Source organism: Benincasa hispida, chromosome 1, assembly GCF_027475165.1.
Source record: "Benincasa hispida cultivar pf3 chromosome 1, pf3_genome.v1.1, whole genome shotgun sequence".
In the NCBI taxonomy this organism is placed as follows: Eukaryota; Viridiplantae; Streptophyta; class Magnoliopsida; order Cucurbitales; family Cucurbitaceae; genus Benincasa; species Benincasa hispida.
The window spans coordinates 25589017-25640204 of NC_143478.1; the positions used below are offsets into that span (position 1 = coordinate 25589017).

Here is a 51188-nt window from a genome sequence, read left to right on the forward strand (position 1 = left end):
GTTTTGTACTTGTTTTATCTTGTATACCCACTCGCTTTAGGACAAGTGGAAGATTGTGGGGATTGATGCCCTAAATCTAGTCCCGTCTTGTAGTTTGTAAACACCTGTATGAACAAATGCTTGTTATGTAATAATATGAGATGTTTTCTTCATTGTTGTCTATAAAATATGGGATATTTTAATTACATTTACCACAAACCAATAAACTAAGATCTCTGGTTATCATTGTAACTTAAGCATGTATGTGGAGACATACAAGTGGATTATGCCTTAAGTGATAACCTAAATGGTCTGTAGTATATGGATAAATGAGGGAAACCTTATCCTGGTGATACTACGGATACAGCCCGCTTTGTAGATGTTACAAGTGTTGTAAGGTGCTACAGATGATCTGATCCTGATCATTCATGTGGAGACATGCGAGTGGGGGTGTCCTATACAAAGGAGTTTGTATAAGGTCGGGCCATAAAATGTTTAGCCTCGTTATATAACGTCGTTCATGACAGAGATTTTCATTTCACTCGGATGACTATAGGTAACATGACCTTAATCCTGAGTGAGTTGGGAACTCCTGCCTATGAGGGCGGTCCTTTGATTTGCATGGGTGTGAGTGGCCAGATTGTCAACTCAATCCTACCACTTTGGGGATTCGTCTGATTGGGGAGCTGGAAACTCAGCTACACAAGATGGAATTCACTCCTTCCCCGAAGCAAGGGTAAGTAGATAGATTGCTCCCTTAAGGACTGATTTCGGGGCTTGAACGATGTGGTGTCATACACTTTCACATGGTCCGAGAGGTGTTCACTCATAGTAGGACTATTATGTATTATTTATTAGAGGAATCAGTGGTACTTAAGGAGTTAGCTCAGAGGTAAAATAGTAAATTGGTCCAGCTTTACATACGAGTGATCTATGAAGGGTTATCGTACTATTGATTGGTTATATCCAATGGACACATAATATATCTGTAGTGAGAAGAGTGTAGTTGTTAGTCTTTAATGGAGTACCCAACAGTTAACGGATGGTGGATTTCGTGATTAAAAAGTTTAGTCAGTTATTCACCTACTGTTGGAGCTTCAAGCTAAAGGTTCATAAGATCCTCTTGGTAGCTCAATGGATTCAAGTTGAGAATCAGTTTTTGGGTTAGTTTGAAGTGTTCAAATTAACAAGAGAGAATTTGATTATATATGATATAATTAAATTGGTTCAATTATATGTGATATAACTGATATGATGTATGAGATACATTAATTTGAGGAATTTGATATAAATATGATTTATATTAATTAAAGGAGAAAAGAATTGTGGTTTAAATATTACATATAATGTGATATTAACACTATAGGTTATACATATAATATGATAAATTAACTATTATATTTATTTATAATTAAACAGTTATATGATAATTGTGGTGGGTTATTTTCTCCATTAACCGTGAAGGTGGGAGGTTATTTTCAGTTTTGAATAACTGAAGGATAAAATGAAAAGTGTTTTCGTTTTGTTGATCGATCACTTAATTTAGTGAATGACTTATCGTTTACTCACGAGAGACTACACGATAGCCCTCACGAGAGACTAAGCGACAACGAGAGATTTTCTAAACGATCGTGTAAACAATCTAGCAAGATTTACTAAACGATCGTGTGCTTTCGAGATTTATTAAACGATCAAGCATTCTTAGTCTATGTGATAGACAGAAACTTCTCCCACTTGCTTGATCGTGTAGTTCGATCGTTTCCTTCCTTCTTCCATCTATCAAATTCACACAGAGCCCACACTTCCTACATTCTCACTCCGAGAATACCAAGGTTGTTGAATGGTTGTGTCGAGGGGTTATTGTGCGTGGATCAGACAGTTCGTGATTACTTGATGATTGGCTAGGCGATGTGAACGATAGCGAGAGGTTGCTATCTGATGATGGGCAGAAATGTACATTATTATAAGCCTTTTATTTAGAATTATAAGGGTTGTTAAGTAGAATATGCGGCGGAGATAGAGCTCGAGAGAGTCTACTCCACTGCCCATCCATGGCACCACCGGTAGCCTTGACAAACATCAGCTGGAAGCAAGACATTGCTTCTAGCTGGCTCTCCATTTCTCTTCTTTCCTTATATTGTATTACATTGTGCTTTAATAGATTAATACATTTTGTGATCAATGCATTTCTATATTTTCCTTCGATTCCATCTTCATCTTCATTTATTTAGCATCCTTTACTTTCATTGCATCACTAAGTAAGACTGGTAGAGTATCACATACTTAATCATGCAGCATAGACATATGAAGCATGTAGCACACCGTTGGGAGGTGTGCATTGCACGAGTTTTGTGAGAAAATCCTATTTGCTTAGTGTGAAGCTGTGGCAACGCTTGTCTATAAGCGGACGCAATGCTTGTCTATAAGTAGAGTCAGCAACAACCAACTGCTCGGGAGGGTAAGTAGTTGATCGCATTAAGCAATGTAAGCAAGTGTTCACTAGAGATAGGAATAATCTTATGTCAACCATGTTTTATGTGACTATCTTGTCTTACGTATGCGTTCATCACCCCTTTAGAGCTGCTCGAGAGAGAGTCTAAAGAAAGAACCTAGACTTGACAGAGCTAAATTAAAATCTAGACTTGAGAAAGCAAGATTAGAACCGCATAAGTAAGAGATAGAGACTTAGAGATAAGCTCTGTTTGCTACTACACAGCGTATGCACCCTTTAAGTAGGATATGGTGGTATGCGATCATCTTGCTTATGTGTGAGAGCATGTGAGCGGGAATAGAGACTTAGAAATAAGGCCTCTCGACACTATCACATATACATCGCATGCATCTATGTGTATAGCATGATCGCATAGCATGTGTTGGTAGGGTTAGCTTTGTATTGCGGTGGAGACATCATCGCAATTTTATCTATTTTCCTATGCATTTTTACTACGCGTTAACAGTTGTCGTGTCTCTACCTCTCATCGTCATAGCCATGACCTTCAATATTCTTTTATTCTTTGCTGCAAACATATTACTTCATGACATTTAGCTACAAGTCCCTGAGATCGACCTCGGATCACCCGAGAAACTTACGATCTCGTTATATTTAGCGAGAGCGCAAGAAAACTTGTGATAGGGACGCATGGTCATTACATACGAGATTAACGCATACTTTCCATTCCAATGCATGACCACCGACGCATGAGTATAAATGCATAGTTTAAGACATGCATCATAATTGTGTTACCGTATTCCTAGTTTTTGGCAGTTTTTGGCGCCGTTACCAGGGACTTGGCAACTAATAGTTTGTTGAGTTTTGTGTTTTCGCAAGCAACCTTTTTACCCTGGAGTATTGTAACTTGTGCGACTAGGCTGCAAACAATATTTGAAGTGTAGGCGATGCGCCGAAAGCCAATATTGACCCCAGGATAGAAGGACAATCAGTTGCATGAGCTGAAGGTAGTTATAAGTGCGTGGTGGCCAACATGCACCCAACAATTACCGAAAGTTCCAATGGTCAGGGTGAACCCCTTAACCTAGGCATGTGAGAACAATCTCCTGCATGGAAGACTCCTTGCGGTGACCTCACTCCAATTTCTCTAGGGACGTCTTCTACTCTATCTTTACCTTGCTTTTCTAGTTTAGTTTATTTTTATTGTTATTTTGGATATGCGGCTGCTTTCTTGGATGTGGTGCGTTTGCTTCTTGTAGGTGCGACAATAATTCTCCTCGGTGCGCAGTTACAACGGAAGAACCATCTCCATCATTCGACGCATGGCTTCAACCGCATGATTCTTTCACAATGGACTTGGATAGATCTTACTTCCGCTCACTGGTTCTCTTGAATAAGAGTTCTTTCATCAACAACGCCGACTCAATAAACCTCCATTTTAGTGGGGTAAAACCGGGTAGCTAGTTGGGGTCATAGGGTGCAAGATGGAATTTACTCCTACTCGCTTTCAAGGATAGTAGAGAGGTTGTTCCCTTAAATGCTGATTCTGGGTCTTAAACAAGGAGTCTCACCCTCTCATTGACCCAAGAGAGACTTGGGATCACAAACCAATTATTCATTAGAGGATCATTGGGACTTAAGGATCAAGAGGTAATCTCGGGGTAAAACAACCAGTTGACCTAGCCGTTATTATGAAAAACCTATGAAGGGTTAATTTACTTATCATGGTTATATCGAGTGGACATAATATATCTACAGTTGAGGGAGTGCAACTCTGGGCTTTATTGGAGTGACCTAGTAGTTAACGAATGGGGGTTAATTCAGTGTAAAGAGTTTAGCCAATTAATCTCGGATCGTTGGAGCCCATGATCTATAGGTCCACGAGGTCCCCCTCATAAATGGATTAGCCTTAGAGTAGTGTGATAAGTTAATTTGAAACATTCAAATTAGAATTAAGGGAATTAGTAATTATATGTGATATAATTACACATTTAATTTTGGAATTAAACAAAATTAGAGAATGAATTAATATTTAAATATGATTTAAATATTAAATTCATGAATAGGGATTCATGATGGTAGAATTAGTGTTAAATTAATTTAATATTTTTATTGAATTAATTAAAATTAATTAAAATTTTTAATTAATTATTTATTATTAGTTTTATTAGAAAATTAATTAATGAATTAAATTTGTAAAATTAATAAAGATTTCAATTTTGAAAACAAAAATTGATTTTGGAAATCAATTAGTAAAACAAAATTGAAGAAAAGATGGAAAATAGAAAATCCCAAAAGTGGGATTTCTCCACTTTCAACTTAGTGGCTCACACATTCTCTACCATTTTCACGAGTCAAATTTCCAAGCATGAGGTGCAATTCATGCAGTAATCCTCTTTGGATGATAGTCTTGTAATAAATGGAGAAGATTGGGCTGGAAATCGGGCATGCATCTTGATAGTTTTTGCTGAAAAACTTAAGGTTGAAAGTCTTCTTTCATGGTGATGCAGTGACTTCTTCTCCAAATTCCTTTTATTCAAGCTTATTTTGAGTCCCACAACTCAATCTAAGGCACCAAGAGAATAGTAGGGAAGACCTTGAGGTGGTTCATAAGTTGATTTGGAGAAGATTTGCAGCTGGAATCAAGATTCAAGTGGTTCTACAAAGGTATGTTTTGAAACTCTTTTATTAGTTTATGAGCATGCTTAATTTAAAGCCAAAATTAATGAATTAGAATGCTTAATGATCTGTTTTTCTTCTGCTGCCTGTTTTCTAATTCTAACAGTCGTACTAATAATTGGTTATATTCAATTGACACAAAAATATATCTGTAGTGCAAAGAGTACAACAGTCGGTCTTTAGTGGAGTGTCCAACAGTTAATGGATGGTGAATAATTTAATTAATTATTCATATACCGTTGGAGCTTCAATCCACATGTCCATGAGATCCCCTCGGTAGCTCAACAAGATTGAATGAAAATCAGTTTTTGGATTAATTTGAATTGTTCAAATTAATTGAAGGAATTAATTACATATGATATAATTAATTAATTAATTAATTATATATGATATAATTATATTAATGTATTTGATACATTATATTAAGTATTTATGAGGGGAAATAAATATTTGAATTTGATTCAAATATTAATTATATAAATTTGATTCATGTAGTTGAATTTAATGTAAATGTGATTTATATTAAAACTCATTTGTGAAAGAGAATTGAAACTATAGGTTATATTGTATTTGATGCAATATAACATATAGTTATGTATATATATGTTTAATAAATTTGTATATATATATATATATATATATATATATATATATAATTTTGATTTATAAAAATTAAATTAAATTATTTTATTTTATTTTATTTTTAAATTAAATTAAAGGGAGGGAAGTAACTTCCTTCCTCTTAATTTTTTCCACATCACATACGTGGGAGTTTTAGGGTTTTTTGACATTCTTCTTCTTCTTCCTACAAAAAGAGAGAGAAGAACACTTATGTGAGAACAAAATTCTATCTTCCTTCATCTTCATTCTCTAAATTCTCCCTTCCCTCTCCAAAATCACCAGAGCATTACACCTTCTGGATTCTCACTAGAGAATACCAAGGTCTCTTTCTTGGTAGTGCTCATTTGGAGTTGTTCATGATTTGCTCAGTTCCTTTTGAAGAACGTCTTCAAAGGTAAGGGTTTCCAAAACCATTTTTTTCTCTACAATTTCTGTTTAAGCATGTTGTAATTGTTTGAATTAAATGCGTGATCTATTTTTTGTTCTCTGTAAAATTGTGAATTTTGGAAAATTGGATTTAGGATGATCTGTTGCTTTTGCTCATGGACCCTTCATTGGGATCCTTCACATATTTCATAACCTCATGGAGTTCACAACTCCACCCTTGTCCCAAACGTCCCCTTAGAGATCATGGGAGTTTATCACAAATTTTATGTCAGTATTTAAGAATCTATCATTGTATAACATTATGATTAAATGTATCGTTGATAGGATTTTAATTGTTATCACTTATAGATTAATTGATAGTTTTAAGAGTATACATAGGTTGGGTTGGGTTAGGTTAAGTGTGTTTCTTAGACTAACTTGAAAATTTGGGTTGGTTGGGTTACTAGCTCAAAATACCTAAATAAAGTTTCCAACCTAACCCAACCCAACCCAACCCAACTCAATCCTTAAAATTCTGGTTGGGTTAGATTGGGTTGTCAGATTATAACTTATTTTTTCTTTTTAATTAAAAATATATAAATTTATGTAACACATGAATAGTAACTAAAATCTCATAGAATTTAAATGTTAAATACCATATATTTATGATATTTATTTCGAACTTTAAATAAAGACAAATATCATAACAATTCTAAAAGCATTCCAAAGTAAGCAAACTTATATATATATATACATATATGTAATTCGGGTTAGTTTTTTTTAACCAACCCACGATCCAACTCAACCTGAAAAAATAGAAAAAGTTTAACACAACCCAAAACAAGAACAAAACTAACCCAACCCAACCCTTACATTTGGGGTTGAATAGTCCGGGTTGTTTGGGTTACTACTAGATAATTTAGTGATAAAAGGTTATCATTAATAGACTTAATTGACTACTTATGTTTGTCTATTGACTTTATTTGGTAATAAAATTCTATCACTAATAGACTACAAGTATTTTCATTAAAACCAACGAACCATCTATTACTTGTAGAATTCAATCATGATGCATGTAGTTTATTATTGATAAAAAGTTATCCTTGATAGATTACATGCATAATCTTTGTATTTTTCTACGATTCAATAGGTGGGTGGAGAAAAGTCGAAGTCCAACAACACAACGATTTTTTTCATAACAATTATTGTAATTCCATTCTCCATCATAAAAACAACTTAGGAAGTTTTACCATGATTTCAAATTACTGCAAAAAAAAACAAAACAAAACAAAAACAAAAACAAAAAAACAAAAATATTATGTGAGTTAACTATATTCATAACATACTGATAAAATCAAGTATCATAATATTAGTTTGTGGTATCAGTCTATCAATGATAGACTCATGTTAATTTGTGATATCAGTCTATCAATAATAAAATTTGTTGATCCCAAACTTTAGATACGAAAAATGCATCAGACCTTCACATGAATCTAGCAATGAATTTGTTTGAAGGAGAGAAGAAACGTGGTCTACAAAAGAGAAAACCTACACATCAATGTGGTGCTTGCTATACACTCTGATGCGTAAGTCAAAAAGTAAAAGAGTGTGGTGTTGAGTATAGAGTATGTCTTAAGATATGTGTCTCACTGGCTTTAGTACAAGTGGGAGATTATTGAGATTTGTGCCCTAAAGTATCATAATTTATTAGTTAATTAATTTAACTATTAATTATGTAATATTGATTTATCCATTAACTGAAAAAATTTGAATGGGTATTTGATTGCGTGTTGTTACTAATATATTTTATATATTTCAATGTCGTGTCATTTTTTCTCATGATTTTAATTTTGAATTATCGATATAAGTCAAAATTTGAGAAAAATATTACTTGGAAAAGTACCATTGACACTATTTTAATGACCGTGTAATTTTCAAATTTTGTTTCTAATTGAGAAATGTTCTCAAAGTCATGTTGCTACTTCATGAATTGTTCATGAACCATGTGATTGATGAATCACTATTGGAGAGATAGCTTAAATTTATCTCCTAATTGACATATTTGATGTCAAGCATAAAAGATGAAGCACAAGACAACAACATATGAGATGTTGAAGTTAATATAAACCTAATTTAGATAATTATCTAAATAATCTCAAGATTAGGTATTGTGATCCAAAAATATAAACCATGTGACTAGAGTTATATAAGGAAATTGTTTCCAAATTAGCTTAGGGAGCCACACTTTGAAGAATTTTAGAAATACTTCAATGGGAAGAAAAATAAGAATAAAAGTAAATATGATTTACTGGTTTCGTGGTGGAGAATTAAGATTCGTACCTAGATAGTTGAATGAAGATCCACTATCAATTTTTCTTTCTTCATTACAATTAGATGTAATTCTTGGAATATACTTAATGATGTCAATTGATTTATACATGTTGGCATGAGAAAGTCCATCTCAATTGGTATAGTGGGAGACAAGAGATTTCATAATTGTTACTTATGCTGAACATGGTGCTTTTATCACCATATGAGAAATTCAATTTCTCAAACTTTATTACTAATTAATTCATAAGTGTATTTTCAAAAGTTGTTTGAAAATATGTTCAACTTTAAATAAGTACAATTAGTATGAGTTAAAATATTTAACACATATAAATACTACACTGAGAAATTCAATATTAATCCAGAATAGTATGACAAATTATTTTCTCCTAAAAGATACTTGTCTTTGGCAATTAAAGTTGAATATCATCAATTTTAATGGAATGACTAGTACATGTAATTCTCTAAAGATTAGAATTAAATTACTTTACTTATTTAAAGATCTTGCCTCATGCAAAATTGTCATTAAACCTTATTGGATAAAACTAAAGACCAAAGAACACATTTGACTTACACATTTTGATCAAAGCAGTCAGGTAAATGCAAAGGAAAACAAACATCGTAAATATGTCATCAATCTTATTTATGAATATTTAGTGTATGAGTATCTTTAGCTAATGCAACTCTTTTCTTTGAAAAGTTCAAAGAAGTTAGAGTAAAATTCAAATAAATTAGGCAAGTCTATCAAGACATATTATGATTAGATCATAAAAGTACAAAATTTTCAGTACTATACCTAATTAATAGGAAATGAGATTATATCTCATCTTTAAGTATTAGATACAATTTGGGTGAAATTGCTTCAAAAGGAGAAAGATGACCTTGTTAGACTTGGTCATATTAATAATAAGTATTTTGTTAGACATGGTCAAATTACTAATAAGTTACACAGTCATCATACTTACTTAACCTACTTATTCCATTAATGTTGATTCAGATATTAATTTGTAATTAAGAGGTCTTAAACTTGATTAACTAGTAAAACAAGTTCAGGGGTTTACAGTGTGGCGCTACATTATTCAAGCCTCGAAATCAACCCTTAATGGAGCGATTTCACTACTTTCTCTAACTATAGAGAAGGAGTGAATTCATTCTTGTGTAGTTGCGTTCCAAACTCCCCAATCGGACAAATCTCCAAAATGGTAGGTATATTGAGTCAGCAACACTAGCCACTCTCACCCTTGCAGATCAAAAGACTGCCTTCATAGGCAGGAGTTCACAACTCACTTAGGATTCAGGTCAAGTCACCTATGGTCATTCTGGTGAACTGTAAGTCTCTTCTATCAAAGTGCTATATAGTAAGACTAGTCATTTCGTGGTCCGGTTTTATACAAACTCTTTGTATAGAAAATCCTCGCTCACATATCTCCACATGAATTATCAGCATCATATCATTTGTAGCACTTTACAATAATTATAACATCTACAAAGCGATCATATTTATAGTGTCATCCGGATAAGGTATCCAGCCTTATCCATCTACTACAGACCGTTTAAGTTGTCACTGAAATACGATCCACCTGTATTTCTCCACATACATGTTTAAGTTATAGAAGGCAACCTTGGATCTTAGTTTATTGGTTTTGTGGGTTAATGCTACTAAATATCAAATAAAATACTACTTATTTTATTAAATAAATAAATTATTTGTACATTACAGTTACAAACTACAAGATCCACGAGAATTAGGGCATCAATCCCAATAAAATAAACATAAGTTTTTCCTCCAATGGCAGGCTGAGAGAAGAAAAGAATTTTTTGAGTTAAAAAGAGACCTTTGTGCAGAATTATTTGGGAAGATCCTCGGGAAGCCTCTCAGCCGACATTAAAAGTTGTAGCATCTTCACGTTGAGTCTTCTCTAACTTTCATCTTTTATTCGTTTGTCTATTAATGATATGTTCATTATGACTATGTGTAACTAATTATCTAGTGCAAAACTTGACTAGAATCCCTATGTTATAGCAGTTTAGTAGTATTAATCAAATGTAATACTATGTGTATCTTTTTGCTTTAAAAGTTCATTAACTTAAAAAGTATTTTTCTCCATCTGACCAATCGAGATAAAATAGTAGCACATGAATCTTTGAGAAAAACAAGTGTGTGAAAATATTTAAAGCAATTAAGGGTGAGATAATTCACTAGTTTTTATCAGGAATAACAAAGGCACTCAGAAGATATAGAGGAATAGTTGTAAATGCATTGAATTAGCACAAATGACTGCCAACTAGTTCGGTGTTCTATACTGCATCGAAAGATGGGTGTAGTAGGCTTTCTCGCTTAAACAACACATTGTCATTTGATTAACATTTGGAGTAATGTTGTAACTATAAAAGTATAGGAAGTTTAATAATTAAGTCCACACATTAGTTAACTGAAGTATCTCCAAACATTTTTATAAAATTCTCCCATCCTACTATTTTACAGCAATTTACCTTTACTGCCTTCAAGGTTTAGCATAAATATTCAACCAATAACTATTTATAAACCACTTTTACACAACATTGAAAGAAGCTTTTTGATTAGTTTTAGATTCATACTATGTTCTATAAATTATTTTTAATATTAAATTTATTTTTAATATTAAGTACTACTCGTTATTATATTAATTTATACTTGAGTTGATGTAATAGGTGGTATAACTTGTGCAATTTAAGCTTTATAAACCAACAATTAAACCTATAGCACAAGACTTATTTTCACGGTAAAAAGAGTCGTCACTTGGTTGATGTTGAGCATCTTCCCTAGGCCAAATGCTAGACCTAAAATGATCTCTTGGATTAAGGTATGCGTCCGTTAGGCATTTGGTGAGGCTCGACCTCGACTAGGCCTTGAACGAGGATGAGCATAGTGGCTTCGGCCAACCCCTTTACTTAAGCTCATCTTGGTCCTAAGTTGCCAATTTTAGCTCGTGTTTTCTTCTTGATTTTGTCGTTCCTATTTGTACTATATGTCAATTATACCTGACGGTCCAAATCACCTGATAGACGATGAGATAAAAGTCAGACACTGATAGAATGATAGTCCTATATAAAATGACAAGAAAATCTCATAGTTTATTAGTGATAGACTTTAATATCTACCTAAGGTCTATCGTCGATAGACTAATATCACATATGAATATTAATCTATCACTTATAGACTATGATAAAGGTAAAATATCATAAAATTTAAATATAGAAGAAAACCGGTTTTGTATATCTACAAACTTGTAAACCTACCAAATGAGAAAATGGCCAACCTAACAAATAGTATTTTAATTTAATTAAAGCTTGCATGTATACACATTTCAAACTCTACGAGGATTTAGTGTACTTTTATTAGGTAATTATATTCATCTCTAAAAAACTTATGCGTAATAACTGGGATAGCCCTTGGGACCTTTAATATTAATATTGTTGTTTTCAAAACTTATTAGAGAAATATTGTTGTTTTGAAACTTATTAGATAAATATTGTTGTTTTGGGATTTCGAGGCTAGAAGTCGAGGGTTGAGGATTCGACTAATGTAGAAGTCGAACGTTGAGAACTCGACAAACAAAGAAAAACTTAGAAACAATACGTAAATTAGGGTTGTCGAGGGTTGAAGTTTCGACATACGTAAGTTGAAACTTCAATCCTCGACAAGGAAAAGGAAATCTCGCTAATTTTTTTATGAGGATCTCGCTCTAGAAGGGAATCTCACTAATTTTGTATATTAGGTTGTCGAAGGTTGAAGTTCTGGCATACATAAGTCGAAACTTCAACCCTCAACAAGGAAGATAAGTGGGTGAAGTAGATTGTAAGAGAGAGCAAGATTGAAAGCGAGATTGTAGGAGAGAGCGAGATTGAAAGCGAGATTGTAGGAGAGAGCGAGATTGAGAGAGCCACATGGATTAAATGGTCAACCAGTCAGTTGATGTGGTCTGCCACATGGAAATCGTCTTCAATTTATTTACTTTCCATAAGTCTGAAAAAGTGCATATATATCACCATGTTGCCCCTGCTCCGATTCCCCTGCACGATTCCCTACATGCATTGACTGACTGATCCAATTCCCCTACTTCGATTCCATGCATTCATTGACGCATTCATGCCCCTCTGCCATAGCCTTAATGCCTTTTCAGCCACCCTAAACCCGTGGGTCGAGTGTTCAACACTCGACCTACATCCTTTTATACCACTATCCTCTTCATTTTTTCTCAATCACTCCCTCGATAATTTTTTAAGACTCACTACCCTTGATTTTGCTCACTCCTCTCCCCTTGATTTGCTCATTGCCCCCTCACTGCCTTCGAAAATAAGCCTTCGAAATCATCTTCCTCTCCTCCCATTTCCATTTCCATTTCTCTTCTTGTATTTCATTTAATACAAATTATTCTCACACAACCATACTGGTTCGTTACTCTACTAAATTTTTATTTTTTAAGAATAATTATAAATTTTATTTTTGTTCTTATATTATTATTTTTTTATAGATTCTAGTTTTTTTTTTTAATTTTTTGTAATTGTTGTCAGATAACAAATAACAGGAAAAAAGGGTGAACGTTGTCACTTTGAAGGAAAAAAGAGAACTACCGTCGAATCTGTGAGTTGAACTTATGATATTTGAAAAGTTTAGTTTATTCTTATGATATTTTATTTATTTATATCAACTTTGATGTTTATAGTGTTAAAATGTTTAGTTTATTGTTATGTTTAAGAAGTTGATATTTATAGTTTAATACAAAATTATTGTGATAGTTAACAAGTTTAGTATAGTTTCAAAAGTTTAATATAGTTTGAAAATTTTAGTTTATTCATATGAAAATTATTGTTGTTATGTTTATTGTGATAAGTTGATATTTTCTAGTATTAACTTTGAAAATATAGTTTAAAATAGTTTGAAAAAGTTTAATTTAATTTAATTTTTTATTTTGTATTAAATTTGAAAAAATAGTTTTAAAAAGTTTACCTCATTTTAATTTGAAAAGTTTAATTTGTTGTTATTTTTAAAAATAGTTATAAAAAGTTTAATTTATTGCTATGTTTAAAAATAGTTATAAAAAGTTTAATTTATTGTTATGTTTAAAAAGTTGATGTTCATAAAACTTAAAAAGTTTATGTTTATAAACTAAAAAATTTAATATTTTTTAATATACTTCTTATAAAAAGTATAATACAAAAAATTGATGTTTGTTTTTTTTTTTTTTTTTTTTTTAGAAAATGGCAGGCAAATGCTTGGGATTTTTGTTGTTTACAAATGGTAATATGATTGATGGTATTGATGGAGTTGAGTATGACCAACCACCAAGTGGGAGTTTTACCATAAATGTGAACAGTGGAATTGTATTTAAACAATTCATTCAAATGATTGGGATGTTACTTAGTGTAGATATGGGAGCAAATCAGATAGAAATAATATATAGACATCCCAATCTAGAACCATCAGGATCAATAAGATATATGTCATTCCCTATTTCGAATGCACAAGCTATGAACTTGATGTTCTCAATGGCAATGCCAGTGCCAAATGTAGTGCATTTGTATGTAAATGTAAATATGATAGGGGTGGATCCTGATACATCATTTAACCAGTTTGAAGATCCAACTCAATGTATCGATCCTGATCCGGAGTCAGTTGCATCGCCATGTGATAATGAAGATATGGCGGCTAACAACCTGTACAGAGACTTCAGAACAGAAACGGATGACGAATTTGAAGAGTTGGATTTCGATGGTCGTGAACATGAGATGCTTTCAGATACATTCAATGATTTGGATATGAATGTATTGGATAGTATTCGGGAACATGACCCAATTGTAGCTCCTGTGGACGTTGACAATATGCAATTGTATAAAGGAATGATTTGTCAAGACAAGGAAATGCTACAACACGCGGTCAAATGTTTTGCTATAAAGTGTCACGCACCATACGAGGTTGTTGAATCTACACCGATGATTTGGACAATTCGGTGTAAGAAGTGGGAGGAAGGTTGCAAGTGGAGACTTCGTGCAATAAAGAAAAAATTGCATGGCTTGTTCGAGATCACTAAGTATGATGAGCAGCATACATGTTTTTATTCAGAACTAAGTCAAAGTCACGTGCAATTGGATTCATCAATGATTGCACTGGAGTTCTGTGACGCCGTAAGAGAAAAACCATCTATCAGTGTGGCACAACTGCAGTCCGACATTAAATCAAAGTTTGGATATCATGTTCCTTACCATAGGGTATGGGAGGGAAAAAGAAAAGCGTTGGCTAAAGTGTTCGGTGATTGGGATGAGTCTTACAAATTGTTGCCTAGGTGGTTATATATGGTTAAGCAGACCAATCCTGGAACACGAGTAGAGTGGAGAGTTAAAGAAACGCTTACTGAAGGCCATGTTATCCTAACTTCTGTATTTTGGGCATTTGGTCCTTGTATAGAAGCTTTTAATAAATGTCGGCCGATCATTCAGATAGATGGTACACACTTGTACGACAAATATAGAGGAAAACTGTTGATTGCTACATCAGTTGACTCGAACGGCCATCTACTTCTACTTGCGTTTGCCGTAGCTGATGAAGAGTCTGCAGACTCATGGGGATGGTTCCTGAAACACCTGAGAGAAATTGTAACACACGAAGAGGTGTGTTTAATTTCATATCGACATGCTGGTATAATTGCAGCAAGTGAACAACCCAGCAAATGGTTGGACGGGACCGAAATGTCACCATCGTTTCTGCTTACGACATATCGTCAGCAACTTCAATAAAAAGTATAAATTTAATTCATTGAAAAATTATGTTTATCGTGTCGGGTGTCAGTTTCAAATTCGAAAGTTCAACAAAGCAATTGAAGATATCAAAGGAATAAATCGGAGCTGTCTGAGTTTTTTTGACAACATTAGTTTAGAGCAATGGACTCAAGCACATGATGGAGGATTCAGATATGGGTGGATGACGACAAATCTATCAGAGTGCATAAATGGAGTCCTCAAAGGAGCTCGAATGTTGCCTATAAATGCTCTTGCTCAGATAACATTCTTTAAATGCGTGAACTATTTCGAGAAAAGAAGAGAAGAAATAAGGGATGCATTGGAGCGTCAAATAAATACACTCGGTATTATTATTATTATTATTATTATTATTATTATTATTATTATTATTATTATTATTATTATTATTATTATTATTAATTTATTTCAAACATATTTTATAATACTAAGTGGAGTAAAAATCCAGGTACGCACACGACAAAATAAATAAATGGGTTGCACGATCTAGTAAACATGAAGTACAATCATACGATCGGTATGAAATTGTGTTTCATGTGAAGACCGGACGTCATAGTCTTAATGCCAACGGAGGAAACATTCAAATATTGAGGCTAAACAAGTCCGAGCGGTACTATTCATGTAACACGTGACAAGCATTTGGCATTCCATGCTCGTATTTTACGGCCGTTTGCTCATATTTTAACATGAACTACGAAGATTTTATTGCGGATTACTACAAATTGTCAACGTATGCTGAATGTTATTCTCCTCAATTTCAACCTGTACCGCATGAAGATTACTGGATCATGCACCCTAATATGCTCGTCTTATATCCTGATCCATCGTTGTTGAGAAAACTTGGTAGACCGAAAAGTTCACGTTATCACCACGAGATGGATTGGACATAACCAGCCACTTAACAACGATGTGAATTTTGTAACCAGTTAGGACATAATCGAAGGAAGTGTCCTTCGTTACTAAGACGGGCTCCAGATAGTTAGGGATTGAAAAATAAATAATTTTTTATTATATATTTATTTTAATGTATATTCAATTTTTTATTATAATTTATTGTATATTCAATTTTTTTATTATAATTTATTATATATTCAATTTTTTTATAATAATCTATTGTATATTCAATTTTTTTTTATTGTAATCAATAAAGTTTTACATTATTCTTTACCCTCACACTTTTCTCTAGTATTCAATTATAGTCAATTTTTTTTTTTTCAGATCATGACTTTAAACCCAGGACCTGTTGATCCCGATGTTTTGTACGACTAGTCCATTCATTGATCATATGTTGTATGGCGAGATCGTACTACTGGAGAAATATCTTATAGGTGTTGAGAGGCAGTTCTCCAACGCACTATCCCGCTCCACCCTCGAATACTACCGTTACTGCGCACATTTGGATTCTATGGGGTTGCCATATTAGGATTTATTCAGTTGGACTGGCATCTGATCACAGCCTTGGTCGAGATATGGTGGCCCGAGATGCATACATTCCATATGTCTGTTGGAGAGTGCACTATCACTCTACAAGACGTAGAAGTATTGTTGGAGTTACCTGTTGACGGTGAGCCGGTCATTGGAGTGATGTACGATGACTGGTTAGAAGTTTGTCAACTGTACCTCGGTGTGACCCCATCTGCCGACAAGATTAAAGGATCGAGGTTAAGTTTAAAATGATTAGGAATATAATTTCGTGAGCTCACAGATATTGCAAACGAGGAAACCGTCATAAGATATGCGCGAGCATATATACTATAAATGATGGGTGGAAGTCTGTTTTTAGATAAATCAAGTCATTTTGTTCACTTGATGTTCCTGCCACTGTTAACTAACCTCCATGATGCGGGGCGGTATTCGTGGGGTGGAGCATGCTTGGCATGGTTGTATAGACAACTATGCAAAGCAACAAGACCTGAGGTTCGAGAGATAGTTGGGCCTCTCATACTTTTACAACTATGGGTTTGGGAGCGATTTCCAACAATGGCTCCATAACTACATCATGTTAATGACGCTCAGTTAGTTGGATGAGCCTACGGTTCTCGGTATGTTGTTTTAATTCAATTTAATTTTTATATCACTGATCTAGTTAATTTAAATTCTAAATTATCAATTTAAAAATTTAGGTGGAGAGACAAATTTTGTGCGACTAGGACAGCCACACATGTAGTCAACCAGTATAGATACATGTTTGATCTGCTTCAACCTGAACAGGTACATTATACTAAACCTAATTGATTATTTTATTCACATTTTTATTGTATTTGTATTTAATATTCTCTAATATCATATTTTGTGTTTCAGGTTATTTGGGAGCCGTACAAAATTATTATGCATACTTTGCCTAATTTTTGTACGAATGGTCAAAACATATGGCGGACGATGAGTCCTCTCATATGTTTTCACATTGGTGAGTGACATCTTCCTGACAGGGTGATGAGACAATTCGGTTTTCAGCAGGATGTTCCATCGTCTTGTAATACTGATCCCGTACTGCATGATATTGACCTAAGGACTGGAGATTGGTCCGAAAAAGTTGTACATTTGGTAGTGCGATGGCACTATCGTGCAAGGTTTATTGCAGTGGGGGTTTTTCTTGAACAGTTTGATACAGATGTCACTCTAGAATATATTCATTGGTATAATAATATCACAAGGCGCTACGTCACTCGTCCTGGAGCAGCTGTGGGTCATCTGGTAAATGAACGAATATTATCTACTTATTTTTAATTTAAATTTATTTTAAATATTGTTTAATTGTTTTATAATTCACAAAGATCGAACAGCAGTAGACTCTGTGAGGTTGCGAATGATCCGAACTAGGTTTTTGCTATATGTAGTGACAACCAAAGCTATATGGAGGAAATTTATTATATGTACGATATACCTATTGTTCCTCCACCAGCTTCTAAACGTAGAGGACCTGTTCGGGAAGAGGATGAGTATGATAAGGTTGCACATAATGTGGAAGAGTTGCCCCCTATGATGCAGACGCAGAGTCAAACTGATTATGTTAGTCCGATGATGATGATGCCAGCATTTGGTTTAGGACATTATGACTCAAAGGCTGGCCCTTCGTCTTCATAGACATGGTCAGGGTCGTGGAGAGCATAATCAATATTTATATTATGAAGCGTCTGTAGAGGTACCAAAGCAACATCAAGAAGAATCCGAGCAACCTCAAGTTCAAAGTCGATGACGACAACCAGCTCGAAATCGACGACGTCCGCCTTGTGGGACACATTGATTTTTGTAATTATTTTTATATAAATGAGATATTTAATTTACATTTTTTATTTTTATGAGTTATTGATTTTTTTTAATTTTTTCTTTTTAGAGTTTAAATAAAATAATAAAACTTTTTTAGAAATTATTTTTATAAAATAGAAAATTTTAAAAAAAAAAAGAAAAAAAAAAGAAAGGAAGAAAGGAAGAAAGAAAGAAGGTGGAATGTGTAATAATTAAAAAAGAAAAAAAAGGAAAATTTGTACGGTATTCTCGCTTTCTATCAAAATCTCGCTATTTCGCTCTCGCTCAAAATCTCACTCTCGCTCAAAATCTTGCTCTCGCTCTCTCAAACTCTCGCTCTCTCAAAATCTTGCTCTCTTTCATAATCTCGCTCTCGAATTTAGTTGGGAAGTTCAATGGCAAAAAGAAGGAGATTCATTAGCTCGTTATTTAGTCAGACTTGCTGAGATGACAGAATCCGTAAAAATTATTCGACAAGCTTTGGAAGGAATTCCAGGCGGACCTTATGAAGATTTAGAAATACAATCTTTTGATAGAGGAAGGTCTCCGGAATGATAATTAAACAGACTCAATAATAATGTTAGAAAGGGCAAGGTCTACAAATAAAAGGAAGTTCCTAGGTCGAATTTTCAACCCTCGACTTATTTTTAAAAAAAAAACAACAACAACAATATTTTTACAAATAGTTTGAAAACAATAATATTTTTCTAAATAGTTTGTAAAAGGACAATATCCTTTTATTTTTCCCTTTTGGATTGACCATTCTTGAAGTGAATCATAATTTTGTTTAGACTAAACGTCCATTTGAACTTTATGGATTCCGATATCTGATTCTTGGATCATTCTCATTTGTATTCGTGACATATATCAGTGATATTAGCCTCAATTTAAAAAACTAAATGTACACTTACCATATTAACAGATTTACAAAATACAAAATATTTATATGTATGTCGTCTTCAATATTCAACTACACCATATTCTCATGTTTTGTTTGAATTTGACTGCACTAAAACGTATGAATTCTAATTTTCAAAGGAAAAATTATTCTTTTCCTAACTAACTAATTATACTATTGGGATTCACAAAAAGAAAATAGTTGGACGTCATAATACCATGCATAATATTTTTAGGAGTTATTTGTGAGGTTGGAATATAAATATGATTACTTTGAATGAAAAGAGTGTCGGAATGCATGAAGAATCAAGAGTAAAAAAAAAATGAGATCGTAAAATATGAAAGCGGTGGAAAAGAAGATTCAGTTAAAATTACCCAAATGGACTAGTTTTTTTCAAATTGTTTTCAGTGAATACTTATTTTTTTCTCAAACAAATAAATAATTCATCAATGTGGTGTTTATGGATGGAGAAAAACAAAAAGCATAAACAAAGGAAAGTTCATTCTCCGTACTCCGTACTCCAATACTCCAAATACTTCAAAATCAACAAAGCTTATATTATTATTTCCTTTTTTTTTTTTTGGGGGGGGGGGGACTTGAAACCATTAAGAAATCTTAGGTTCAGAAAATATTTAATTGTATTATTTTTAGATTTCACATTAATTTAATTTTTATTCCTATTTTTTTGATATAGTTGAGTTAAAAATAAGCTTCTTTTTAAATTGTTCAAATATAATTAAATTTAAATTTAAATTTATGTTTCTAATAATTTTTTATTTACAATTAAGTGATTAACCAATTTATATGGGTAAAAAATTAGGTAGATTTTTTTTTTAAATGACTATGCCCAAAAGTCAAACATGTGTTTAATTAGTATATGACTAAGTTTTAATTGAATATCATACATACTTTTTTTTTTTTCAATCTTGAAAATATGTTTGATTTGTAAATTAAATATTTATTTCGAAAGTTAAATATTCTTTATTTTACTAATTTTATTTTAGTAAGTTTGTAATTCAAATTAAACTCAATTTGAATTACTTTTTCTATTTTCTTTAAGAGATACTTCGTTTAGTTATTTCTGAAATTGAGATTTAAAAAAAAAATAGAATATTTCTATTTGTTTGCATTATTTAAATTTACTGGACAAATAAATGAACTACATAATTTATTATTCTTTTGTTTTAACTACGTTAAAAATAAAGACATTGATGTAGAGATCTCCTTCTAATATAAATTAGTTCATATTTGATTCGTCTCATATTGTTACTCCCATATTAAAAATAAAGAAAAACAATGGATAATTAATTATTATTTGCAACAAATAGAAAATTAAGAAAATAAATATTTTTTTAATGTGAGTAATTAAAGATTTAAAGTTATTGATTTTACAAAATTTCAATTAACTAATTTGAAAATGATTTTTTATTACTTTATATTATAACCGAGAATTAAATAATATTTAATATTATAATATTTTACTAAATTCAGAATAAACTAGTACTTTACCTTAAAATATATTATTCAAAATGCAACATTTTTAAGTGTTACTATTGATGAATCAATATTTTCATTATATATAAATAATTCATAAAACATTAAAAAATAATAAACAACAAAATGTGAGCATCACTAACTTAAATATAATATAAATAATATACCTTTTAATTTAAAAAACTTTCAATTGACCTCAACATTTTGTCGATATTTTCAATGATATATCTATGGACGTCGACATTTCAAATTTTTTTCTTTTTGAGTCCAATATGGGATGGAAGGATTTGAATTTCAAAACCTTTTGATCGGGAGTATACATTTAATATCAGTTGAACTATTATCATTTTAAACCTTTTTAGAATAAACTTTTTAAAACTTTGATGGTACAAATGTTTGGCTCTTTAATTTACCATTTTGCCATTATACTATTCAAGTACGGTGTACGGTCTTCCCTATCCCTTTCTAAACAATAAACATCAATAATTAATTATTCAATTAAAATACTTTGAAAAAAATGGTTACGTGTTATGACTTCTAACTATTTTCATATTACAACTAACACAAGTCTCAATAATATAAATTCTATTTTAATTTTAACAATGACATTTAAATTTTATGTTGAATAATGGGCAAAAATTTCCAAGTCTAGGGTTTGAGAAGATGATAGCTACTTAATACTAATTAATAATCCTTAATTGTATCTAATTCTAGAAGTTGTTACTATAAAATCCCTCAACTTGTTTTGTTGATACCTAACAAAGGTTCCTCATTTAGCTATGATGGTAGACCAAAGCAGTATTCTTTCTAGTCGTTTGAGTTTAACTCTTCAAATTAATTAGCGTTTCGATTCTCGATTTGTCAACGTTGATATTAACTTAGTAAAATTAAATTACAAGTTTAATCTTTAAGTTTTGATTGGTCACTAAATTTTTAGATTTTGTCTAATATAATAGCTCTTTGGACTTTAAAAATGCCATATAGGTCATTAATGGCATATTTAACATATTTATTTAATTAACAAATCTAGATTAGGCATAATATTGTATTTTGTGTATGAAAGAGGTTCATGAATTTTTTATAAAATTTTAAATAGGTTTAATGACCTATTAGAGATACAATTTAGGGTAAATATCAATTTATACTTCTAAACTTTAGGGGTTTATATCAATTTAAACCTTTTAAATGTTAAGTGTATCAATTTGTACCTTTCTTCATATTTAGTTTGAAAAATATCATGTCAAATATTTATTTTTTCGATTAAACTTATAGATTGCTATAAGTGAATCTATTTAAAACTTTTATTATGATTATAAATTCTTATGCATGTGTAGAGACTTTAACAAATGTTGATTTAACAAAATCAACGATTATAATTTGAATGGACAATTTTCAAATAACGCTTAATGAAGAATCTAAACCGATTCGCTTATATAAGTTAAAGATTTAATTGATAAAATGATAAGTCTCAAACGGTATTTATCCAAATAAAACATTAAATTTTGATTCGCTTATATAAGTTAAAGATTTAATTAAATTTCAGGGTTTTAATTGGTATAATAACTAATTTAGAGTTGAAATTGATAAATTTATATTTTTTATAAAATTTATAACTCAAGTATATTTATTGGAGGTAAATTTGAAAGTTGAGACTGGTATTATATACTTTTATAGAAGATTCATTCACCATATTTGATCAATACTCATATAGGTTTCATATTTAATGATCATATACAATCATGATATGCATCTTGAAGATTATTTTTAAAATATAAATAAAATATAAAAATTTAAATCTTAAGATAAAAGTACATGTCAATTGCTGTTCAGACTTCTCGAAAGTAATTGACTTTTTAAAAAATTCTCAAAATTTGAACAATATGTGAATAATACTACTTAACAATATCTTCTAAAAGTGGTAATTGACACATTTCATCAATTAAAAAAAAAAAACTCTTCCCATTAGTAGCCAGGTATATCTTAATCAATTATATAACTATCACAAATCTCTACCTTTACTTTGTCAAATTCCTTATCCACCACTAACTTAAACATCAAAGTACTTTTAGCTAACCCAATGTATTTATTCCAAAAACTACTTTTCTTTTATTATTTTTAATATTAATATTATTTTTTTTTCTCTTTTTGAAGAAAAATAGAGGTGGTTTTTATCTCATAACAAGAAAATATCTATAAAAAAAATGGGGGAAATGGAAATACGAAAATAATTTTGGGAAATTTTAAATAAGGAAAAGTTCTAGAAGAACCATTGCCTATTTCTTCAGATTATTACATAAAATGAAAACGTCGGCCTGAAAGATATTTTCATGACACAAATATTCTCTTAATTTTTTTTAAAATTTTTTTGAGGATAAATTAAATATTCTCCTAAATGAAAAATAAAAATTATAAATTTTATTTATAATAAATTAACAATTCGAAGGAGTGCTTACGTGTCCCATTAAGTTAAGCAATTTCTTGGAAACAGGCAACTGGGTCCGGTTGAAATAGTCGAATCATACTTTAGATTTTTATTTTTTATTTTTTATTTTTTATTTTTATTTTTATTTTTATTTTTATTTTTATTTTTATTTATTTATTATTACTATTTTTTTTTCTTCGAACTTGATTCTGTAGTCTATTTTATATATTATTTCGTATCTTCACACGAAGGAAAAATCGAAAACCTAATCAGATTTCGATTGCATCAAAGTCAAACACAGTTACACATGCCCAATTTATTATACTTTTATTATATGTATGTATATATATATATGTATGTATGTATTTTTATAATGTATATAAACAATTAACACTTCTATTTTATTTATTTTAACTATTTTTTGAATAAAATTAAAAAAACCAAGTTTAACAACAATTTTGAATATTGTAATATATGGTAAAATTTGGATGTATGGTCAAATTTGAAAGAACTTGGTAGTCTATAAAATTCAATCCAATACATGTAATTTCATTCATTTTTGTTGAGTTGAATCTTTTGAAACTAAGAAAAGATACATATACATGGATTAAAAATGAGTTTTTAAATAGGTTGATATATAACATTACCAATATAGGTAGTTATGATTCATGACACTAGCATGATGTTTGGGTGAGTCTAGATACACCTAGTAACATAGATTTAGGTGAGGCATGAAAAAAAAGTTGGGTAGTTTTAGCGGCCTCTTGTGAGATTGGAAATCGTCTAGCTCAAGTGGGTTATATATTAACCGACTAGATGAAACTCAAAGTTATATAGTTCAACTGAGTCGCAATCCAACATAGTCAATATTAGAGGGTTTATGAGCCAAGTGGCTTAGTCGAACTCGATTAAAAGTGAGACAAAAGTCATCCATCTCGGAGTTAATTATTGCAACTAATGATAATGATCATGTTTTTCTCTCTTGTATTATATGATGATAAAAGAAGAGGGGTTGATATACATAATTTTACTAAATCAAAACTCTAACAAATGATCTACATGATTAGTATAACTCAATTGGTCAAGATATTATTTACCTTCCAAAAGGTCAAGTTCAAATAACTCTCCCCTTGTTGAACTATTTTTCTTTCGGAGAAAAAAATGTCATAACTAAACTAGAGAGTGATTGATAGACACCACATCGATACTTAATTTTTTTAACCAATCAAACTTAGGCCCACATTTGCCTATTAAGGACAACAAAGTCTCTCCATATCTTTATAAATGATACTAATGTCAACCTTTAAAACTACACATTTATATAGTTTTTGTTAGTTCAACAGATGAGAGGTAGAAGATCGAACCATCAACCTTTGAGATAATAATTGGTGTCTTATTCACTAACAATGCTCATATTGGTATTTATAAGACACTAATTATTTATGATAATCTCAAACATCAATAGTTAATCTTCTACCTCCCAATTGTTGACTGAAAAAAAAAAGAGTATATACATTATTTCAATTTTGTGAGGCTATCTATATTAATTTGTATCTACCAATATGAAGCATAGCATAGTGGTAAAAAAATATGAAAGATACTTGGGTGCATTCCGAGTTGCACATATCTTTGAGTAGCTCATCCAAGTGTCTAATCACAAGCTGCCACGCAATAAAATTTAAATTTTTTATTTTTAAAAAAAGGTTATCTTCAATATATATATATATTTTCCTTTGTAATTGAAGAGAATGCATAAATATGGATGCAACTTAGGAAAAACATTTATTTCTTCCCTCCATATCAAAACTTCAAATTTCTAGTTCGTGGAAAGAGAGTACATTTGCTAACTTGGTTTAAATACTACTTTAACTTGATCCTTATACATTTGACATTGGTTCATTTTGGTCCATATATTTTTAACTTTTGTTCCTTGACCTTTTAAAAAAGTGATCATTTTGATATCCTTTCATTTTCATTTTTAAATGACAAAAAATGATCATTTTTTAAAAGTCCACTAATAAAAAATGTATAAAAGTTGAAATTATAAAAACCAAAATGAACTTAGCTTAACGTTTATTATTAGCATGATCTTTCTCGATAGAGGTTGGAGATTCAACCCCATTTATGTAATTGTTGTACTAAAAAGAATAATCAAACTTGACCAAAATTGAAAATATAGAGATCAAAATGAGCAGACAAGGATAAACGGGAATCATCCCAAAAGAAAAAGAAAAAGAAAAAGAAAGGGGTCCTACAGCACCAAAATATAAATTCAACGAAACACAATCGTCTGAAGATGTTCACATTTCCAAATCATAAGCAAAAACTCCCACAAAATCCCTCCATTTCCACTCTCTCTAATGGCGTGCTGCTGAAATTCAAATCCCTTCGCCGTCCTCAACCCTCCTCTTTTGACCTTACAATACTTATCGCTTTCTAAATCTCCACTTCTCTCGGAGAAATTTCATCTCAAACATTTCTCAACTCTATATAACTACTCTAATCAATCTCTCTGTGTTTTCCTATTTGTTAATCAAATTCATCTCTTTACTTCTTTTGATTCCATGTCTTGTTAAATCTCTATATGTTTCTCACTGTTTAATCAATCAATCGTACCTGGTTTCCTTTTCGGATGATTCGTTTCTTCCTCAATTTTAATCGCTATGTCCAACATTCCCACTTCGCTTTCTGAAATCTGCCTCACTTTCTTCCGCCTCACCATGTCCACCGCCGATCCTTGGCCGTTTTCCTAATCTCCACCGCCGCTAATCGTTTTCGTCTTTTTTTTTTCCCTTCTATTCGATTTTTCCTCCTTTTTCTCGCTGCGATGAGACGAATCAGAGGATTCAAACTCGGCAAGCACATCCGTCGGATCTCGAATTGGATTCTCCAGAGACGGCGGCGGAGTCGGCCTGGTTACTCTTTGTTGAGCTCCGGACGCTCAGTCAAGCCGATTGCTAGGTTGTTAAGCTGGGGAAGGCGATTGACGGACGGGGCGAAATCGATCTGTTCGAGTAGAAGGAGATTAAGTTACGTACCGTTAGATCGCGATTCGGAAGAGAAATCTGCGGCGGTTCCGAAAGGTCACTTGGCTGTATACGTTGGACAGAACGACGGTGAGTTTCACCGTGTTCTTGTTCCGGTGATTTACTTTAATCACCCTCTGTTTGGAGAGCTTCTGAGAGAAGCGGAGGAGGAGTACGGATTTCAACATCAAGGCGGAATCACGATTCCTTGTCCGTACGCCGAGTTCGAGAATGTTCAGTCGAGAATTAAGTCCGGTTCCACTCGCCGGAAACCGCCATGGAAGAAGCTTGGCTGTTATGGAGGTTGATTTAATTTTCCGATGACGACGATGAAGATTCCAAATTCCCAAGGATAGTGACGCTTAGACTTTTACCTCATTTATTGGGTAGAATTTTTTATTTTCTTTTTCCAATTTCTTTCTTTTAAGAAATTATGTGGTAGAGTTTAGTTCCTTGTGTGAATTTGTGTACAAACCATTAAACTTAGGATAAATTACATTTTAGTTTCTATATTTTATGATTTTTTTTTCAATTTAGTTCATATTTTAATAGAAATTATTCTTTTTGAAATGGACTAAATTATAATAAATTTAAAATCATAGAGGCTAAATTATTATCTACCCCTAAATTATTATTATAATAATTAAAAAATATATATGGTAGTAAATTTCATTGTCTGATAATTTTTTTTTTGATGATATAGATGGATTGAAAAAAACATGAATCTAGATGGAGGATGTGTTGTATTATTATTGTTGTTATTTTAAAAAAGAGGATAAGATTTTTTTTTAGTACAACCAGAAGAATTAATAGAAAATTTTAGAGGATTAACCTGAATTTGAGATTTTTTAGTCTATATATATATATATGTTTGGGTATAATTTTAAAAAACAGAACAGAAAAAGAAAAGTCAAGATAATCATGAAACTTTAGAAAAGAAGAGAATAAAGTTTATAGAACACTAGCATAGGGACTAAAGAGAAATTCTGGTTTAAAAATTTAGGTCTAGTTGGTAATAATTTCGGTCTTGTTTGATAGCCATTTGATTTTTTGTTTTTATTTTTAAAAATTAAACCTATTTCATCCCCATTTTATACAATAATTTACATTTTTGTTAAGTACAATAATTTACATTTTTGTTAAGTACAATAGTTAAATTCTTAACCAAATTCTAAAAACAAAAACAATTTTTTTTAATTCTCAAAATTTGGCTTGGTTTTTTAAACAATTCGTGAAAAATAGATAATAAAGTAAGAAAGTTGGAATAGAAGTAGTGTTCGTAGGTTTAATTTAAAAAAAAAAAAGATTACTAATCAGGACCTTCATCTTTAGTTTTTTGTTTTTGAAAATTAAGCCTATAGACACTACTTCCACCTCTAAATTTTTTTCTTTATTATCTACTTTTTAGCAATGATTTAAAAAACAAGCCAAAATTTGAAAGTTAAAAAAAGTAGCTTTTAAAAATTTGTTTTTGTTTTTAATATTTAGCTAGTAATTCAACCATTGTACTTGTGAGAAAGATGCAAATCATTGTAAAAAATGGAGAGTAAATATGTTTAATTTTAAAAAACTAAATGTTACCAAACGGGACCTTAGATATCGAGATGTTTCATTATTATTTGAAAAATGGATGGATTTGCCACTAAATATCAAATTTTATTAAAATAAAAAATAAAAAATAACATCAACGGAATATGAAATTAGGGAAATAAAATATAATGTATTTTCTCGATAACAAAATATATGGTCATTTGAATTTGAAAATTAGATTTTTTTTTTTTAAAAAAATATTAGAATTGAAAAGAATATAAATGAAGAAACACATGTGAAGGCTATCTGTTTAAGCTTGTAAAGGCAATATAAAAAAAATCATAATATATAAAATATGAAATAAAAATGACGCCCTACTTGATAATCATTTTATTTTTATTTTTGAAAATTAAATCTATAAACACTACTTTCACTTCTAAATTTATTCTTTTGTTATTTTATTTTTACCAATCATTTAAAAAACCAAGCCAAATTTTGAAAACTAAAAAAATAATTTTTAATTTTTTTTTTTTTTGGAGTTTAGTTAAGAATTCAACCAAGATGCAAATCATTATAAAAAATAGGTAGGAGATATGCTTAATTTTCAAAAATCAAAAACAAAAAACAAAATGATTACCATACGGGCTTAAATATTTTATTTTAAAACAAAATAATGTACGATAAAAGTGCCTACCCTACCACTACCTTTTCTCACTTATTAAACTTTCACAATTAATAATTAGAGATAGCCCACCATTTAAAGGAAATGAGTAAGGCTTTCTTAAAAGAAAGTGTAGTTCAATATTAATGGAGCTAAAGTTCATTTTACCATTAGTTATTGCCATTTAACTCATAATCCTTAAAAAAAAAAAAAAAAAAAATCTTGTAATCTATCTTTTATCATACGGATAATTTACAATGTTATTTTTTTTAAATATTTTATCTTAATTAAAAAAAATTTTACTTCAGTAACCATTACTTTATATATACATCTTTACATAAACAATCTTTTAAAAGAAAAATAAAATACAACTTTCTAAAAGAAAAGAAATGTTACTTCAAGTACATGGTGCTACCTCACGTTCTCTTCAAGTGATTTATCAGTTATTATGTTTCCTCTATCGTTCTAAGTGACTGGAGGCTTTTATTGAAGGGAATCACGAGATTCTTCCTCTTAAGATCTGTTTTCTTGAAGCGTGTTTTGGGAGGTGATTGTATTTTGTTTATGGCTTACTTCAAATGGTAAAATTCATTTTCCTTTTTTGTAATTAAGAAAGAAAAAGGAAAGGAAGAAGCAAGGTTACCAAATTCTGTTTTTTCTCATTAAAATAAAATTTTCTTGTTATAGAAAAAATAGAAAGGGAAAAAGAAGAAAAGAAAAGAAGATAATTGGGAATTCTTTTAAGATTATATAACCATAAAAGTCATGATCAAATTTATAGTGGAAAATCTAAAAAATCAGTAGGAATAGAGTTGATTGGCTGAATAGTTAGTGGGTGTGGTTGTATTCATATTATTGGTGTTGGCCACACATTTGAAATTGGTCCTTATATCACTTCATGCCCTCATAAAATATGTCCCAATATTCAATTGCTTATTTGATTTTATTTTTTATTTTTTATTTTTTATTTTATTTTATCAAGTACTTGTGAATATTATTTCATTTCAATCTATTTTCCTTATTAATCAAACTTCTCATAATATTCTTAAAGTTCAGTTGTATTTTTAGTCCAAATATTTATTATATATATATTTTTAGTACAATATGAGATAGAGATTTGAACCACAAATCGTAAGGTTATGTTTAAGACAGGGTAATTGAAATTGGTAGCATTTTTAGAAATAATAACCAAGTGTATAACATAATTTTAAAAAAATTGTAAATATAGACAAGTCTATCAACGATAGACTTCTATTGTTGATAGACTATTACCGGTGATATTGTCTATCACTCATAGACTCCTACCAATAATATGGTCTATCACTGATAGACTATTTAAATTTGGTCATATTTATAATTTTTTTTTTACATTATGTTATATCTGCTAATACTTTGAATCTAATATATATATTTATAATTGTCCCTTTAAGATATGACTCATTAGTTAAATAGAGTTGTGTCCATCCTGTTGTGACCACTTTATTTATTGATATGAGATAAATTTAGACTTAACAAAATAAATGACAAACATTTTGAAAAACGGGAAAAGAATTTTATTATTCTAAATGAAAATGCAATATTTTAATATCAAATTTGGATCAACTAAAATACTGGAATAAAACATGAGTATTTTAAATCTCAAAAAACCAAGATTAGTTTATTTAAATTACAAATTAAAGGTAAATTTTAAAGCAAGAAAAGATTGTTAAGAATGATCGGTCAAAAATAGTTTTTTTTTTTGTTCTACATTAAAAGATTCACAAGTCGATTGATTAATATTTTTTTTAATAAATCGGGTTTTTTTTTTAAAAAAAATAAATAAACGAACAAGTAACAAAAATTTAGTTTTTTTCACGTAAGCGTAGTTACTCAAACCCGAACTCGGCCACCCACCCAAATGGACGGCGGTGGTGGTGCACACATGTGGTGAAAGAGTTATACTTCCACCATCAACACACTTTTAGGCTCACATCTAGAATGCCTTGGTATTTATACCCTCTAGGCAATGCTAAATTTTCCTATGTGAGCCAAAGCCCTCCCACTCTTCATAACTTTTTTTATGGGCCTAAACCCAAAAGTCATTTCCAACAATCCTCACAAATGACGGTTACAGAAAAAGTTAACAAGTAAACAACATAAAAGATTATTTTGAAAAAAAACTGTTATGAGCAAGTAAATTCATGAATAATGCCATTTAATTTACAAATTAATTCATGAATAATGCCATTTAATTTACAAATTTTTTCAAGAGTATTAGCACTATATTCACCACCTCTATTTGTCCTTAACCTTTTAATTTTTTTTATCTAATTGATTCTCTACTTATGCTTTGTATTTCAAAAACATATTACCAGCTTAATCTTTTGTTTTTAAAAAATAGATTTTAGTATATCTAGAAAAATCATCAACAAAAGAAATGTAGTGATTTTTTCCACCTCTATTGTGGTGTTTTTGAAATTAGGTAAACCAGAGTTAATTAGTTCCAGTAATTCTGTACTTCTAGATGTGATAGGTTTAAAAGTGTTTTATTATTATTATTATTATTATTATTATTATTTTATAAACTTTGTTTCTACACAAACAGGACATTTACTAGTTTCATGTGTTTCAAAGGCATTAATCAGTTTTAAATCTTTAAGTTTCTTAACTGATGCAATATTCACATGACCTAGTCTAATATGCCACATATCAAGAGACTTAGCTTTGTAAGCAGAATTAGAGGCACTTGCATTCATCATATTTGCAATAGGGACAATATTCAATACAAAAAGACCATCAACAAGATATCCTTTACCAACAAATTCTCCATTTTTGGTGAGGACAACCTTGTCAGCTTCTAGGACAACCTTAAGCCCAACTCGATTCAATAAACTCCCAGATACCAGGTTCCTAAGTAAGGAAGGTACATACAATACATTACTTAAGGATAAAGTTTTTCCAGAGGTTAATTTTAAAAGACCTTCACGTTTCCAAGTACTCCTACTGTGGCAGAGATACCCATGAACACATTCTCCGTCAGTAGTGTCCTTATAGCCATGGAAGAGCTCTCTGTTTGAGCAGAAATGTCTCGCAGCTCTGGTGTCAAGTATCCAGTCAATTTTGTTTTCCACCATGTTTGCTTCCACAATGGCAGTGATTACGTCATTTTGTTCAGCAAGATTAGCTTGTGGTGTGAGTTACTGATTTGGCCTTCCTTTCCTTTGATTGCATTGATAAGATTTATGTCCAGGTTTCCTGTAGACATAGCAAATCAATTTTTTCTTTTCAATCTACCCACGAGCAGTTTTGTGATGTCCAGTCTTTTGAGAGGAATTATTCTTTCTAGACTGCTTCTTGTCATTTTTTAACCTGTCTTTGTTAACAGTAGAAGATTCAACCAAGTTAGCATTAAATAAATCCAGATTTCCAGAAATTAGCTTATCTTTTAGTCTTTCTCATACTTATCAGAATCAATCGCGGAGGACTGCTTTGGTTGACCAGAAACATCAAGGGGTTCTTTGGAGGATTCTAGATCAGAGACAATAGTAACCTTCTTGGTATTAGCAGACGCTTCTGTGGTGAGGATATAATCAACCTCCAGCTGCTTGAAGAAGATCAACAATTTCTGAGACAAGTGGCGATAGTTCGCTTTGTCTAGTGGTTTGAGCCTGGACAAGTTGGGGAGAACCTAACCATTCTTGATTGATATCAAATTAATTGCTTTCAAATTGTTAGAAAAATGAATAGATATCGCGAATGATTGGTGCACCGTGGAGAAACCACTGCCTTGAAAGCAATTACAGGCGTGCACTTGCCGAAAAATAGACTGGAATCAAAAGAAAGGTTGCTCAGAACAGAAGAACGATTAAAGAAAAGCAGAAGAGGGAAGTAAGAACTTTCAAGTGTGTCTTCTCTCTTAGGTCTGATCTCTATTAAATAGCAGAAGAGAAGAGGAATCAACGGGGCAATGGTCATAAATGGGTAGATGAACATAAACGGTCAACAAAACATTCATAATTTTTTTTTAATAAATCAGGTTTTTAAAAAATAATTAAACAAATAAATAATAAAATTTTAGTTCTTTTTCAAGCAAGTGCGGTTACCCAAACCCGTCCATTTGATCGTCTTGAGCATATAAGCATGAAGACTATTCAGAAGGCCTTTTTGCAACTAATGCTATAATCGGTCCCCCCCCCCCCCCCCTCTTTATCAACGTCTCCTAAAATTATTTGTGGAGATTGCTTATTTGGAAAACAAACTCATGCCTTTCACAAGCAATCAGGCCACTCAAGCTGTTCCCGTGTTCTGGAACTTCTTCATATGGATCTGATGGGACCCATGTAATTTGAGAGTTTTGAAGGCAAACGATATATTCTAGTTGCTGTAGATGGCTTCCTTAGATATACCTGGGTGCGTTTTCTTCTTGAAAAATCATACATTTTTTCTGTTTTTCGTGCTCTCTTTCTTCAACTACAACGTGAGAAAGATCTGAATGTGATATATATTCGAAGTGATCATGGTAGGGAGTTGAGAACTCTCAATTCACTGAGTTCTGTTAGCTTGGTGGGATTCACCATGAATTTTCAACTTCTATTGCACCACAACATAATGGGATTGTGGAAAGGAGAAACATAACACTTTAGGAGATGGCTCGTACGATGATACATGAAAAACATTTGCTATTTCATTTTTGGGCGAAAGCGTTAAACACGGCTTGTCATATACATAATAGAGTGGTCTTACGACTAGGAACTTCAAGCACTATTTATGAAATATGAAGAGGTAGAAAACCTAATATGAAATATTTTCATGTCTTTAAAAGTGTTTGTTACATTCTTGTTGATAGAGAGTAGAAGAAAATGGGATTTCAAGTCTGATGAAGGGATATTTCTTGGATATTCCATAAATAGTCGAGCTTACTGTGTCTACAACAAACGAACTCATACTGTAATGAAGTCTATTAATGTTATAATTGATGATGTTGTTGCTTCCCCTGGTTCTCCTCCTGTTGAAGAAGATTTCAATATCACTTCAGTTGTTAATACTAATATGCCTAACATCTCACCTGACATGGCTTCAGATGTGAATTTAGAAAATCTAGTGGTGATTAACCAGAATATGTTAGAGTAGGCAGAAACTAGTAACAAACAACCTTCCAGCAGGATTCGTAAAAATTATCCTTCTAGTAATATTATTGGGGACCTAGAAAAAGGAGTGACGACCAAAAGAAAGGATAAATTTAATTATCTTGACATGATAAGCAACATTTACTTCACTTCCCCTGGCGAACCAAAATTTTTTTAAAGAAGCTCTTGTAGATGAATGTTGGATGAATGCCATGCAAGAGAAACTTGAGCAATTCGTGAGGAATGACGTCTGGACTCTTGACTCCAAGCCTGAATATGTGAATGTTATTGGCATAAAGTGGATTTTAAAAAACAAGACTGGTGAGAATGGAAACGTGACCAGAAATAAAGCAAGATTAATGGCTCAAGGATACACACAAGTTGAAGGTGTGGATTTTGATGAAACCTTTGTTCCTATTGCAAGATTAGAAGCCATCAGACTCTTGCTCAACATTTCTTGTCTTTTGAAGTTTAAATTACACAAGATGGATGTGAAAAGTGCCTTCTTGAATGGAATTCTAAATGAGGAAGTATATGTTGCTCAACTCAAAGGATTTGTGAATCCTTCTCACCCTGAGCATGTGTATAAATTCAACAAGACCTTCTATGACCTCAAACAGGCTCACAGAGCATGGTACGAGCGTCTAACCCAATTTCTTATCAACAATGGGTACAGAAGAAGGGGAGTTGATAACACTCTCTTTGTAAAGAGCTTTGGTGAAAACTTTGTGATTATTCAAATTTATGTTGATGACATTGTTTTCGGAGGAACGTCTCAGGAGATGGTAGAGCTCTTTGTGAAACAGATGCAAAATGAATTTGAAATGAGTATGGTAGGAGAATTTTCCTATTTTATTGGATTTCAAATCAAGCAACTTAATGAGGGAATCTTTATCTCATAAAGCAAATATGCCAAGAATTTAGTAAAGAAATTTGGCCTTAAAAGTACCTGTACTAAAAGAACTCCTGCTCCAACTCATGTAAAAATGTCAAAAGACTCCGGTGGAACTAATATTGGTGAGAGTCTCTATTGGAGCATCATTGAGAGTTTGCTTTATTAGACTGCCAACAGACTTGACATTGCCTTTGTTGTTGGTGTATGTGCTAGATATTAATCTTGTCCTAAAAATAACCATTTACTCAAAGAGAATCATCAAATACATAAAATGAGACTAGTGATTATGACTTATTATAAACCCTTGATACTAGTAGCATTCTAGTTGGCTACTGTGATGCTAATTGGACAAGTAGCTCAGAGGATAAAAAGAGTATATCTGGGGGTTGCTTCTTCTTAGGGAACAACTTGATTTTGTGGTTCAACAAGAAACAAAATTGTGTTTTCCTATCTATGGCTGAAGCATAATATATTGTAGCAGTGAGTAGTTATACTCAATTGATTTGGATGAAGCAGATGTTGAGGGAGTATGATGTCTCACAAGATGTCATGACTCTTTTATGTGACAATATGGGTGTGATTAACATATCCAAAAATCCAGTTTAACACAATTGTACTAGCATATAAACATCAGACATCATTTTATTCATGATTTTGTAGAAGGTAAACAAATTGTGTTATGTGAATACAAAAAATCAAATTGCTGAAATTTTTACTAAGGCTCATGATGTTGATCAGAGGCTCTGAGGGCAGCCTTAGATATTTGTATTTTTAAGTCATAGCAATTAATGTCATGGGTCGTTCAACTGAGAATATCGACCCATTAGTTGTGGAAGCCCATGTGGAAGATCATGAAATTAACTGCCCTAATTATGGTCGGTGAGAAATCAGGGAAGCTTGACTGGGTTTTAACTTCAGATTGTTGTTTGAATTAAAATTATAGGCGGTTAGATCGTGACAAGTTTCCTTGTTGCACTGTGGGTTTCTCTTTCTCTCAACCGCCTCCATTTGAAGTTTGTTCTTGATTATCTCACTTAGTCATCTCTAATGGTGAGTACTCACCAAGGGACTCACACATCTAATAGTAAAATTGTAAGATATAAAGAAAAAGTTAAGCACAAAATGCATGTTGTTGATGGAGTTACACTGTCCTCTACAAACAAATATAGTGTTTGTGTGCGAGGTTTTCTTGTTGAAATTAAGAAAGTTGGAGTTCTTCTTTCCTCTGCAAAAAGAAGATGTTCTGGGGCAAGTTAGCCATCAAAAACTAAAGAGAAATAAAAGGTAAGTTCATCATCCTTAACGATGGTTGATTTAATTGGGGTTGGTGTTGAAATTGTCCCAAACAAAACTCCTTTTAGTGGTGAATTTGATCACATGCATGAGTATATTGTCATGCCTAGAAACCCTAAAGAGATTATTGAACTTTCTGTAGAAGCTCACATAGACGCTAGGGTTTCCGAAGGTAGTTTAGTTAATGTTGTTAATCTGAATTGTCATGAATCTAATAAGTTGTTTGTTCCTACTTCAACTATAATGTCGGTTCGTGATAATGTTGAAATTGCTGCTGATTTAGAAAAAAAAAATGAAGGTGTAAATACTTCTGATGAAACTTTCTTTTAAATTTGTTGTTGAAAATATTTTTTTGCCTCCTTTATTCTCGATGGTATTGATTTGAAAAGCGGTCCTGTGGTTTCGATTGTTATTGGCACTAGGCCTAGTGACAAGGCTCAGAATACTATATGAGTCCTCCACTTTAGCAGACCAAAATCCTAATAATGCTGATTTTGGTCTTTGTAGCTCCTGATAATGTGAAAATTTTTGTTGAATATGAAATTAACACGATTCCAATGAGCCAAGTTTAGAGAATTCTCCCCGCTCCACTCATTCTGATGATGAAGACGATATCCCTATTGCTACTTTCTGATCTAAGAAAGTTGTTGATAGTGATGGTGTTTCTAGAGATGGTAATGATGATATTGATATTTCTTCTGAGTCCTTTGATCATGATTCTAAGCAATCTGCTTCTGAGGAAGCCTCTGACTAGGATTTCAAGAGTAGCTCAGACAAAGAAGCTAAAGGATTTGTTCGAGTCACTAGGGCCACGATTCAGGCCAAAAGAAAACAACCATCTATGACCAATGTCCCTTCTGTGCCTTTGGATGGGGTTTTTTTTTCACATTGAAAAGAGTGCAAGCCTGTGAAATTATGTTGTAAAACGAAATATTGTGGATGAGAAAAAATTATCTGATCATACCCAAGAATGTGCTGAGCTTATGGTGTTGATTCAAACTGCTGGTCTTGAAATAATAGTTTTGATTTTGGGGCCTTACTATCCTCACCTGGTTCGTGAATTCATTGTGAATCTTTCCTCAAACTTTGCAGAATCAACTAGTTTAGATTTTTAGAGGTCACACATTAGGTGGCATGCTTTTGTTTTCACTACTGCGGATGAATCAATTTCTTTGTCATATTGTGCCTGAAACTGTGAAAGAACAATGTCCTTCTTTAAAAGATTTGTTGTTTGAGTTGACTAGAGTAGCATGTTCCACTTGGCCACGTAAGGGTCAACCTGAAGGAAATCGGAAGTGAGATTTCCATGAGCAGCGGAAGAATGATAATTCTAAATTACAATCATGAATAAAAAATACATTTACCGTCGTCTTCAAACAAGCGATTATGCGATTCATATAGAAATTACAACATGTAAAATACAAATGTACAATGAGAAAATCTCTACGCACAATGACAAAAGCATCTCCACGCTCCGTTGCGCACTCTGATCGCTCGAACAATAGCAACCACGACCGCTCGATATACACGACCACAACGAACACTTCGCGCTCATCCTCAACAAACGCCTCGGTCACTAACTCCTCCGCAACACGAACGGCCTCCACAGCACCATGAACGGCCTCCAGAAAACCTCGACGATGTCGAGTTGAGTCTGACATTACCAACAAGGTAACCTTAGTATTCTCGGTGTGAGAATCCAGAGGGTGGGCTCTGTTTGGACTTTGTATGAGGTAGACAAAGGAGGAAACACCGATCGTGTATACGACTGGGCAAGTGAGAGATGGCAGAGACCTATCATATAGGTCGATGCCCAATTGTTTAGATAAAGCTAAGTGATCGTCTAGCAAAAGTTATGCCATCGTTTAGCTCGGTTTGTCGCCTACAGACTCTACACGATCGTTTACTTTGGGCAATCGATCGTCTAGTAAAGCTATGTGATCGTTTAGTAAATACTGCACGATCGTTTAGCTCGCCCTGCATGATCGTTTAGCTTGCCCAACCGTCGTTTAGTAAATCTGTATTTACTTGACGACTCCGTGAGTTTCTTTTGCACGGAGAGAAAACTAAAAAAAAATTCAATCTTTTGTCAAATCTTCTTTTCAAAATAGGAAAACCATTTTCCTTTTAAACTCACGGTTACCATGATTCAATAACCACCCACTACTTTGGTTATTTAAAAGAAAAAGAATTAATTATCCAATAATTAATATTATTATAAACATAAATGATAACCAACTTATCATACTATATTTATAACCTATAGTTTTAATATTTCATCTCATGAAACATATAAACCATAGTTCTTTTTCTATTCCATGGTACTTAATGTAAATCTCATTTACATCAATACTCCACTAGATGTATCTCATACATCAAACCGATTATATCAAATATAATCAAAATACCTCTTGTTAATTTGAACATTTCAAATCAACATCAAGAACTGATCCTCAACTGAATTCATTGAGCTACAAGGGGACCTCATGGACCTGTAGCTCGAAGCTCCAACGGTACGTGAATAACTGACTAAACTCTTTAGTCACGGGATCCACCATCCGTTAACTGCCAGGACTCAACTAAAAACCGACAACTGAACTCTCCTTACCATAGATATATTATGTGTCCATCTTAACCAATGAGTAGTGCGACAACCCTTCACAGATCACCGTAAGTACAGCTGGGCCAATAATCGTTATGCCCCGTAGTTACATCTGTCTCCTTAAGTACCACTGATCCCTCTAATGAACATAGTTATAGTCTTACTATGACTGAGTCTTCTATTCCAAAGAGAAGCTGTGGCCACTATGTTCAAGCCCCGTAATCAGCCCTTAAGGGAGCAATCTCTCTACTTATTCCTACTTCGGGAAAGAAGTGAATTCCATCTTGTGGATTGAGTTCCCAGCTCCCAGATCAGACAAGTGATGCGTGTTGTTAGATGCGATGAAATAATGGAGTAGAATGCGATGGGGGAATATGCGTTGTGGATGCAAGTTTTCTCAGCAAGACCCAAGTATAAATCTTACTGAGTTGCCTGATAAGCCCATGGTCAAACATAGGGACTAAGGAAACAATATGAGTTGGTAATTTTAGATTACTTTATGGTAACAGGTAAATCAATGCATTGGTTGAGTGTTATTTAAAGTATAAAGTCTATGCAGCGGAGTTAAGAAAAGAGTTAATAATACGAAAGATGCGATGAGTATACAGGGAACGGGTTGAGAAGGGGTTTAGCTAACACTTCCTCGGATTGTATTCATGTTATGCGATCATGCTACATATATGCAACAACAAATCATCTCTCAATGCAAATGCTACGACTTCTAATTTTAGAACGCATGCGATGTTGCGATGGTGTCTATAGGACCTACGTTTAAGCCTCTATTCTTGTCTATGCGATGACGAATGACACACACATACACAAGGCGACCACATACTACTATAACCTATCTCTAGGCTACATGCGATACATGTTGACAAATAGAGCTTATCTCTAAGTCTCTATCTATTGCTTATGCAGATCTAATCTTGCTCTCTCGAGTCTAGATTCTAATCTAGCTCTCTCAAGTCTTAGGTTCTTTCTTTAGACTCTCTCTCGAGTAGCTTTAAAGGGTGATGGGCCCAACATAAGACAAGATGATCGCATGCAATGAAGATCCTAGGTCATGTTAGCTAAGTACTTCTCAACCCATTCGACAATTTTAGCTACTCATGCGTATTTTAAAGAGAGTGAACAGATGTAGAAATGCAAGTTCCATTCTATATATGAAATCAAAGTACAAAATGACAATGTGAAATAAAGATAAAGAGCCCGGTAGCAATTTTTTGCTTCCCAAGGCTTTTACACTGTTCTTCTCTACTATGCTCAAAAGTTATTCTTACTCTCGCAAGAGTCGACCATCTCTCTATTTTCCATGCTCCCTGGCACTCTCTCAAGTTGACTAGGACGATCTTCCGACGTCTTTTTCCTTCTCTCGCTTCCGCCTTTTAGGTATAAGAAAACTAAGAACAAGACTAACTATCGTCTATATGGTGAACTCTAAAACTGAACTAACTGAACTCCTTCAACGAAGGTGACCTTTGGTATTTATAGAGCTTCAGGGTGAAGAACTTTTTCTCTCGAATGATTGCACTGATGGGATGTCATTAATTCTCTGTCTGATGCTCCGAGTATTTGTCACCGAAAAGTTGAGTGTACTTACTACAGTATGTCGTTAATGGCTTGTCAACTTAATTCGGAATCGACCGTCATCAGCTTTCTGTCCCGTCATGATTTATTAAGCTTTCACCCAGATGCGCCCACCTTGATGTGCCAGCTCTATGTGGCCACTTTCTTGAACAGATTTTCACGAACGCAAACGATCGTATAGCCTTGTGGTCGCAATCTTTTATGCGCTCGAACGCTAATTTCCTTGGATCGCAATTTCACCTTGCGTCAACGCATTTTCCTGCATAAAATACATAAGTTAGCTGTTTTAATACGATGGACGCATGCAATCCCAATGTTGTAAACTTAATGGTTTTGGACGCAATATTATATAGTTTTACTGCCACAATCCTGCATTATTTTATATCTTTGCGCTGTAATAACGTGCATTTCTGCCCGTTATCACACCCCAAATTTAAAACAATGCTTGTCTTCAAGCATAGACTAAAGATTTTCTTTAGAAAGTTGACCGCCTTCATCATTCCTAGATTTCTCAAGGTTTCCTTATTCAAATCCTATGCACCAAAATCTCCTTAATTCTTATCCAGGTCTCTTCTTAAAATATTTCTAAAATTTAGGGACCGCAAGTTTAACCTTAAAAAAGACTTTACTAGTTTCAAGGGCATCACATGATTTATTTCATAAAAAAAAAAATCCAACTGGGGTATTTTAAAATGATTTTTATCCTTGCGTATTTTAGACATATATTTTTTTCTATGACCTTACGCCGATCCAAGTGCCTAGCCTTCGTTTTGGTTTGCCCCCACGTGTGTCATGCGAACATCCAACTACGAGCAAGGCATTCTTTCTCATTCTAAACTCATGCCCATTTGGCAGCGGAGTTGCAATCATTTATTTATGCGTTGATCACGATTCCTACCTTCGTTTTGATTTGCCACCACGTGTGTCATGCGGACATCCAACTATGAGTAGGATCTGATCGTAACGTTATGATGTTTTTTTTTTTTTGTAGAAACTAAAAATAACAAGGTTGAAAAATGAATACCGCACCCTTAAATTTAAATACAGCAATGTCCTCATTGCTGAAAGATTGAAAGAAGTCATGCGATGCTCTTAGGAAGTTTCGTAAAAAGTCAGTTTGAAAGAAAGCTGGCAGACCACTAACTTCTAGAAATATTTCATGAGTTGACTGTCCTAAAATTAAGTTGACTCTAGTATATATAAAAAAATAGAGGCATGTGTTTCATCATTGAAATCATAATTGGCAAAGAGAAATAATGAGGTGACTTACTCAATTAATCAATGTTAAATGATTGCACCGACTAAAGAGAATGCGATGATAAAATTATAAAAAATAAAATGCAATGTGATAATGCAAAATTTGGAATAGACAAATTCAAGGAAAGATACAACCTCCAAATTTGCTCTGTCGCCCGTTGGTTGTGAACGCATCCTTCTTTGCGGCAAACAGCTTTCTTCAATTGCGGTGGCGGAATAAGCTCGTCGCGTCTTTCGTGTAGCGCCTCTATAATCGTTCACCACGATCGTTGCAACGAAAATATTGAGAGGGTCAAATAAAAAAACAAAGTTAACAAAATTGTTTATCACGATCATTCACCACGATCGCAAATTTTATTTTATTTTTTTAAAAAAGACAAATATACGATAACAATTAAAATAAAGGTAACGAAAGTTCATGAATCATTGATAGGAGAAAGGATATTCCAAAAGAATTGCGTCCCTGATGAGTTTGAGTCGCATAGTAACGCAAGGACTGCTTATTTCAATATGGACTTTTCACGTCCAAGGCGATTTTCTCTTCTTTTCTCGGTCTTCTAGCATCTTGATTGCTTCAATCCGGAGCTTCTCCTCATTGATGTTCATTACGATCTCCCCCTTGTGCACATCAATTTGAGCGCGATCGATCGAGAGGAATGGTCGTTCCAATATGATGGGCGCATCTTCGTTCGCTTTATAGTCCAGAATGATGAAATCTGCTGGCAAGATGAATTTTTCAATTGAGATTGCGACATCTTTCAACTCTCCCTCGGGATGTATTCGGGATCTGTCCGCAAGTAGGAGAGTCTCTGTCGTGGGCTTGAGTTTGCCCATATTCAATCGTTTGAAGATTGATAGCGACATTAAGTTTATACTCGCCCCAAGATCGCATAGTGCTTGACCAATGTAGACCCCTCCAATTGAGCACGGTATCATGAAGCTTCCTGGGTCGCACATTTTTTGTGGGATCATAATATTTTGCGTTACTGCCATTGTAACGATCTTTTCTTCATCATTCTGTTTCTTTTTCAATCTTTGTGGGGATGGTGGTAGCTGTACTTCTTCTATCTCGTGTTTTAGAGGCTTGAAGGTGGATGCAACTTCTGGGTTCATCTTCTCGGGCTCTTCTGAATCATATGTCAACGGGTCCTCAGTTGTTAATGGCGCATCAAGGTGAAAGCATAATAAATCATGATGGGACGAAAAGCTGATGACGGTCGAATCTGAATTTAGTTGACAAGTCGTTAACGACACACTCTAGCAAGTACACTCAACTTTTAGTGGCCATTAATCGGCGCATCAGAGTAGGAGATTTAATGATCGCCCATCATTGCAATCATTAGAGAGAAAAGCTTCTTCACCTTGAGCTCTATAAATACCGAAGGCCACTATCGTTAAAAGAGTTCACCATATAGAAGTTAGATCATATACAAGATAGATAACCGTTAGTCTATTCATAGTCATTTTCGTACTTAGAAGACGGAGTTGAGCTAAGAGAAGAAGACGCCGAGAGATCATTCCCGGATAGCTTGAAAGACTGCCTGGAAGCGCTACAAACAAGAGAGGGCCAACACTTGTGAGAGCAAGGATATTCTTTTGGGCAGAGTTGGAGTGAAAAGACAGTGTAAAAGGCCATGGGAAGCAAGACATTGCTACCAGGCTTCTTATCTCTACATTCTATTGTTATTCTGTAATCTGTATTTAATCTATAGACAATGGAAATCTCATTTTAACTTATGTTCAATCTCTCCATACTTCGCATGAGTAGCTAAATTTTTGAATGGGTTGAGAAGTACTTAGCTAGCATGACCTAAGATTTTCACTTTATGCGATCATCTTGTCTTATGTATGCGTTGTTCACCCTTTAGAAATGCTCAAGAGAGTGGTCTAAAGATAGAATCTAGGCTTGGGAGAGTCAGATTAGAACCGCATAAGCAAGAGATAGAAACTTAGGAATAAGTTCTATTGCTATTAACACATTGCATGCACCCTAGAGATAGGATATGATAGTATGCGGTCACCTTGTATATGTGTGCATCATTCATCATCACATAGACAAGAATAAAGACTTAGACATAAGTCCAATCAACTTTTTCGTATACATTGCATGCATCCTGGAAATAGGAATTACGAAATTTGCATTGGAAGATGACATGCTGTTTTTTGTATGTAGCATGATCGCATAACTTGAACGCAATCTTAGGAAGTGTTAGCTAAATACCTTCTCAACCGATTCATCCCATACTCATTGTAATTCTCGATTTCATCAACTCTTTACTCGAATCCGTCGCATAGGAAATATACTCAAACAAAACACCATCCAATTTATTTGTTTTTGCCACTGCAAAGGAATCAAATTTACTGTGGCATAGTAACTCAGTAGTCCCTGTGTTCGACCCTAGACTTACCAGTAAACTATTGAGATTTATACTTGAATCTTATTAGGAAAACTTGCATGTGCAACGCATAACAAATCACTGCAATTTCATACCATTATTGCATCACATTTACAACGCATCACCCTCTTTCCAGCGAGAACTTCCTTGCAAAGGCTCGATTTAAGAAACTAGACTCATAAGCTTTTTAATGGTACCAAGTTCGTCTGATTTGCTTGAAGAAATCGTCTAAAACGAGCTCTTGAACTTCTCTTCCCTTCTATACTATCGTCCAACCCTTTTTGCATGAAATCTCCTTAAGCCACCTCACCCACTAGTGGAGATTAAGGGCCGAGATTAAGCCATCTGTCCAGATAACTAAAAGAAAAGTTTAAAACTGATCGTTTCAAGCAAACTCGATCCTCGCTGGAAAAACTCGATGGAGAAGGGTCATTACTCGATGGAAAATTTGATGGCTCTATGTTGAATACTCGATGGGAAGGACTCGATACTCGATGGGATACTCGGTGCTGGATGGCTTACTCGATGCAGTTCCTTACTCGATCGCTCATACTCGATGCGCGACTCTTCCTCGCTTATACCCGACGCTCGACCCTTCCTCGATCGCTTATATTCGACTCTCGACCCTTTCTTATACTCGACGCTTGACCCTTCCTCAATTGCTTATACTTGGCACTTGGCTACATTTACTTGATGTCTGTCTTATGCTTACTCGATGCTCAGTCACCCCTCTTCACGACCAACACTTAGCAAGAAATTCTTTTTGCAAAGCTAGATTAATAAGTATCCGAGAGCTAAGTTCCCATACTTAAACATTTTTTTCCTTCTTCAAACTTATCCTTTACCTCAAAACGCACATTTCTAATGTAACTTAAATATTTAACCCCATCACTTTGCTTAACTCAAACAATAAACATAATTAAAAAGGGAAAGAAAGGTGGAGTTTTACAAGCACTGTGCGAAGTCCAGCACAAGGGTCCTTGACACATCCAACTTGCATGCGAGCTTGAAGTGTCTTCACCATGCATGGTCTAACGCATAGCCACCTTGAGATGCTATTCTGGCCTTTTTCATGTCCTATTATGCATCCACCTCACCCTAGGCTCGACCGGAACTTCATTTGGTTGAGCCACACCTCATTTTGCTGTCAATCCGACCTTACTCTTTAAGTTTTCAAGTTAACACATACTAACCTAGGTTGGGCACATGGTTGCATCATAAACAACCCTCTATGCATCCAACGTCTCCTCTATGTGTCCATAAGGTGCTTCCTAAGAAGCACAAACACAGATACGGATACGATACGATACGACCATACGTTAATTTCTAAAAAACTAAGATATGGATACGTTGAAGATACGTTATATATACACACACACACATACACAATATCTAATTAATTGCTATAATACTTATTTTAAGTTAGATTAAAATAGATTCAAGAAAAGAGTGAAAACTTGAAAAAAAATCCAGTAATGTTGAATAATTGTTGAGCAACTAGAGTAGACGGTAGGAAAGAAGTAGAAGATGAAGATTGAAGAATGAAGTTGAGGATGAAGAGGGTGTGAATCATGATTTGAATAGTGAGAGAGAAGGGAAGAATGAAGATTTAATTATGTTTCAGGTTTTTTTTTAATTTTTTATGTTTGATCATTTTTAATTTATTTTGTTTTGGATTGCTAAATTTAAGTGAACTTTTATGTTTGGAAGTGATTTTAAAATGGTTGAAATCATTTTTGTCATTTTCAAAATCTATGAAACATGTTTAATTCTTCAAAACTAATTTTGATGATATGAAAATTGCATTTAAAAGTGTAAAATTAAAAATAAATTAATTTTGAGTAATTAAAAATGTGTTTCTTAGTGATTTTAAAAATGAAAAAGGTGATTTTTGATGATTTTAAAATCACTCCTAATAACATACACTAAAATAAGATAGGTTGTGGGTTGGGCTTTTTAAATGGTTGAGCTTAAATTTGAAAAAAAAAAAATTGACCCACGTATCCCCTTCACGTATCTGGAAGCAGATACGCGTATCTGAAACTTAAAACTAAAAATAAAAAATCAGATACTTCAAATCAGGTATCGGACATGTATCTACCATATATCTGGACGTATCCGTATCATATCCGTATCTGATACCGATTCTCTTCACAATTAGAAGTATCTGTGCTTCCTAGGCATGCTTCCAACACAAGGTCCCCTAGGTTTGGACGTATGGTTTCTTAACTATGTCACCAACTTGACTTCTACTCACCATATAGTTCCCTTTTTGGCCTATAGCAAGGGCATGCACCCACCTTACATTTTCCCCCTCCTAGGTATGCGTCCACTAAAGTTCTTGGGCTTTCTTGGTGTAACTTCCTCCTAAGGGTTTGTCTTATGCTTCCATCTTGCTCCTCATAGATCCATAATGAAATCCATAAGATCTCTTATGCACCCAACTCCAACCTCATGCGCCAATCCTTCTTCCTCTTCCTTTTCCCTTGGTTTCCATTCTTCTCAACACATAGCTTACTCCCTCAAACTCAAGGCATAGCCATGTCCCCTTTGTCTCACCCCCCCAAGAAATGCATCCACATGGCCATTGATGCGCTTAATATTCCCTCTATACGTCCAATACCTTATCCAGGCGTCCAATACTTTCCTCTTTAGGTTTTTCTCTACTTGTGGTGTCCTATATTGTTCAACACTTAGCCAATTTCTCTCCTAGATTACCCTATACGCCCGTTATGCCTTCCCTATCTGCCCATTAGGGTTGTTGCATTTTTGTAATTGAGCAAGACGTTTTTCTGTACTCTGGCTGTTTATTCTATATCGTGTTCTTGCCTGTTTGCTCACTATTTCACTGTGCATGTTCTTCATCCGTTGAGTGCAATACTTTGAAGAGTTTCAAAGTCTTAGGGGGAGCCTAAGCCATTGTTGCCAGAGAAGAGATTCTCAGTCCTAGGGGGAGCTTAAGATTCAGCTTCAAAGAAAGAGTTCTCTATCTTAGAGGGACTTAATAGTTGTCGATGAAGGGAGTTCACTGATCCAAGAGGAAAATAATCAAGTTGAGAGGAGTCTCACACACTGTCAGATGCCGAAGTGTCAGATGTTAATATTAACATACTTAGGGGGAGCCTAAGTTTAGAGGAGGAGTCTCACATTTAAGGGGAGCCTAGGTGTAGTGTGCTTTAAGCTCTATGTGAGCCACTGTAGTAGTTAGTGTATTATATATAAGTACTACGTTGTAAATTGCTTAACTCTTTAATATTAGTAGATTATCTTTCTTAGGCTTTTTGCTCCCCGGACGTAAGTGTGAACTAGGTTACCAACTGTTGTGTGCTTTTACTTGGTTACTTGTTGTTGGTATTTTTGTTGTTACAGTTGTTGTCAGTACTTTTGGTTTAACATATGTATATCGAATGACGAGTCACCCTAGTGCTTTTTTACCTTCGATTTAAAAAATGGTGAAACAGTCATCATTATTGGCAGGAGTATTCAAATGACCCAAACAACTTAGACTACCCAAGCCAAATTCTAAGGATTGGGTTAGGTTAGTTTTAACTTTGGGTTGGGTTTGGTTACACTTTTAAAAATTCGGGTTGACCCAGCCCAGAATATATATATATATATATATATATATATATATATATGGATTTTGATATTTAACATTTGAGTTTTATGAAATTTTAATTATTAATATGTGTTGAACACAAACTTAAGTATTTTTAAGTTAATGAAAAAGAAAAGAAAAAAATAATAATAACCCGAAAACTCATTTCGGGTTGGTTTGGGTTGGGTTGGAAAACCTATTCGAGTCATTTGTGTAGCCAACTCGAATTTTTAGGTTGGTCCAAAAAATTTCTCCAACCCTATCCATGTACACCCTTAATTATTGGATTAAAGAGATGATTGATATGAATGATGATGAAAAACACGGTTGAAAAAAAAAACTCTTAGATTTGCTTTTTTCTTGCAAAATTGAAGCTTATGTTATCTAGATGACTTAAAGGAGGTGTTTGTTTTGGATAAAACATTGATAGAATAAATGGTACTTTCTTTTTGTACTTAATTATCGATAAATAAAAAATATAATTTTTTGTTGTATTATTATCATTTATTTTATTTTATTTTCTTTGCATTTATCAAGCTCTCTCAATACTAGCTTCAAGATTTTACATTTCTCTATCTTGAAATATTATATCTCAATTCTTCTAAAGAACACAAGAATTTTAATAATAAAATATTTATTATAAAATATAAAACTACAATTAAATTTATGTTTTTCCCCCTCTTAATCCTATTAATCTTCTACATTGTTTTTATACTTTTCTCTATTTTAATTTTATTTGTTGAGCTAAAGTTCTCAACTAGTGTAGTAGATTACTAACCATTACAATTTTCAAAATGACATTTAGCAATCTTCAATTTGTGAGAGGTAAATTTATTTTAAAAAAGTTATATTATACACAAATCGTAATTTTGTTTTAATATAAAATATATACTAAAGAAAAACAAAAATAAATGAGGCTTAAATCTCTCTCATTCCAATTTTTACAAATAATTTAATTAAATTTAATAATTAATTCACTAACAAGTTATTTCTTAATCCCTACCTTCAAAACCATTTAATAGCCACACATATTAGAAGTGTATAATTATCTTCTACAAAAATCATACATAAATATAAAAATATATTATAAAAGTTTGATTTTAAAAATAAAAAAATCATGTATAACGAATGTGAAAAAGGAAAAAAAAAAAACTAATTAAATTAAAAAAATGGGTGAAAAACTTCACACACTCACACTCACATACTCATGTTAACATAAACATGATTTACAAAAGAAACAATAATAACATTTTTTAATCATAATTGCTCTTTTAAACTATTAAAAGAATGCATTATCTTTATTTTTAAGTTGCAAAACAATAAATATAATATAGTTTAATTTTTTAAATTAAAAGGATACTATTTAAATTTTAAAAACTTTTCTACTTATTAATTAAAAACTACTAATAAGCCCTTTTTTTATTCTTAAATATAATTATGATCATTGATAAATGAAGAAAAAAAGTAAAATAATAGAATATGAAACTTTTTTTTTACATTTACTAGATTGTCTTTATTGTTTAAAGTAGTTGCATAACAATAATAATAAAAAAAATGAAATATCTTTTTTTTTTTCAAAAAATATACAAATAAAAAGAAAAAAAATCTTAATACACTAAGAACATTATTTAAAAATTATTTATGAACATTTTTAAGGCTTAAATATATTTATAATCATGGATGAAAAATGAAAATATAATCGTATAGTATGAATGACCTTTTATTCTATTTATTTTAAAGAAACTAATGACACTTCATAAAATTTAATATAGGGTTTGATATAAAAGTTTTGTAATTCTTAATTTCCCACTCTTATTAGAAAATATTCATTTTTCATATATTGGATTACAAGTAATAGGTTTTCCATAATTTTAAGGTCTTTCTCATTACCGTTATTACTGGTTAATTATTTTATAACTAATGTTTTTTTTAAAAAAAAAATCGTAAAGGAGACTCCCTTCACACAAAGAGTCTGAAAACTAAAAAAAGAGAAGGTAGCTTTCTTTATTTTAAATACATCAATAAAAAATCACGTACATATGTTTTAATCCCTAAATTTCTTGGGTTATATCTGTTTTTACTTTAAATTTTCAATTTTCTCAAATTAGACTACAAACTTAAATAAGTATTGCATTTTCTAGCTTTAGTTCCATATTCATTTGTCCACTAATTTCAACCAAAAATGTAAAAAGCTTCATAAACTCACAAAAATAAGTTTCAAACAATGTATAAATTAATTATTAAATAATTTTACCAAATTCATAATTTTTTTTTTTTTAAAAAAAAACTCTCTCTATACATATGTTTTATAATTAGGAAACTTTTTAAAGGATATTTGGAAAAATAATTTATTAGAGGGTTAAAATTACAACATTTTTACAAAAGAAATAAGTTTAAGATTATGATTACAACAATTATCTATATTTAAAGTGATGAAATTAAAATTTTAAGATAAAAATAGATATAGTTTTGACGAATTTAGGGATGGAATTATTATTTTTTTCTCTAAACTTGAACTTGATAATGGAAGAATCCTTCCATTTTTTTGAAGAACAAAATTGATTCAAAGTAGGAAAAGTGAGAGAACATCTATTCGTATTTGAAAGGAATGTGATAAAGAGATTCTCTTTCAAAGTATCTCTCCAAGTTTTCCCAATTTACATGAAGTTCTTTTTTTTTTTTGGGATATAATTCAACTGATTTAGATAAACATCATTTATTTATTGACTAAAAGATTAGAGATTGGAATCTCTCCACCCTCACATGTTGTTGAACTAAAAAAAATGGGAGATTTATTAATGATTTTACTAATAATTCATCCCAATTCGACTCTACACCCTAAATAAAGACTTACTAAGTCAACTTAACTTTACAATTCAAACACAGATAATTATTGCCAACTCAATTAATCTAAGTCCAAATGCACCTTTACAAACAAAAGGAGAAAAACAATCAAAACAATTTACGAGCCAATTTGGTTAAACACTATGGGTTTTCATACAAATATTTAATACTCATATTTATTTTACAAATTTTACTTCTTAAGACAATAGTATTATTATCTAGGAAACTTTAAAACTCATAGAACGTGAGTATTCTAATAAGCTCTATATAAATGAGACAATAAAAAAGTATAACCTAATTAATAAAGTAGTTGGTTGTTTTTAATTATAGAAAATTGTTGAAAAATAATTTTAAATATAACAAAATTTTGATGGATAGTGATAAACACTAGTAGACATCTATCAGTTTCTATCATTGTTATTGATAGATGTCTATTAGTGTCTATCACTGATAGACAATGATATTTTGCTATATTTGAAAATATTTCCAGCAGTTTTACCATTTAAAACAATTACCCTAAAGTATTAATATTCATTCTACACTATTTTTAATTCATTATTAAATATCAATATATTATTTAAACTCAATACAATTTTAATTAATATACTCATAATTGAGTTTTATGTTATCTTAACTATTTAATATAAAATTTTATTATTAATTATTAAAATTCTACTGCATTAATACTCATTTAATTATCTTTATATTATAAATGTAATATATATTATAATATATTATTTAGTATAGATATCCATAACCTATATAGATTATCAAATATCACAAACCTCCCATTAAATTTCACATTGTAACATGCACCCTCCATTGAATTTTATGTTGTAACATATACCATTTCATGTCCTATAAATAATGGTGTATGGTGCTTTTGTAAGACACAACACAATTGAGTTCAATATTTGTTCTCTCCAATCTTTTACTTTGCTTCTTTTGTTCTTGTTTTGTTTATGAATTGTTCTTATTTTCACAACACGTTATCAACACGACTCTACCACTTTCATTTGCAATAGTTTTACCATGACAAATCTTACCAAGTTAGAGTTTCTAGCACTTTATATCAATGGTAAATTATTTATCATGGGGGCTTGATCCTAAAATTCAT

General features: G+C 32.4%; 1 protein-coding gene across 1 annotated transcript; it reads left to right on the forward strand.

Annotated features, from left to right (window-relative positions):
• Positions 1-25430: 25430 nt before the first annotated feature.
• LOC120077239 (auxin-responsive protein SAUR36-like) lies at positions 25431-26873 on the forward strand. Its single transcript, XM_039031157.2, has one exon. The coding sequence runs from the start codon at positions 26105-26107 to the stop codon at positions 26609-26611; it is 507 nt and encodes a 168-aa protein (XP_038887085.1). The 5' UTR covers positions 25431-26104; the 3' UTR covers positions 26612-26873.
• The last annotated feature ends 24315 nt before the right edge of the window (positions 26874-51188 follow it).

What these genes read in the sequence shown, in the direction of transcription:
- LOC120077239 (XM_039031157.2), top strand. Translation starts at nt 26,105, where the DNA reads ATGAGACGAATCAGAGGATTCAAACTCGGCAAGCACATCCGTCGGATC.